This window comes from Nelumbo nucifera, chromosome 1 (assembly GCF_055504915.1).
Source record: "Nelumbo nucifera cultivar China Antique chromosome 1, China Antique-T2T, whole genome shotgun sequence".
In the NCBI taxonomy this organism is placed as follows: Eukaryota; Viridiplantae; Streptophyta; class Magnoliopsida; order Proteales; family Nelumbonaceae; genus Nelumbo; species Nelumbo nucifera.
Genome location: NC_142649.1, coordinates 5,663,630 through 5,735,718, shown reverse-complemented (window position 1 = coordinate 5,735,718; position 72,089 = coordinate 5,663,630). Strand labels below are relative to the sequence as shown.

The window sequence follows — 72,089 nt, the reverse complement described above, 5'->3', positions numbered from 1 at the left end:
CTTTGTTCACAATCTGAGTCCTGGAATAGACAAGTTGGATGCACGCTCTATTAAGTGTGTCTTTCTTGGCTACTCTCGGACTCAAAAAGGGTACAAGTGTTACAATCCCATTACTCGGAAGTGCTATGTCTGTCCTGATGTCACCTTTTTTGAGTCTGTTCCTTTCTTCTCAGGAACTGAAGCATCTTCGTCTCCACCTTTACTTCCTCTTCCTCTTCCGGTCAATGATCCCGTTCCGGGTGTTCCTGTTGGAGTTGACTCGTCACCTCATCCAGTGCAGATCCCTACTGAACGACCACCAATTCGGCAAGTGTATACACATCGAACGACACCGACCCCTCCTCCAGCTTCTACCTTGTCCGCGGATCCTGTCGTTGCTCCTGTTGCTGAACCCTCAGGACTTGACCTACCCATTGCCTTACAGAAAGGTAAACGTAGTTCTACTCTTCATCCCATTTCCAATTTTGTTTCAGTATCTCGCCTTTCCGCCTCACATCGCCAGTTTGTTTCACTATTGTCATCTATTTCCATACCTAACAATGTCCAAGAGGCTCTTAGTTCACCTGGGTGGAGGCAGACAATGGAGGAGGAACTCTCTGCTCTTCAGCATACTCACACGTGGGAGCTCACTACTCTTCCTCCTGGTAAGCATGTTGTGGGTTGTAAATGGGTGTATACTGTTAAATACTTGCCAGATGGTAGTGTGGAGCGTCTGAAAGTCAGACTTGTTGCTAAAGGGTATTCACAGTTGTATGGAGTGGACTATATGGAGACCTTCTCTCCAGTGGCTAAGATTAGCTCTGTCCATGTGTTAATTTCCCTGGCAGTTATGTATGATTGGCCCTTATTTCAACTTGACATAAAAAATGCCTTCCTTCATGGTGACCTTATAGAGGAGGTATATATGGAGCAACCACCTGGGTTTGTTGCTCAGGGGGAGGCTGGTAAGGTGTGCAGACTGAAAAAGGCAATTTATGGGTTGAAACAATCGCCTCGTGCTTGGTTCGGGAAGTTTAGTGAAGTGGTGAAGAATTTTGGAATGAAACAATGCCAGGTTGATCACTTAGTGTTCAGCTATGACTCAGAAGCTGGAAAGATTTTATTAGTGGTCTATGTGGATGATATTGTCATAACTGGCAGTGACAAATTGGGGATCGACAAACTCAAGGTCTTTCTGCAAAATCATTTTCAAACAAAAGACCTTGGGACATTGAAGTATTTCTTGGGTATAGAAGTTGCTAGATCAAGACAAGGTGTAAACCTGTGCCAAAGAAAATATGTTCTCGATCTATTGGACGAAACAGGACTGTTAGATGCAAAACCGGCTGAGACTCCTATGGAACCAAATGTTAAGTTGAGCAGTGATACAGAGGAAATATTTGATGATCCTGGAAGGTTTAGACGACTAGTGGGGAAGCTGAACTATTTGACTATCACGAGACCAGGCATCTCCTTTGCAATCAATGTGGTGAGCCAATTTATGCAGAACCCTCGTATATCTCACTGGGATGCAGTTCTTAGAATTGTAAGATATTTGAAGGGAGCTTCGGGCCGTGGGCTATTGTATAAACCAGGAGGAAAACTTGAAGTAGTTGGGTACACGGATGCAGATTGGGCGGGCTCTGTGTCTGATAGAAGATCTACTATAGGTTACTGCACATTTCTTGGAGGAAATCTTGTGACGTGGAAGAGTAAAAAGCAGATGGTTGTGGCTAGAAGCAGTGCTGAAGCCGAGTACAGAGCCATGGCACACACTACATGTGAATTAGTGTGGTTGAGGAATCTCCTACAAGAAATCGGGTTCCACATGGATAAACCTATGAAGTTGTACTGTGACAATCAAGCTGCGCTCCATATCTCATCCAACCTTGTTTTTCATGAGAGAACAAAGCACATAGAGATTGATTGCCACTTTGTGAGGGAGAAGGTTCTTATTGGAGAGATAAGCACAGAACATGTAAGCTCAGGTGATCAGTGGGCAAATTTGTTTACAAAAGCCTTAAGCTCAGGGAGAGTGAACTATATATGTAACAAGCTGGGATTATATGACATATATTCTCCAGCTTGAGGGGGAGTGTTAGAGTTAGCCGAATAAGGGTAGATTAGTCAACTCACCTTGGTTAAGTTATGAGCTTATGTGGCAGTCTTATTAGAGGTTCTCTGTCCCATACTTAAGTAGGGGCAGTTTAGTCCTTGTACATTTAATTAGAGCCTAATCACTATTAAGAAGTCGACTGATAGGGTTTAGCTATCAGGTTCGACAGTTCTTTCATCTTCTTCTTCTTCTCTTCTTCTTCTTCTTCTCCTTCTCTTTCTTCTTCTCCTTACTGGTTCGGACTACTGTAGCAACAGTAGAAAAACCTTATGTAGTTAGCCGTTTCATGCCACAAATTATTAATCTTTGCATATGAACTCTATTTTCATTCTGTTATCAATCTATATCTAAAATATGCTAGTTTTTCTCCTTTTAGGCTTTCCCACATAATTATTAGACATCTATTTTCTTCTTTATTCTCTTCCATTTCCTAATGCACAAATCTACCACCACTAATCTATATCGTGTGGTTAATCTTTCTCCTAGAATAACTTTTCAATCCTTACACATCATTTATTTTGTTCTCTTAGGAAAAGTCTATTTGTTTTATTTTGGTTCACTTTTAAATGTATTAAGTGTTCATCCTTCTTTTTGAAATATGTATTTACTATTGTGTATTGCCATATAGTAAGCTATCGTAAATTCTAAAATTGTATCTCTTGTTTCATTCCTCTCCCCAAACCCAAATCCTTCTTGTACCATAGCATATTCTCCGTTTCTTTTCCCCACATATTTAGGTTCTTTTCCAAGGTTCAAAATTTCAATATAATATGCTCCGTATCGGGTGCTTTGCATCATATCTTTTGGTGACTGGTATGACTTTTTAAAGCATTTTAAGAAAATCTTCTTCTTAATAATTAAATAACATAAAAATCCCCTCTGAAATTTTGAGAAAAAAACTAAAAAAGTTATGAAGTGCGAGGTTTTCAAAGTATCAATACACCCCCTTTGGCATAACAGGGTGTATTGATATTTTGGACCTTGCCCCTTCCTACAAAAATCTTCTCTTCTTGTGGAATTTTTTAGATTAATCCTTCTAAGTTTTTCCAAAATTGTCTTTTCATTTTTTTTTTCAAAACCCATTTAAGGTGCATAAGCACCAAGTATGTTAATGAATCTAATTCAGTTATTGATCAAAAAAGCACTAACTTTGTTAATTTTCTTTACTAATTAAACTTATTCTATCTCCGATTCTTTTAACATTTATACTTTCATTTTTTTAGGTTATCTACTATAATTGCTACTGCATTTCTATTATTTACTTCTCCTATGTGCCATAATTTGTAGTCATTAGTCTTTCCTATTGTGTCTACTAATTCCATGGTTTCTTGTTTGCATGCAATATTGATGTTTGTCATTATGTTTACTAATTTCATAGTCATTCCTATTAGTGTTTCTACATTCCAAGTGGCTAAATAAATTTGTCTTTATTGGACAACCTCTTTTACTAACTTTCTTCTATGAGGATGTAAAAACCCTAGTTTCTCATTTTCCACCACGTGGCATAGCTTTGACACATAACTTCTCAGGAATGCCCTGGCATGAGCACAAAACGATAATTCAGGATCCATGACCATAAGAGTTTGCAAAGGTTTTAATTCCTACTGCCAACCTGATGCAACCCTCCTCTATATGAGTTTGGGAATGACAGTTAAGACAATATGGCATTGGTGGAGTTGTTTAAACTCTAACTATGGTATAATAAATTACCTATCATAGTTTTCAAGGTGCCAAGGCAAGGCTAGGCGACAGGGGGGTGCCTTGTCGCCTAGTCACCTAGGCAATGGTCTTTTTATGTAGAAAACATAGATCCTAGGGTAGTTCCCTAGGTACCATAACCATATTTCCTTAATAATTATTCATAATTTTCATAAGAAAAGTATAGAGTTCATGTTAAAGTATAGAAAATCAACATACTCATGAGAAGAAAAAGAAGGAAAAGAAAATTCAAAAAATATAGGGGTTGAACCTTTATCTTTGTTATAGGAAAAGAAGAAAAGAAATAATAATAGTACTTATTGATTCAGGTTTTGAAGTCTTTGAGGGTTCAATACAGCATTTAGCAATGTTTGTATTATTTCAGCTTCTAGATGGGCTAGGAGTATCTAGGCTTATATAGATAGGGGTTGAATATTCAGAACTTCCATTGGAACTTCTAGAGGAATTATCATGATTTGGAATATAGAAGTGATTAGCTGTTCAGAAAAAATTGTTAGGCATTTTACCATATCCTTGTGGCATAGGTAGTAAACTGGTTGGTTCTGAGTGGACTTTCACTAGTTCTATAGTCCTAGTCATCTGAGAGAAAGAAATGCACTTTAGGAAGAGTTGTAAGCATCCAAAAAATCTCTACAAGGGGCTGTGGTGTATTGGAAGTGGTTCCTATGCAATTTAATAACTCTTGAGAGAGAGAGAGAGGGATGGAATGAATAACAAGTACGAAAATATTTTATCATTTTATGAATACTTGCTTTTGAAGAGACTTTCAGAAGCTTCATGCTGATTTGACTTTATTTGTCCATGCGATTTATCAGCTTGATCAGTTCTTAGTTTTTACAAACTAGAGCATTCTGTAGTGTTTCTCAATCTGCTGAGGGTTAGACTGTCATGGGATTATTGTTTGATCCTCCTAGCTTTGGATGTATAAGATGATGCTTATCCCATAATGTGGGCATTGAAGTGGGGCTGAATTTTCTTTTTCTTTTTTGACTTGCATAGTTTTCTCTTCTAGGGTGTTGTAGTCATCTTACAAACTTAGTGAGTCCATCCATGGATATTTTTCATATTGAAAGTGCAAAATAAGATACCTGACAGCCATGATATAAACCTACAATTTATTTTTGGAGGTGTTAGAGGTGTTAAAATTGTCAAATGTCAACAGATCCCTACATCATCTACACCCTCCTAGATCATGCCCAACCAAGAATCTGTTCAACACTGCTCCTATAGATTTGCCATGTTTGAGTTTTCTATCAAACTCCCTCAGAAGCAAAAAGACAAATTTTAAAATAATCGTAACATCAAGATGCTTCATTATATATCAAGAACATTGTATCAGTGCAATTATTTGAATAATTTTGATTCAAACTTACTTCTAAATATATATGATGAAATCATCTGAAGTAAATGAAATAAATTTCAGCACTGGTTCCGACTCATGCACATATTTCAGGTTTGATAGACAGATGGAATTGCATAGAGCTTAGGCTGCAGGAGTTGTGTCATTATCATAGTCAGAACTCAAGAGGTGAAGGAGGTGTTTTATACATCTTTTATTCAAGTTGAGGAGCATAAAAGTAACAGGTATGCTTACGTGCATGATATGAAGATCGGAGATGATTGATATACTTCTGTTGGCTAGAATTTCAAAGTTCAGTTATGTGATTATAGACATTGAATACCTCCATTTGTTGCCAACTTCCACACTTACAACTTGAACCAACTTGGACAAGTTATGATATTGCTTATACAATATGGTGTGGTTTAGCTGCACTAGACCTAAGTACACCTCCCATATAAAAACACCAAAGCAAGGCACAGGGCAATCCCAAAAAAATGCCTTGCTGCCTTAGGCGTTGCCTAAGTATTGCCTTGAAAACCATGATAAGTGAGATAAGGCAAATTGTGATGACGATGATGATGGTGGTACTTTTTATTACTGGTTATTTCACATTTGAAGTTTTGAATTAGTCCTTTCTTTATATCTGGTTTGAGTTTGTTTCTTTATTTTATTTTGGGCTGTCAAGAGGATGCAAAATTGATGGTAAGAAGGGAAATTTGAAATCTCTATTTACTTATATAGCTTTTATCTTTCATGGTGGAGGTCTGCATGATGGAATGGATTCCTCAAATGGGAATATGCAGTGCCTTTTTGCCTTTTGACATTTTATGCCCTTAAGACAGTGGGTGATAAATTAAACATCTATTTCTCACAGGAATGTAATGGCAAGCACATCTAGCCAGGGATTTGATTTGATGGGAAGCAGCAGGGTTATGGATGATGAATCTTTGAATGAGCTTGAAACAGTAGAAGACTGTGATGGTGTTAGTGGAAATGAAAAGATGATTGAACCTCCTGCTGAAGGATTAACCGCAAATGTGGAACATCCAGAGCCATATGTTGGGATGGAATTCACTTCATCAGATGATGCTAGGGACTATTATTGTGTATATGCCAGACGAAATGGTTTCACAATACGTGTAAACCGTAAACGCAGATCACGTATAGACCATGCTGTTATTGGTTATGATTATGTATGTTCAAAAGAAGGCTTTCAGCGAAAGAAATTTTTGAGGGAAGATAGGATCATTCGTTTGTCAAAACAAACAAGGGTAGGATGCAAGGCAATTTTAGTTATAGCTTATAGAAGAGATGGAGGGAAATGGGTTGTTACCAATTTTGTAAGAGAGCACAATCATGAACTTATGGTACCTAGTGAAGTGCCAGTGAGGCGACAGGATAGACCTGATAAGGCACTCAGCGAGGTATGCATTAGACCAACTGTTGTAGGATGGTATTTGAAAGCAAATTATTGCCAGTATTGTTTCCTTGAATGAGATGATTAATGATCTCAGAATATGGTATTAGAGTTGTGCATGAATTTGAACTTTACACATAAAAAGATTATATATGAGTTTGATCTCTACATTCTAAATTTTTGTCTGCTCCAAGTCCATCCTTCACAAACACCATAATATGTTAATGCATTTTGTGATATAATTCACTGTTTCCCCTGGTTTTTGCCATTACATATGTTTGATATGATGAGCAACTTCAACAAACAAAGACAGTGGTAAGGATACCCATTTCATCCTTCTAGAGTTGTAATGTATTTCCTTTTATTGTGTTCCACAAGTTCAAATTCCAAGAATTATGTGCTTTGTGCCTTAAAATTGTACATGAATGTTTTTTTAAGAAAATTCTTGTGGCACTGATTCACTTTCTTCAAAATGAGATTTCGTCATGACTCATGAAATTGAAATATGTATCTAGCTTATAGGCATATCCTATAAAAACGTAATTTGATTAATTGTATCAATAAAATTCTTGTGGCACTCTTACACCTCTCATCCAGAAAAATGAACATTGTATTTTTTGTTTTTAAATCTTTATCTATCCACCTATATATAGCTTACTAGATTAATCCCTCCTTTTAGATGGTATGCTTGATTAAATTGGCATTTAACATAGAGGCAGACGTAGTAAACTGAAAATGCAGTAGACCTCTAATATGCATTTAAAAAGGGACATTACCCAATGTTGGTCCTAGCAATCTTGGGTCTTGGGAGGAGTGGAATGGATAATGACCTAACCTTTGGCACCTTTTTTTTGCAGAAAGTGGCCACTCAGACTCAAACCTTCATTCTCATGCTTGTCAGCCTTGGTTTTACCATTATAATTAAGAATAAAAATACAAATATTAAATACCCTTGAGGTGATAGTCTAATGCATTAATGTTACAAAGGACTCTTACACACCCTTGATATTCTAATTCACCAAATGTGTTCCTACTTTTTCTAAATGCTTAAACTAGGATGGTGAACTGGGTAACTTAATTTTGATAGTGTAGATGACAGACATTTAAGAGGGGTTGGGAGTTGAGGGCCACCCATGATGTGCTTGGCCTGGGTCAGGAGTGATCTGGTTGTGCTCCAAACCAGGTACTGCATTCTAAATGGTGTTATGTACGAAATTGTTATTATCATGATCTTGGTCGTAGCAAACTATTGTCTAGAACTAGAATACACCATTATGCTATAAGACATGTAAATCAATAATGCTATATCCAATGCTTGCTTTTTAGGGTGCTAAAGGATCAACTTTTTCACTCAACTTTTTCACTCAAAATAATAAAAAAGTGATGAGTGCTATAAGTGCAACTTCCAATACTGGTTTACAAATATAAAAAATGTTCCTAATCAGTAGCTCAGATGGGCCTAATTAGGCCAGTTATTAGATCAGAAGTTTGTCTAAGCAGGTCCAAGTGAAATTGTATGAATTGTCAACACGGGATTTTCCTTGCTGTCCTCTGCAATCAACTGAGGTTTGTTATGTATTCTTGTTTATTATGCCACAGGATGAAAAGGATAGAAGAATCCGAGAATTAACCAGCCAGCTGTACAATGAGAGGCAACGATGTCAAAGACGGTGTGAAGCATATGAAGAACGGTGTGCAGCATATAAGATACAGTTGAGAAGTATTTTGAATGAAATTGAGATGCACACAGAACACTTGACAAAGAAAGTTCAAGATGTTGTTCAGTACATAAAAGAAATTGAGGATGAAGATCCTGATATAAGGTTGCACCCACTCAAGTGAAGCAAGTATTCTTTTGTTGAATGTGCTGGTCATGGTTGTTGTACTTTTTCAATGGTATAATTATTTAATAATCTTAATTACATTTTAGCAATTATCTCAGGAGATGAATGTTAGATTGAATAAAGGGGAGCCAAACACCACATGAGGCCACTTCACCAGTTTGTCAATTAGGGCTGCAACTTGGTTCAGTATGGGGCTGGGAAATCTCAACCCTAAGTTGGGTAGGACTTGGTTTAGATAATCTGATCCAAATATGCTTGTTAACCGGGACCTGTTAATCCATACCATGAAATTTCCAAAATGAAGACAGTCAAGCCCCAGAAGAAAGAAATGTAAACATACTTTCACTCATCTCAAATCAACTTTCCCTGGCATGCCTGATGCAGGTAGGGATTTTTTTTTATTTAATTCTGCAGTCCTTCTCTAATGGTGATTCCACGAGTTAAAATACTTGCATACATCATGTTTATTTAACATTTAGTTGGTGTGTTTGTCTCTGTTGGACAGGCTACAACTTTGTTGGAACTTACAACTTCTACAATTGACATCACCAGGACCACCACATATTCTGGAACCTGAAGCTGGTGGAATAGAAAAGATCATTTACTTTGTTTCAATCCATCAAGCATTGGGGGATGTTCCTAGAATTGAGAATGGGACATTCGTAGCAGCTACAAGTTTGACCAACTCGTGGCCTTGAGCATTGTTTTGTTTCTTTTCTTAGTTTTAGGTAATAATAGATGCGGTTTTATCTATTTACAACATTTTTTTGAGGCGCATCTATTTACAACATTAATTTTCTTAATTTTGTCTTTTCTATATCCATTTTCCATATGGTTCCTTTCGAGTCTAGAAAAGGTGCATCTCTCTCTCTCTAACCTCCACACTGTTTTATAGCACTTAACTACAGCCTAAGCTTCTCGAATTTCTCCTCTACTTGCAAGAAAACACAGATCAAAGTATACATGTTATTTTGGATTCATGGCCACAGTTGGAATAAGAAAACAAAGGAAAAGTTCAGCTCAATTGGTGACCACAGTTAGAATAAGAAAGAAAAGGAGCTCAATTGATATGTTTTTGGACGACTATGGATACTAGTAACTGAAACATAAAGATATGCAAGAGATTGAAATCGTAAAATCTAATTGATTTCTATATGGCAATAATTGTAATCATACAATTATCGTATCAAGAAAATGGATCGCGACTCTTTGACATAGATCTTTGTATGGTATCCATGGCAGGTCAACCGAGGAAGAAAATGTCCGGGGAGAGGAGATCAAAAGAACTCTTGACTTGGGCCTCTTGGATCACGAAAGAACAAGATATAGCACCCTTCAATGTGTTGTATTGGCCCAAAAAACTATTGTTTAATCTGAAATATTCGATAGTTAATGAAGAGTGCTCTTTTTTTATTTTTCCTTTTTAAGCCTGAAAGGAAAATTTCATTCATAATTTTCTTTTTTAAACCTGAGGCAAATTTCTTTCATTAATGCTCATTCTACAAACAAAGGTAACGACCTACAATAATGATAAAAGTAATAAAAGCAAGTTGTGGTCATCATCTTCATCATCATCATTGTCCATGTCTTATCCCAACTATATGGGATCAACTAAATGAATCCTATTTTGTCAATCGGTTCTATTTAAAACCATATCCATTTTTAAATTATTAGTCCTTAAATCTTTTCTTACTATTACTCATGTCCTTTTGGTTTACCCTTACTCCTATCTCCTTCAACTTGAAACAAATCACTTCTTCTAACTGATGCTACTGGTGGTCTTTTATACACATGATCAAAATCATTTGTCTATTTTTATCTATCATCTGGATCCAGATGTAGATGGCTCCATTGGTAGTGGGTTCTAATTCTCATGTCAGAACAGTAATTCTAACTTTCTAAGTTTGGAAGAATAACTCTAGCCCCACCACCCACCTCCAAAAAATGAAAAGAAAGCATTGCTGGTGTTGAAAAAAGAAATGTTGCAAATATTCAAATTTAAAAGTGGCATAAATCAAGAGATACCATTGGTATGTGAAAAAAGTTTAGGGGGCATTAGTTTTTGGGATTTTGAGAGGGGGGAAAGTTGGTCAATGTGAATCCCATTGACCAAGAATCCCATGTTCTTTTCTCATATTTATGTGGGGAACAGGGAAAGTTTATTTTCTTGGGTACTGCTTACCCGGGTAAGTGATACACATCTCCTAGGTGGGTAAATTAACTTTTCCATCTTGGAAAAGTTGCCAACATTTGAATGGAACAAAAATGCCCCTTTAATAATGAAATTTTAATGGCTAAAATGGTCATTATTACATTTATCTAAAAAATAAGAAACCATTGGTAAGTGCATTTACCCAGATAAATAACTTACCGAAAAGTGAACGAGGCCTTAGAGATAAAATAAGGGAAAATGAAAGTTCAGCCCCGGGGTAGAATTTGTAGGCTCAAAGTACTATTGGGGTAGGTTACGGGCAGGCATTGGTGCATAGAATGTGGGTTGTTGCCATTTTGAATGTTTATAGCTCTGCAGTGGAAATCAAAAATCTGCATTGGGCCTGTCCGTACTTTTCCAATAAAATAATCACTCCAATGCCTATCGTTGATCATTTGGTCATTAACTAAACTCTCAAGCTGCTAAAAATGCTGGATGGCACATTTTAAATATTTCTTATATCCCACTTTCAGCTCCTCTTTGACAAGTTACTAAAGGAGACCATGTATCGAATGGAATTGAAATATACCCATGTTGAGGAAGTGATTATCAGCTTTCTACTGAAAATGATACTGAATTGGTTATAGTTGAGTTTAAATGGCCGTAAGTTTGATTTTTTTTATTTTACAAACATTAAAATAAATATTTTTGAAGAACTCGGATTATCTCCCCCACAGAGCTCTCCCCACACCAACCCAATGCCCAGATTGTGTGATTGGTGTGGAGACCACTCTGTGGGGAGCGTATCCGGATTCAATTTTGAGGGAATTGAGAAGCAAGCAGAGGAATAGAGAATAAACTGATGTGGACCTAGACCTCTTCATTTTCTATCAAATGCTTACCTAAAATTGATTAAGACAAAAACAAGGGACCTGGGACAGATGAGAATTGGGATCTGCTCCTCGCACCGACCTAACAACCACATCCCACTGTGTATTGGGAACATCTCCCATGATAATAACGTACAAATATGGGAGATGTTCCTGATGTGTAGCTCATATGAGGCCTGTGTAAGGAGCAGATCCGGACTCGACAGATGATTGTGTGTACCTTACTTATTAGATTGGATATTTGTATAGGTTATTAACTAATTATGGTCGTTAATCAATTACCCAAACTAACTGGAAAAACAAGGGTGTAAAAAGGGGTAAACAGAAGGAATCCCACCCTAAGGTTTTATAGTTGCATCCCCCTTTTGCTGGATTATTGGCGATGTAATCATAAAAAGCTAATTTTTCGGGAATTTTAGACCAAGCTTCTAATAAACTTTGATTTTCGACTAGCCCAGCACCAACTCTTCGGTATATTTCTTGCTGGAAGTATCCCTGATCCCATTGCCCCCCCCCCCCCCCCCCCTAAACCGCATCCTATTCATGAATTTAGCATCAATCCACGGGCAGGATTCAGTCCACCCCTAGAAATCCTAGTTCCACCCTAGGGGTGGACTGAACTATAAAAACCCCAAAGAATTTTAGATTTTAGGGGTGTTAAACAGTCAAGGTCTAAAACTTCTTGCATGAACTACCTAGTTAAGATTTAAGAAGATGAAAGGAAAGCTTAGTTTGGATGAGCTTTTGCTTTTGAACTTTGGGCTGTGAAAATAAATTTGAGCCAAAAAAAGTGTTTTAAGCGTTTGTTAAGAACTGCTTTTAAAAACATTATGATCTGAAGTCAACGCTTTTAAGCCCTAAAGCACGAAATTGGGGCCTTGTGCTTTGGAGCTTTAAAAGCACATATCCTGAACCTTTATCCAAATGTAACCAAAATTATTAGTCATTAATCACATCGGTATTTTCTCTGACAAGAGTTTTAGGCCGATACAATATACTTGAAGCCAGACGGCTAACTAGAGAGCCTAGAAGGGGGAAGAATGAGGATGGTTTATTCCAACAGATGGAAAATACTCTGGCATCATTTTTCATGTCCATCTAGAAAAGCCAGGTCGTTTGATCTTTTGGTCCTGATCCAGCCAACCAAGTCTGATGAAGATGCACCCAAACACACCCTCCCTCTCTAGCCTGCAGAAATCCAAATATTGTCAATCACGGGAATGAAAAGGCATGCATCTGTTTCATGAAAAAAGAATTTGGATTTCAAAATTTTACCTTTGTGTTCAACAATAGTGTTGTCAAACAACAATGCCTGCCTTCATCTACAAGACAGATACACAAGAAGAGTTGTGAGGCATAAACAACAAAGCATGAGCAAGAAGCTAATCCACAAAATGTTACCTTATAACGATTAATGGACAACATATAATCGGGTGCAAGCTATTTGGTGCACTCTCTATTATTTAGAAAATATAAATTCGCATACTTGTTCAGGATGTAAAGTATATGATCCAATTTGATATCATACTTTCAGGGTATAAGCAATTATCACATCATTTAGAATTTTCTTTTAAACTTAAAACTCCTCCAGGGTATGGTGAAACAGGAACAAACTCTCAAGTTTATGGGTTATAGTTTCCCTCCTCCTTGGCCTTAATAAAGATGGAAATGGTATACAATCAAAAGGAAACATGAGCTTATTGCGGTTTTTATGTGCAATATGAGATTTTTAGGGGTGTTAGTAAACCCTAGCAGATTCTAGGTTGAAGTAGAGAAGAAGAAAGAAAAGAGAAAGAAAAAGAGGAAGAAGAGGAAGAAGAAGAAGAAGAAAGAAAGGTTCGGCCAGACTAGAAGAGAGTCGAAATCTCTCTCCCCTAGCTGACCCACTTGTATTTATTCAAAAACATAGAGTTACAGGAAAGACCATTTTGTCCCTCATAGAAGATGGGACACATAACTTAAACTCAGATACAATAAACCTTTCACTCTCAAGCAGATAATCCAAAATGACCAAAATACCCCTGACTCGAGCATTCTAACACTCCCCCTCAAGCTGGAGAGTATATATCATATAGTCCCAGCTTGTTGCAAATGTAATATATTCTTCCCCGAGACAATCCCTTTGTGAGGAGATCTGCCCACTGATTTCCTGAGCTCACATGAGATGTGGTTATCACCCCACTTATCACTTTATCTCTTACAAAGTGATAATCAACCTCAATATGCTTAGTTCTCTCATGAAAGACGGGATTGGAAGAGATGTGAACAGCAGTTTGGTTATCACAGTATAATTTCATGGGTTTGTCAATTGAGAATCCCATCTCTTGAAGCAAGTTCTTCAGCCATACTAGCTCACATGTGGTATGGGCCATAGCCCTGTACTCTGCTTCTGCACTACTTCTTGCCACCACTGTTTGTTTCTTGCTCTTCCAAGTTACAAGATTGCCACCGAGGAAGGTACAATACCCTGTAGTTGATCTCCTGTCTGATATAGAACCAGCCCAGTCAGCTTCTGTGTACCCTACTATCTCAAGAGTTCCTCCACTTTGGTATAACAAACCACGACCTGGAGCACCTTTTAGGTACCTAACAATTCTCATAACAGCTTCCCAGTGAGGAACCCGAGGATGTTGCATAAACTGGCTCACCACACTCACAGCAAATGATATATCTGGTCGAGTAATGGTCAGGTAGTTCAATTTGCCCACCAACCTTCTATATCTTCCAGGATCATCAAACTCTTCACCCGCATCAACACTCAGCTTGGCATTGAGTTCCATAGGAGTCTCTACTGGTTTAGCACCTAACAACCCTGTTTCTTCAAGTAGATCAAGAACATATTTTCTCTGACATAGGTTGATCCCATGTTTTGACCTCGCAACCTCCATTCCCAGGAAATATTTCAGCTTCCCCAGATCTTTCGTATTGAAGTGATCCTGTAAGAATTTCTTCAACCTGTTGATTCCATTGCTATCACTCCCAGTTATGACAATATCATCCATGTACACGACTAGCAAGATTTTCCCATCCTTTGAGTTATAGCTGAATACAAAATGATCAACCTGACATTGTTTCATCCCAAAGGCTTTCATCACTTCACTGAACCTGCCAAACCAAGCACGTGGAGATTGTTTCAGTCCATAAATTGCCTTTTTGAGCCTACACACTTTGCTAGACTCCCCCTGAGCAACAAACCCTGGTGGTTGCTCCATATACACCTCATCAACTAGATCACCATGCAGGAAGGCATTTTTTATGTCAAGTTGTACAAGAGGCCAATCATACATAGCAGCTAATGAAATCAGCACCCGAACTGAACCAATCTTAGCCACAGGAGAAAATGTCTCCATATAGTCCACACCATACATCTGAGAATAACCCTTGGCCACCAACCTCGCTTTCAATCGCTCCACACTGCCATCAGGAAGATACTTCACTGTGTAGACCCATTTACACCCAACTGTGTGCTTACCGGAAGGAAGAGCAGTGAATTCCCATGTGTGATTATGTTGTAGAGCAGAGAGTTCTTCTTCCATGGCTTGCCGCCACCCTAGGGAGGCAAGAGCTTCCTGGACAGTCTTGGGAATGGGGACAGATGAGAGTAATGATATAAATTTGCAATGAGAAGCAGAAAGGTGAGCAGTAGAAACATAGTGTGAAATGGGGTGAGAAGTACGAGTACATTTACCTTTTCGCGAAGCAATAGGAAGATCAGGATCTGAAGGAGAAGGAGCAGTAGCAGGATCTGTCGACAGGGGCTGAAGTGGAGGAGGGCCCGATGCACTTCTGCGGGTATACACTTGTGATTGGCGGCTTCTCAGTAGTAACAGGCATAGGATGTGCATCTGCAGTAGAAACAAGAGCTACTAGAAGGATGTCCACAACAGGTACAAGAAGGGGAACCACAGAGGAAGAGGAAGAGGAAGAGACCCCAGCATCTGAGAAGAACGGAACTGACTCAAAGAAGGTGACATCAGAGCACACAAACGATTTATGAGATTTTGGGTTATAACACTTATACCTTTTCTGAGTCCTTGAGTAGCCAAGAAAGATACACTTAGTAGCTCGAGCATCTAGCTTGTCTAACCCAGGCCCCAAGTGTTGAACGAAACAAACACAGCCAAAGATTCTTGGGGTAAGAGGAAATGGAGATAAAGTGGGAAACAACACGGAGAAAGGGGATTGACTTCCAAGGATTGACATGGGCATCCGATTGATCAGAAAACAAGATGTAAGAATAGCATCACTTCAAAAATATTTTGGGACATTCATATTAATCATCAAGGATCGAGCAGTTTCAAGAAGATGTCGATTTTTTCGTTCAGCTACACCGTTCTGTTGTGGGGTGTAGGCACAAGAAGTTTGATGAATGATCCCATGATGTTCTAGGTATTGCTGAAATGGTGAGGAGTTGTATTCTTTGGCATTATCGGAGCGAAGAATTTTAATATGTACACCAAATTGAGTGCGTATTTCAGCATAAAATTTTTTAAAAATAGGGAACAACTCACTACGATCTTTCATAAGATAAATCCATGTCATCCTTGAAAAGTCATCAACAAAGATTACAAAATACTTATACCCATTGTATGACACCACTTTAATTGGACCCCATACATCGGAATGAACTAAAGAGAAAGGACTTGAGACACGACTATCAACTATTGGACTAAATGAGACTCTATGATGTTTACCCAATTGACATGACTCACAATCTAATGATGAAAGATGACTCAATGAAGGAACCAGTAACTTCAAGGCCTTGAGAGAAAGATGACCAAGTCTGCAGTGCCATTGAAGATGAGTAAGAGATGACTGAAAAGCTACTAGAGGACCACCACCATCAAGGTAATATAATCCACCTGCTTCATGCCCTCCACCAATCTTCCTCCCCGTCTTGAGATCCTGAAACACACAAGAAGAAGGGTAGAAGGTTACAGAACAATTAAGAGACTTGGTTAATCTGCTGACAAACATAAGGTTAAAAGGAAACTTAGGAACATATAAAACAGATGATAAAGGCAAGGAGGAGAGATTAACATCACCAACACCACAGATAGAAGATGTAGAACCATTAGCAAGTGTAACTGTTTGAGGTGTGGAGGAGTGGGAAAGGGAAGAAAATACATCATGAGTCCCAGACATATGGTCCGAGGCCCTGGAGTCAATGATCCAGTGTGAGTCTTTGGAAGCTAAGCAAGCCATACCTGAATGGGCAAGTGTAGCGGTGTTCTGCTGAGATGTTTGAATGAACTGCTCATATACTGCACGTGGTACACTCACCATTTCCTTCTCAGAAGCACAAGTGGATGTGGAGGGGATTGGGTCAGTTTGCTGACTTTCAGTAATTGTGTCACTACCCTTAGTCCTAGCATGGTTAGCCCAAGTGTTGGGTGCACCACGCAAATCATAGCAGAAATTAACTGTGTGCCCCTCTAAACCACAATGTGTACACTTTCTCTGAGTATTACTCCTTCCTCTTCCCTGACCTCCCCCTGAGTCTCGGCCTCCAGTCCGACCACTAGCCCTGCTGAACATGTGACCACCACGGTTGCTTGGGAGTCCACTCCTGACACCACCACTTCTATTTCCACGACTACCCCCTTTAGTCACTACCAAACCAGATCTGTCAGAGAGAGAAGAATGTTCTACTGACTCAATGGATGTCCTCTTAAGACGAGCAAAAACTTCTTCAAGTGAGGGAAGAGCAGATCCTCCCAATATTTGTGCTCTGACAGGCTCATACTCAGCCTTCAACCCCACAAGAAGCTTTGTCACATCAAGCTGCTCACGTTGTTGTTGTTGGATCTGAACATCTGATGTTAGAGGATGATACACATTAAGCTCATTACAAATGTTCCTCACATTAAGCTTTGACTCCCTTGCTTCAAATTGAAATACTCTTGGTACAACTGATACACCCTAATTGTATTGTCTTGTCCAGAGTACAACTTCTTAGCATGACCCCAGATTTCCTTAATTGTATCTAGGAACATGAAGTTCACACTAATCTTTGGTTCCATGCTGTTCCAGAGCCATGTCATTATCTGTGCATCTACTTGTTCCCAGTCACTGAACCCAGGGGAATCAGAGGGAGGTTTCTCCTCTCTTATATGTTTTACCTTCCTCTTGGCCTTCAAGAACACCTCCACAGATTTTGCCCATGGTACATAATTCTCACCATTCAACTTGATGGATGTCATTTGAACACTTAGATAGTCTGGAGAAAGCATGACACCTGTTTTGTTATCATTCCCATTTTCAAATGAAGCCATCTTAATTATTTCACCTTCAAATATACAACACAACCTCACACTCTTTCACAAGACTTATCTCACTTATAACACCACCAATTCCAGCTTCTTTAAATACACATTACACACCACACAATAAGGCTGAAATCACTCAGTCTTCACATCAAACACCTAAGCTGCACACTGCAAAACCATTCACCATCAACACACTAAGACTGAAATCACTCAGTCTTCACATCAAACACCTAGGCTGCACACTGCAGAACCATTCACCATCAACACACTAAGACTGAAATCACTCAGTCCTCACATCAAACACTTGGGCTACACACTGCAGAACTGATTACACACAAGGTATAGGAGATCACTTTTAAATATTTTGAAACATAGATACACCAATCACCACGACACAACCACCACCAATCTACTGCTGTTGTGAACTTCAGCAGTCGACAACTCTTCTTTCAACATACATACGAAGAGAAATGCAGAGGAACACGACTGAGATGCATATCAGTCACACTGAGCACCACCACAACCAACTCTTGAAACAAAAAGAAACATTCACAGTCCCTTACTTGGACAAACAACAGTAGTGTTCATACCTGTCCACATTCAGCCCTCTTCGATACTGAATAGAGGGTTTAGTATACCACTCCAACGACCACCACAGCAACAACCGGAGGCATCCTCACCTCCAGGCCCACAAAACGACAGCTCCTTTTCAGCCCCTTATCGAACCTCCACTCAGGTCAGTTGAAAAGGAAGAAGATGACTGTGAAAGTTGGCGGCGAACCCAGAAAGAGAACAGCAGCAAGAAAGAAATGAGGATACGACCTTACAGCTCTGATACCATGTTAGTAAACCCTAGCAGATTCTAGGTTGAAGTAGAGAAGAAGAAAGAAAAGAGAAAGAAGAAGAGGAAGAAGAAGAAGAAGAAAGAAAGGTTCGGCCAGACTAGAAGAGAGTCGAAATCTCTCTCCCCTAGCTGACCCACTTGTATTTATTCAAAAACATAGAGTTACAGGAAAGACCATTTTGTCCCTCATAGAAGATGGGACACATAACTTAAACTCAGATACAATAGACCTTTCCCTCTCAAGCAGATAATCCAGAATGACCAAAATACCCCTGACTCGAGCATTCTAACAAGAGGTTTGAAAAAGTGGAAATGCTGATTAGCCCTACAGAAAGTGATATAAGATGGTAGAAAGAATGCAGCAACCAATGTTTCAGTAAAATATTATTACAATATAATTATCAGAAATCAGGTGGTCTCTAACATTAAAGGAAGACCCCTAAACGATAGGGTATGGCTTGAAGGATTGGAATGGCCTACACTAAAACTGGAGGATAGGGAATGGCTGGAAAGGAAATTTGAATTGAAAGAAATAAAGGAAGCAATGTTTTCTATGGACAGATCAAAGGCACTAGGCCCTGATGATTTTACAATGACTTTTTATCAAGATTGTTGGGAGATATTAAAAGAGAACCTAAGGCTAGTTTTTGATGAATTTTATTCTAGAGGAGTGATATACCCGGGGCTAAATTCCGCATTCATTGCCTTGGTTCCCAAGAAAAGGAATGCAAATCACCTGAGGGACTATAGGCCGATCAGCCTAGTCAATAGCCTCTATAAGATCATCACTAAGGTGCTATCCATTAGAATTAGAAAAGTGCTCCTAGCAATTATAGCAGACAACCAAGGAGCTTTTGTGAAAGGGAGGCAAATAACAAATCAAATACTTATAGCAAATGAGAATTTGGAGGAGTTCAAGAGATCTAAGAAAAAAGGGGTGGTATGCAAATTGGATTTGGAAAAGGCTTACGACATGGTGGATTGGTCTTTCCTGTTGGAGGTGATGGTCAATTTTGGGTTCGGAGACAGGTGGTGTAAGTGGGTGATGGGATGTATCAGGAAATGCCATTATTCCATATTGATAAATGGGACAGTGGTAGATTTCTTTCCAGCTTTGAGAAGAATAAGACAAGGAGATCCTCTTTCCCCTTTCTTATTCATGATGGTTGCAGAAGTTTTGGGGAGATTAATTTCTAGAGCAGACTAATAAGAGGATGGAGAGTTGGAAGGGAAAGTGTGCCACTCACACATTTGCAATTTGCAGATGACACAATACTCTTTTGTGAAGGAGGGGACCTTAATAGGATAAGAAACCTGAAGCTCACTATACAACTCTTTGACCAAATGTGAAACCTTAAGGAGAACTTTGAGAAGAGCTGTCTAGTGGGGGTCAATATGGGGGTGGGGGAGACATCGAAGTGTGCAGACATTCTGGAGTGCGCAGTTTCTAATTGGCCTTTAAATTACCTCGTTTTTCCATTGGGAGACAACCCTTAGAAAGATGAGTTTTGGGTTCCGGTTGTGGAGAGGTTTGAAAAGAGACTTGCAACTTGGAAGAAGAATTATTTGTCTCTTGGTGGGAGAATTACTTTAATTAGGTCTACATTAGCTAACCTTCTTGTCTACTTTTTATCAGTCTTTAAGATTCCAACTAAGGTGGATAACAGGTTAGAAAAACAAATGAGAGATTTCCTTTGGGAGCCGAGGGAAGAGAAGGACCATAGGGTTAGGTGGGAGATGGTCTGTAGGAGCAAGAGGGAGGGAGGTTTGGGTATTGGGAATATAAGGAGTAGGAATTTGGCACTACTAGAGAAATGGCTGTGGAGATTTTCTTTGGAGAAGGATAAGCCGTGGGTGAAGATAGTGGGCAGTATTCATGGGGTAGCAGACAATGGATGGGATTCTGGGATTCAAGCTATTTTTCCATTGTTCTCTCCATGAATCAAGTATGACTTGCACTCAGGTAATCTCATCAATTTTTTGGAACATATCTGGATTGGGGATTCTCCTTTAAAAGACCAATTCCCGAGTCTTTTCACTCTTTCCACTTTTAAAAATGAACCAGTTTCCTCCTTCCTTGTTCCTTCTAACTTAACTTCTGGGTTCAGCTGGAACTTGGGCTTTAGAAGGGAAATTAGGTACACAAAGTTTGATTGTATCTTATCCTTGTTATCCATTCTTGAAGGGGTCTTTTTAGAGCCAACAAAGGCAGACAGTAGAATTTGGTCTCTTACCCCCTTTGGTTCTTTCACATGTGCTTCTTTCTTTAAAGCTCTAACACAACCTCCTTCTTTGGATCTGTCATTCCCTGTTAAAGAGGTGTGGTGTCTTCCTATACCCCCCAAGGTTGGAAGTTTTTGTTGGGAAGCCTTTCTAGAAAGAGTTAATACAAGTGATTTACTTCAAAGAAAAAGACCCAACAGTTGTTTGTGTCCTCACTGGTGTGCTTTCTGTAAAACTGATGGTGAGTCTGAATACCATTTACTGATTTCCTGTCAGTTTACTAAAGGCATTTGGGAGTGGTGTACTTCTTTGTTTGGGTGCAGGTGGACCCCCCCCCCCCCTCCCCCCTTTGAAGATGTATGAGGGCTGCAGTATGTTGGACTGTTTGGGAGGAGAGGAACTCATGGATCTTCTCAGAAAAGGAGAGAAGCTTGGAAGTAATTTTGGAGGTAATCCATATTAGGGTGATACATTGGCTAAAAACTTTGGCATTGTTTGCAGATTTCTCAGTAGATGAGATGGTAAAAAACTGGAAGGAAATTGCAGAATTAGCTTCAACTAAGAAGGCATCAAATTCTTGTTGGAGTCCTCCACCTAACGGCTTTATTAAACTGAATTTTGATGGCAGCAGTATGGGTAATCCAGGACCATCTGGAATAGGGGGAGAATAAGAGATGAACATGGGAATCTGTTAGCTATGTTTTCAGGACCAAAGGGGTACGAAGAGCCAAGGAGTTGTAAATTAGTAAGCTGATCATTGAAGGAGACTCTGAAGTTGTGGTGAACTGGTTAAAAGAGGATAACTCAAGGATATGGAAGTACAACAATGAAAAAAGAAAATTTAAGTGGCTGACTAAGGATGTTGAAATTCAATACAAATGGGTAAAGAGAAGTGCAAACTCACTGGCAGATGGTTTAGCTAGGCAAGGGGTTAACAGAAACTCTTTATTTTGGGCTTTATTGTAATTGTATTTGGTGCTCATTGATTGTTCTAGGGAGCTAATATTGTTTAGCCCCCTTGCTTTTTAATTCTTCTTAATATTAATTAATACATTTCACAGTTATTGATAAAAAAAAAAGAAGAATCTGGGGGAATAAATCTTTTACATGGTTGGTGGCATTGGATAATACATTCATGGCTGATCATTTGAGAAATAGATGCTTTGAAATGGCTAGCATATATTTTATGTGAAATGACAAGGAAGATATGAAGCACTTAGTAATCACATGCAAGGTGGCATATTTTCTTTAGAGGTTTTTATCCTCCTTGTTAGTTTCTCATCCTCATAATCCAGATGAAATCTTCTCTTTGCGGTCAAGGTACATGGAGGCAAGAAGGCTAAAATTTTTTGGAGCTGTATCCCTTTATAATTTGTTGGGGTTTATGGATGTAAAGGAATAGAAGACTATTTGAAGACCAAAAAAAAAAAAAAAAGAAATATCAAGAGAATATGCATGGTAGAGGTGCTCAGGTTCAGCCTAGCCTGGCCCACACATTTGTACATATGTTATTTATACATACATACATATTATTTTATGCTATATTTTATATTTTATATATAAATAATATAATATGTCATTTATAATAAATATTATACATAAAATTCTATATTATATAATGTATAAAATAAATTTTATACACATATTACATGACATATAATATAAAATATTATATCTGTACTATTATAAACTAGATACTTGCCTTGATTTTGCTGCAGGTCATAAAAGTTAAAGTTTAATAGCATATTGTTAACTTATATCTTTACCTTCGTTTTGTATTGTGCTTATAATTGGATTAATTTTGTTAGGGACAGGATTGAGTATCAAGAATGAAGCAAGGTGGGTTACGTCCTCTTTTGTACTTTTATCAACCTAGGCTATATGCCCTTATCACTAAGGGTGAGTAAATGGGTAGGTTTTACCTGGAACCGAATGGAACCAAACTCGAACTGGACTTGAACCAATCCTACACAATCTTCTAGCGGATAGGGTCTGGTTCCAAATTCTTGGAACCAACCCCAACCCATTGTTTTTTTAATTTATCAGCAAAGAAAATTCATTTTTTAATTTAAATATTTGTTACAGGGCATATATATGGAACCCATGATACAATAGGTTACTGCAATGGCCAAAATAAGGATGGTCTATCAGCTCCCTGCTTAGCTAACACATCCACCAGCCCATCTGCTTCCCTTTTAACCCATCCAAAATTAGAATTATATTCCTTTGCAAGTTGGTCAGTTTGTCTGAAAATGAAGCTGAGCTTCTAGGGTGCTGACTCAATTTGCTTTGCCATGTTATGACCAAAAGGGAATCTCTTTCAATTTCCAATTCTCTTGCCCCTAATTGTTCAGCAAGCTTCAGCCCTTGCAATAGTGCTTTAGATTCAGCATGAATTGAGTCACCAAAACCGATTGGTTCACAGAACAAGGCCATCACTACTCCTTGATGGTTCCAAAAGACTCCCCAATTCCTGCTCTTCCTGGATTGCCAAAGGAACTGCCATCAAAGTTTAGTTTTAGCTTATTTAAACCTGGTGGTTTCCACTCCATTCTTACACTTTCTCTATGTGGTTCTGAATGTGCCACTTCTCTCCAATTCCTTAAGAAGTCATCAATAGAAATACTCTTTAAGAGCTTCATTGTTTTAACCCAATGTATCAATCTAAATTTTAATGGCTTCGATCACCTCCTCCATTGACTTACTTTTCTCATTGAAGATCCTCTGATTTCTTTCTTCCTAAATAGGCCAAACCAAGGCTGAACATACTACCTTCCACATACATCTTCCCCTTTTCTTCTGTTGCCTCAGAAAATTTGGGTTGAAAAGGCTCACTATGTCTTGGGGAATCTATCTACAACCAAAGAGAGAGCAGTAGTCCCAAAGAGCACACACATGAGGCACATGAGGAGAAAGGAAGATATTTGCCCTTCTTTTCTGTAGCACGTCATAGGTGTTTTACCTTCCCTAGGAACATTTCCTAGCAAAGAGCTTGTACTTTAGGAGGAATTAGTTTGCACCATATTTCTCTCACAGGATAGTTTACTCTCATAGTGTCAGACCAGGCAAGCAAGTTAAAAGCAAAAGAATCATAAGAAAACAAACCATCAAAAGTTAGATGCCAGATTCTATTATCAAGGCCATTTTGATCTAGGTAAACCATTTCCAGTTTTAATCGTAGGACAAGGAGAGAATCACACTCATTGTCTCTTAGGCCCCTTCTGAACCCAAAGTCCCAATTTATCCCAGTTTATGACGGTGCAGCAACCCTAGCTATAGTTTCAGCCTTAAGGTTTGACAAGGAGTAAAGGTTAGGAAATTGCAAGCAAAGGGGTTGATCCCCAAGCCAAAGGTCTTCCCAGAATAAAATATTAATCCCACACCCAACATCAAGATGCATGAAATTAGTAAATAACGGCAAGATTTCAGAGATTTCTTTCTAGGGGGAATTTGAAGTTGCATTAGCTTCTTGCACCTCAGCCATTATCCACTGCACCTGAATGCTTTCAATGACCTTGTGCCATAGTTTATCTTCCCCACAGGGAAACCTCCACAACCATTTTCCTAGTAGAACTGTATTTCTCTTCACTAAGTTTCGAACTCCTAGTCCACCTTGCTCCTTGGGTTTACAAACCTGCTCCCATTTTACTAAATGATCTTTTTCTTCCTTTCCTACCTCCCATAAAAAATCCCTCATTATATTTTCCAGTTGTCCAGCTATCTTTGTGGGGATCCTAAAGGTGGACAAGAATTGGGCAAGTTTGCTCAGGTGGACTTAAATCAATATAATCCTTCCCCCCATTGAGATGTAGTTTCTCTTCCATATAGATAGTTTCTTAGTGAACCTCTCTATAACTGGTTTCCAAAAGCCCTCAAATTTTGGATTACCCCCCAAAGGCAAACTGAAGTACTCCAGTGGCCAACTTTTTACTTCACATCCTAGTATTTGTGCCACAAATTAGGTTTCATCCTCTTTGATGTTAACTCCTGCCACAGAGCTCTTTCCCCAATTAACTTTTTAACTTTGAGATCATTTAAAACTCTTCTACTAAAGCTTTCAAATTCCTCAATCTAGATTCACCACCATCCTCACAAAAAATGATAATGTTTTCTGCAAATTGCAAATGAATCACTACCACCTTAGATCTCCCAACCCTCCAACCTCTGAAAAAGATATTCTTGATCAGTCTTGAGGATTTGCCTACTTAGAACCTCAACCACAATTGTAAACAAGAAAGGAGAAAGAAGATCTCCTTGCCTTATTCCTCTTTTTGTTGGGAAGAAATCCTTACCACCCTACATCTTTGTTGCCACACACTCATTTACAACAAGGATTTGGTCCCTTCAACAAAGGCTCCTTAATTTTGGGAAACTACCAAGAGTAAAACAGTCTTTAGCCTACCTACCAAGATTTTTGCAATGATTTTATAAACGCTAACCAAAAGGCTTATAGGCCTATAGTCCTTAGGAGTTCTTGCCTCTTTCTTCTTGGGTATTAGGGCTAGGAAGTTTGCATTTGCTCCTAGTGAAATTTTCCCTTCTCAATGAAATTCAACAAAGACAACCATTAAATCATCCTTTATAATTTCCCAACAGTCCTGATAGAAAGCAATCGTGAAACCATCAGGTCTTGAAGCCTTTAACCTTTCCATAGTTAAAACTGTTTCATGGACCTCATCCTCACTAAAGGCTCTTTCTAAGAGAGCAGCTTTATGGACCAGCACCTTATCCCAATTCAAATCCCCTAAGTTCACAGTCCTATCTTCTAGGAGGCAAAGATTGATTTAAAATGATCCATGAAGCACTTTTCAATTTCCTCCTTCGAAGTTATTATCTGATCTTCAACCACAATGCTAGAGAGAAAGCTCTTTCTTCTTCTCCCATTTGCCAAAGAGCGAAAGAACTTTTAAGTTTCCATCCCCATCTAGTAACCACTTGACTTTTTTGACGAGAAATGGTAACTTTCATAAATCTTAAAAGGAAAGTTAGTACAATTTTCACATTCATAGGTAAGGTGACCCCTCAAAATAAAAACTTACAAACACACCCAGAAAAGAGTTTCCCTACTAACTCCTTGCTTTGCTAAAGTATCATCCATTGCATTTGTTGACCTCCTAGTCCATTTAAAAAGTGCTTCAAGCTCCCTTGTTAGGTTCAGTATTTCTCTTGCAGACATCTAAGGGACCAAGTGCCCAAACTATTTATTTGCATCCAACCTACTACCAATTTTTTTATCAATAGCATCAAATTTTGTTAACCTGAGCAGAAAGTGGTAAATACAAATGGTTCAAAACAATTTAAGGTTCATGAGAAGTAAAACCTCTTATCTCTCCCCCAAGAAGCCCCAATTCCCTTACAATTATGCCCAAACAACGAGTCTCTCTCCACCACTTGCTTAGCTAACGTATCAGCTATAGCATTTGTGCTCCACTTAACCCACCCTATCCTTACTTCCATATCTCTAGTTAGCCACCTGAATTTCTTCCTATTATTATTATACATCCACATTTTCATTCCCTCATCCTATAGCAAGTTGATCACCAATTTTGGGTCTCCCTCAACACTTAATTTTCTGATGCTCATTGCCTTCGCCCTTTGTATGCCTTCCATTACAACCATGACTTCTGCCCTCAATGAATCTCCTTCCCTAGTCAGCCCAGAATATAGTGCAATACTTTTGCCCTCCTCATCTCTAAATGCACCTCCATTGCCGGAAGCTCCTAGATTTCCTAAGCTACTACCATCAAAATTTAGTTTAATAAATCATCTATCCAGTGGGCTCCAATGATGAGCTATGATAGCCTTATTAGTAAATGAATCTGTCACTGCCCTCCAGTTCCTCAGTAAATCATTTGCTGAAATACAAGACAAGTCTTTCAAGGACTTCAACCAATGCACCACTTTCATTTCAATTGCTTCAAATGCTTCTTTCCTTCTTGCTTTATCCATGAAAATTCTTGAGTTCCGCTCAACCTACTACCAATTTTGAATCTCCATCCACTTCTAACTATAGAAAACCCAATTGTTTATCCAACCTGAGGCCTTGGAGGAGTGCCAAAACTTTTGCTCTAAGTGAGTCACCTAATCCTATCGAGCCAAAGAAAAGGGCTAGAACTCTTTCTTCCACATTTCTAAAACACCCCCAATTCCAGAAGGACCAAGATTACCTACAGAGCTGCCATCAAAATTCAACTTCATGCCAAAACGCAAAGGAGGGGACCAATCCTCATGGAAGGTAATATATAAGTAGGAAGAGCCCGCTACTATGCTCCAGCCTCTAAATAAACCATCTACAAAGAAGTCCTTGACGAGATCCAACAATTCCAGCAATGTATAGCCTTGATGGTGATCCCTTCTATGAGTTCAAGTGCTATTCTTACTTGCCCTTGGAAAATCTTGTTATTTCTCTCTTCCCGCACTGCCCAAATAATTAATACCCTCGTTGTTCTCCACACCACCCATCCTCTTTTCTTTGGTTGTTGGAAAAAGCTAAGTTCTTTTTTTAATCAATAACACATTTCATTAATTAATCATAGAAATAATTTCAAAGGGGAAGATAAACTTTCTTATCTTCCAGCTGAGGCTTGAGCCCCCAAGAAAGGAAAAATAATAATTACACCTGAGCCCAAAGCATAAACTCCCTCTCCATCCCTTGCTTAGCTAACCCATCAGCAAAAGAGTTAGCTGATCTTTTCATCCAACTGATCTTGATTTCCATCTCTTGAACCAGCCACCTAAATTTCCTCCTCTCATTGCTGTAATTCCATAACCCACTGTTGTCTTTATTCAGCCACCCTACCACCACCTCCGAGTCTCCTTCAATTATAAGTTTTCTTATATTCATCTCCTTAGCTCTCTGGACTCCTTCCATAACTGAATAGATTCCGGCTCTGAGAGAGCCACCCACTCCAATTGGGCCTGAGAACGAGGCTGAAACAATCCCATTCTCATCCCTAAACACACCCCCAATCCCCGAGTGTCTAGGATTCCCTCTACTACTCCCATCAAAGTTTAGTTTTAAGAAACCAGCTGGTGGAGGGGTCCAAGACACACTCATTACTATTTTGGTCTGGGTGCAACTAGCAATCTCACCCCACTTCCTCAACATGTCATCCACTGTGTAATATGTGAACTCTGAGGATTTCAGCCACTGTACAACCCTTATATGGATCATTTCTCTCAGTCCTTCAGCACCTCTCTCTACTTCAAAGAAGATCCTAGAGTTTCTTTCTTCCCATAAAGACCAGCATACCGCAGCCCTCAGGCATCTCCACATGGTCTTACCCCTTTCCATACGCCACCTAAAGAAAGAAGGGGAAAAAAGACTTTGTAAGTTTGATGGAGGGTTCCAAAATACACCCAAAGAGGGAGAAAGCCCACTCCCAAATAGACTTTGCAAACTGGCATGACACCATAAGGTGAAAACCAATCTCCCCATCAGCTTTACAAAGAACACACATGTGAGGGGATAAACATGTCTTGGGTCTCTTCTTTTGGAGCAAATCACCAGTGTTGATTCTTTCCAGAAAAACTACCAACCCTAGAAGGAATTAGTCTGCACCAAACCTCTTTAACAGGAAAGGGGAGGGCTACAAGACTGGTGGACTAGCTTAAGACTTTGAAGAATGAGGCACAAAAGAATAAGCCAGTGGGGGTGGGGGTCCAAATTCTGGAGTCCAAAAAAAAGCTAAATTCAAAAAGATCCACCACGCTTGTAGGAGGATTCCACCTACACCAAATGAGAGAGAAACATTCCAAAATGTGAGTAACAAAAGGATAGGATATTAATAAATGATTTACCGTCTCACCACTCTTCAAGCAAAAGCTATTGACATGTAGGGATAAGCACCCGTTTGATCTTTTGCTTTGAAGCACATCCAAACTTCCAAAGGTTAATTTTTGGAGAACCACTTCCTAACAAAAGGCCCATTCACTAATGGGCCTTTCAAAGAACCACTTTCCATGAAGCAGTTTTCACTATGCAACCAAAAAACCACTTACATCTTGAATTTTGTTTCCAACAAATTTCTTCCTTCCTTAGAATGTCCTCTAGCTGCACTTTCAAATTCCATCTTTTTAATCTGTCCTCCAAACCACACTCTCTTTGGACCTCTTTTTGGTCTAGTTCCTCTAATAGTCTATCCTTTTAGCAATTTCCCCCTTTTTCTCTTCTAGTCTCCTAAAACTTCTCTATTCCACTCCTTAATTTTTTCTTTCAACCTCTTCAATTTCTTGGTGAATCTCAACCCTCTATTCTAGTCATTGATTCCTCTTTCATCCACCAAGCTTTCACTTTGTCTACAAATCTTGGAACTTCCCCAAGGAGGTTTTCCTCATTTAAACACAAAGGGTAATGGTCTGAGGTTAACCTAGGAAGGGCTTTCAGAGTTAGGTTTCCCCACAATTCTTCCTAATCAATGGAGAGCAGGAATCTATCCAATTTGGGACAAACTTGATTTCTTAAAATTTTGGCCAAGTGAAAGTAGCTTTTAGCAATTGAGGTTCTTTCAACTCTATGAACTCTATCAAATTGTTGAACTTCCTCATTGCTGCTAGTATATTAAATTCTTTACATACTTATGATATTGAAAATAAAGTGTTTTCTATTAGTTTTAATAACGCCAGTAATAATGATTCAACAATAAATATTTTAAAATCTCAATTAAGACCATGTTTAAATGATAATTTATTTTATATTAGATGTGTATGTCACATCTTACGCTTATGTGTACAAACTGCTTTAAAATTATTTCACCTCACATTTCTAAAATTAGAAATCGTATTATGTGTATTAAAAGTTCTAGAACAGGAAAACAAGAATTTAAATATTTTATGCCAAAAACATGGTCTAAAATATAGAAATTCGGTATTAGATGTTCAACATAGGTGGAATTCCACTTATTATATATATTTTTCTTATCAGCAATTCCACCTAGTCTATGTTAGAGAGTTGTATTTCATATAAAGACATTCTTACTTTTATAATCAGAAAATGCTCCATGGTTTTATAACTAATGACAATTGAGAAATTGTTGTTTGTATAAAAGATTTTTTTACAATTTTTTTATGATACAACTAGTGCATTTTCAGGTGTTTATGATACAACTTCTCATATTTTAGTTAATCAATTATTTATAATTAGTGATTTTTTAAAATATAGAAATAATTTAAAATTTCAAAATATTATTGATGTAATGGAAATTAAATTTGAAAAAATATTTTGCCTCTATATTGCTTAGCTACAATATTAGATCCTAGGATTAGAAAAAATAGTTTGGATGTTTTTCTTGAATCTTATTATGAAAATATAAGAAGTGATTTTGGAACAAAATGATGAAGTTAATAATTTATTATTTAAAATGTATAGTATATATGAATCACAATTATTAGGACATAGAAGAACTTGTACAACCTCCATTACTGGAACCACTAGTTCTAGTAGTGAAAGAGATAGAGTTTGGTCATTAATAAATAAAAGGCAACAATCAGCTGCCACTTCATCATCAAGTTCATTTACTAAACATAGCTTTTATTTACAAGCTAATTTTAATAGCTTAACAGATGCCCTCAACTCTAACGGATTAAATAATTTTGATATTTTATCCTAGTGGAAAGAACATGGAAAAAAAATATCTAGTGCTTGCCACCATGGCAAATGATCTACTAACTCCTCCTGTGTCCACCATTCCATCAAAGTCTTGTTTTACTACAAGTAGTAGGGTATTGGACAACAAGAGAAGCTACATGAATGGTGAAAGCCTGTAGATGCATATATGTTTGAAGGATTGATTGGATATTGAAGACAACTATAAAATCAGGGAGGGCATGACACTTCAACTGATAGTTCACGAGAAGAAAACGATGTAAATCAAGAACAAGAAGATGGAGGAGGTGGAACTTGAAGTTGATATTTTTTTGTATATTCAATAGTTGTACAACATTTTTAAAATTATTGTAAATGTTGTTTTTCAATTTTATCTAGAATTTATTTGATTATTTCAATACCACTATAAATTTTTATTTTCAATTTTATCATATTATTTTTATATTTTATTCCAATTCCATTGTACTTTTTTTCAATTTATTCTTTTACTTCATATGCAATTTTTGCTCCTCCCAACTTGATATATTCTTAGTGCATTTAAACCTAATGTTTTCACAATGAAATTGCTTTCAATTAACTACAATTTTCTTTAGGTTGATGTCTAGATTCTGGAGCCATTGATGCATGTGCCCCATGAAATGACTATAGTGAAATGCATATACTTAACATGATAAAACAAGGCCAATCCATCTAATCAGGTAAAGTAAATCTCACCAGACAATTCCCACTTGTCAAATTTCACCATCCATGCATCTGAACCAATCTGTGCAGATGAAACTCGATCTACCCATACCCGGAATTGTTTTCCCTGTTTGTCTCCATAAATCTTTGTCATTGCATCAATGCAGTCATGAAGAGAGCGCTCAACTCCAGAAGGATGGACAAGGATGCCGGCAGCATACTGAACAAAAAGATATACAAATTTAGCAACTTTACAATCAGTAACTAAGAAAAAAGCCATTAGGCCGTTACTCAATGTTGGTACTATCTTTCTGGGGTTTTGGGAGGCCCCAGAAAAAAATCAAGAGGGGAAACAAATGAATGGCCAATCCAACATCTAAAAAAGGTAAATGGGATAAAGTATTCAGAAAAATCAATCATGTCATCCTGTTAAAGTTGAGCAGGCATGTACACTAGGTATTACATATTCAAAGAAAAATATATTACACTACCAAGAAAAGAGTATAAATTTAGTCTTGTAAAACAATGAAGTTTTGGGTTTCTTTTTTTTTTTTTTTTTTTGGGGGGGGGGGGGGGGGGGGGATTGAAAGAGACTATGACCCACTATTTGTCAGCTATCTAGGGTTTTGGCACAAAGTGGCCACTCTTGGATTCAAATCCGCATTCTCATGCTTATCAGCCTTAGATTCTTTTGAATAAAGTAACGAAATTATATTCTATTCAAAAAAGGGTAATGAAGGTACCATACATGGAAAAAGAGCTACACAGATCAAAAAAGTGAGTCTTGCACTCCCAAGTCAATCTAGAGTTGGGACCAAACCAGGGCAGTGATCTCAAATTTTTGGACCTTTTTTTTTGTATTTCAGTGGGAATTACATCCATGACTTTTCCAGATGAACCAGCTGGCACTTTTGTTAGTGGGTTAACTTAAACAGTTGGCTTTCTCTTACTAGAATAGTTGATTAAAAATCAAACAAAACTATTCTAGAAGGAAAAATGAATTGATATCAATTATCAAAAAAAAAAAAAAAAGAATTGATATCTGCCATACACAGAAAGCTTTCATGTTCTGCATATACTGCTGAGAGTTATCAACTTCTGCACGCCTCCATCTCTCATAGAACAAGTAAAACTTCACTACTTCATGACCAGGATTGGCATTTTCTTGCTTGCACTCTGAGAAGTCTGCAACATCTCTTGGAGGTATGCTTGGACCCAGCTTAAAATGACCAATTGCTTGTATTATTCCAGCTGCACACCTTTCAGTTGCATGGATTATATTAGGATTTCCCTTGGCATTTTGAGCATGCCACTGCAATAGTTCTTCCTGGGCATTGCTAACCTGCATATAAAACATACAAATGGGGAAAAAGTAATTAAAAAAAGAAACCAAAATGTTTTAATCGAGTTAACAAGCAGTTAAAGTGCACTTCAGGCTACCAACCATGACACCATATACATCTGGAATACTAAAGAGTTCAGCATCATTTCCAGAATCACCACAAACAAGAGTGTTAGTTGGTGCTTTTCCTTCAGATGTGAACTTTTTAAGTAGATATGCAAGAGCCTGTCCTTTGCCAGCACCTTGTGGTAGAACATCCAAATCCATTCCCCCACTGTAAATTATTTTTACATCTAACTGGCCAACAAGAAAGACAAAAAGAAAATAAAAGGAAAAAAGTAAAACCAACATCCAGACAACATATGGTTGTGGTAAGTGTTAAGTTAATCACAGAAAACAGCATACAAAGTTCAAAGAAACAAATTATTAGTATTCAAGAAATAGCATTTCTGTTCAGACATTCAATCTTACCCCACGTTTTTCCAAACGTTCTGAAAGAACCTTTATAACCTCCTGGGCCTTATCCTTCTGTATGTAAAAGCTCACCTTGTGTGGTCGCTGCTCCGTCTCTGACTGTGAATCATAAATTTCAATATATTCAGATTCTAAAATAGTATGAAAGCCAATTTTCTTTCATGCTGTATTATGTATAATGTCAATTTTTATCATGTGGAAACTTAATTTATTTACATTACTGATTAATTACAACATCTGACATTCATATTCACGGCCAAGATAGCAATCAAGGAACCAAAGGCTAGCAGCTAAAATGCATACCTGTAAAGTAAGCTGGGGGAACTTTGATGTTTCCTCTCTGACAATGTTTCTGTCCCATTTGTGATTCAGAAACTGCTCCCATCCATCATCTGGAACCATTGATTCACCATATGTTATCTCAGTCCCCACAGACATTATAGTTATATCTGGAGTCAACATGGGTTTCTCTTTCCTCAACTGTTTGTAAAGTGTAGGTGACCTTCCAGTCGAGAAAACTAACAGAGAATTATGACGATAGCTGGCTTCCCATAAGGCATTAAATCTAAGAAGTGAAAGGTTTTCCTGATCATGATGATCCACCTATAGACAGAAAAAACCTTGTGCAATAGAATAAGGGAAACACAAGAATATTATAACATCCATAACCATAAGTTGAAAATTATTTCTCAACCTACCATTGTATGATCAAGATCTGAAACTATCATGAGATGTGGGGAACCATTAAGTCGATCCATGGTTTCTCTAAAACCAGCCCCTAAGCCCTTCATATATATACAAAGTTTTGAAAATTAGTGAGGATTATTTGAATCAAGAAGTAAAAAAGAAGCTCACACCTTAGCATATATACTAAAACTGTGTTGAATAATTTGTGCATTTATCCTTTCAAATCTTGCCTAAATTGCATAACATTAATAAACATCAAGTTATCCTTGGATTAAATAAACAAAGCTTTCATCATCTAATGGATTAAATAAAATTATAAAAATGAGAAACAATATTCAAGCACCTAAAAAGAAGTGAATAGTTAAGGTAGACATGTACAACCACCTTTACTAATATGGTTAACCCCAATGAATCTAGTATACTCTTCAGCAATTTAGGAAATGGGTATTTCATCTCATGAGATGCAACTTGAGGATTTTTTTATGGATCAATAACTGAAGATTTCATTAAATGATTAAGGGTAGGATAGTACAAGGTATAAAAAGTAATTGGAGATAAAACCTCTTATCTCCAAATCACCTTAACCCTTGAATTACAACTAAGCCCAAAACATTTGATCCCTTTCCACCCTTTGTCTGGCTAATATATCAGCCATGCTGTTAGCCAACCTTTCCATCCATTGAACTTTTACATCCACAACCCTAGTGAACCATTTAAACTTTTTTAATTCATTTTTGTACATCCATGGATCATTTCCCATTTTTAGGAGCCAATTGATTGCCAACTGTAGATCTCCTTCAATATTGAGGACTATATTCAAGGTGATATAGCTGGATATGATTTATTGTCTGTGAATTTAATGGCAACTTTGAGGAGGATATTGCCATTGACTACAAACTGCCAAGAATTTTGGTGCATAAACTGTAAGGCACTTTTAGGAGAGTTTGTGAACACTAAGGTTGTTAGATAATGTATGCCCTTAACTCCAATCAAATTGATGTACACAAACATTTATATATGAATAATATCAATACATTATTGTTTTATGTTTAGATTGGTGTGTTTCTATGAATTATTCCTTAAACCAGACACTTATGAGACTTGTGTTAGTTTAGAATGTTTTCAGCCATTGGATAGACTTGGGAAGTTTATCCTGAGCTAACACTAATATCCTGCCAAATTGGTGGATCAGCTTGTCTCAGTTGTTAGGTTTAGACCCCAAGCACAATCAGTGAGTGTTTGGAAAAAAACATTAAACCTGGATCAATTTCCAATTATGCCCTAGACCTTGGAGACAGATGGGCAAAATTGGAAAATTACACTTAACTTAAGACTTGATTATGATACTGCACTAGGTCTTGGACTGAGTTGTTTTTGATACACCAACCAATGATATCCATCAAGGGTCAAATACTTGGACATGTTGGAGCAGTTTAGGAAATTACCTGAATGGGTGCTCATAGTGATAGGATTGGCCCCTTTGTCAAACAAAGTGAATATCAAGGCTTACACTCTCTCTGATGGAAACCTAAACTGTCGATAGTGGATTTCAACTGCATTTATACATATATTATGTTATTTTCTGAAAAATGTTTGCAAAAGGTTTTAATCTCAGGATCCATCTGAGCAAAGAGTATAACACTGCATTTTGCAGTTAGAGAAGAGGTCCTTCCATGTAAGTAGTGTTTTGATTATTAAGGGTTGAGATGTTAAGGGCAAGAAACCATTATAGGGTTGATAACCTTATGGGTTTTATCTTACATAAGTCCATTATCCTTGGATTTTCATAGGGTGGTTGGATCCAATGATCATTTATATTTAAGTGTTGGACCTAGACTAAGCCCAACTTGTTTGGCTCAAGGTTCACTACCCTTAGGCAGTGAATTTGGCTTGTCCCTTTCCAAGGGTGGGCCGAACCCTTATTGACTTGTATAAGACCTTTGTGGGTCCCATGCCACACAATATTCAGGCCTAAGTGGTCATGCATGCCTATGTGAGCCATTAAGGAAAATAGGCCTTAGGCCCATTACTAATAAGATAGTTTAAGAAGTCATGTGACATGGATCGAATATGGGTATGGAGCACCCGTCCTCCTCTTAAGAAGATAATGTGCTTATCTAATGGATTAAATCCTAATCCAAATCTAATTTGGATCAGCTCCTAAAAGGATTAGGAGAGTGCTCTATATCAGTGTTTAGAAAACCATATCGGATCGGTCAGTTGGCCCAGTTAAATCATGACCCAAGACATTGGTCGGTTCGGTCATACCCCAATAACCACTTTCATTCAAAAACCAGTGAAAACCAACTAACTAGCTGGTTTAACTGGTGAACCGGTTCCAGTTTCATGAAATCGCTTGGGTCTTTAAATAATAGAAATTTTAAATTGTGTTTAGCAAGATTGAACCCATGACCTTTTATTTTCATATATTGCTTAATTACCATTAGTCCACCTCTTAACTTGTGTTAATTAATGACTCTTTATTGTACATATTACTTTATTATGCATGTATTTTAAAGAAAATGTAAATTAAGACACTTGAACCATAATCATTTGCTTTAAAAATTAAATAACTCGGCATCAATACACCAGATTTAAAAATATTAAAAGTTGTAAAACATATTATATATACCATTTATATGACCTCTATTATATATATATGCCACGTTATCACGGTTCGACCCCAGTTGAACCTCTGACCTGTGAACCTCTTCCTTCTTTGGTCTCTAAACATTGCTCTATATAGGGGGGTAAGAGGGAGGGGACGAACTATCCTTTTCTCTCCACCCTCTAGCTATCTTTCTCTTCTCCCTATGCACCCCAAAAACCTAGTTTGAACCAGTTGTGGTGGGGGCTGATTCTCATTAGTCCTTTACTGTGTTTTTTAAGAAAAACATCAAAGGATACCAGGTTCACATAGCTGCATCAATCCAAGCAAGTTGGGATTTGATTTTGCTGAAATGGTGTTGTTGAATCAGCTTCACACATACAACTATGCCATCTTCAGTTGGAGGCCAATCTGGGTTTGATATTGGGCATGAACCACCACCACTTTGGGAGCTGCATACTATGGACTCCAATATTAAATATGATCATTTTTAAATTCGGGTTTCAACTGGTCCAAGTTCAATGCAACATCGATCCGAAAATTCAGGTTTCAAAATACCGAAAAACCGGTTCTCGGGTTAGGCTGAAATTTTTTTTTATTTCGGCCAGCAACTGTAACAAGTTCGGCCATGTTTAATCAAGTTTTTAGTCCGTCAAACAAAGGCGGTTTTATAGAAGATACAACTTTAAGGAATCTATTCAGGGTGATATAGCCGGATATGAATTGTTGTGCATGGACACTTTATGGAAACTTTGAGGTCAATATTGCAGTTGAATGTAAACAATCAAGAATTTTGGTGCATTATCTCTAAGGCACTTTTAGAGGAGAAATGGGAACTACTAATGTAGGGATTGAGATAGCTAACAGCAGACTCTCAAGTTCTATAGACTACAATTGCCTTCTTTGTAAGGATTGAATTGCTGTAGAGATGCTTTTATCTCTTAGCAAGATTAGTTTCCTACTTTTTCTAATGAAAAATGGAAATGGGAACAAGGCTGCTGTTCAAACCATCTTCACCAGCCCCCAGCGGACTTCCTTTGGACTTTCAGAAGATCTACAGATCACTAGTTCCTCACTTGGGCAACATAATACCTCAATTAAAGATGGACCAGATCCTATCCTTGTCCAGAGACAAAGCCAAGTTGTTGGTAGAGTGTTTCCTTCATCTCTGCATTCAGCAAGCAAAGCTACAGATCTCTCCCCTTCCCCAGCTTGCACTTCAAAGGTTGTTTTGGAGGAGAATTCCCTATATAGAAGCCCTTTAGTCCAGTCTTCTGCGGAACTTAGTGTAGACCCCTTGAAGCCTGATATTTTGCGCCAATCCTTTTTGGTTCCTTCTTGTGATTCAGCTAATCTTCCCCTCTCTCCTCTTGTTTTGTCTGTCCAGCCTGCAGGTGTTTCCAGGTCCTGCCCAACAGATGCCATTCCTAGCGATTCGGTGGGAGTAACAGAAGAGATAGGGGATGTTGAGGCTGTAGAAGAGTCTGAGGAAGGGGAGCGAATCTGGGAATTAATAGTGATCCTTTTCGAGCAGTTGGTAGAGGTGGAAATTCATTCCAGGTTAGGATCAGAAGAAGGGGCTGAACTTATAGGACTACTATGGAAAAGGAAGAGGGAGATTAATAAGAGTGGTGCTAGAACTAAAATGGCAATTAATAATTTTAGCAAGGATCAGGAAAAAGGACAAGAAGTAACTCAAACAAAAGCTCCAAACAAGGGGGAGGGAGAGACTTCTACAAGAAGAAAAAAGAAGATGAATAAAGTCCAAAGACTTAGGTATAGTGTGGATTATGAAAGATGAGGCACAGGAAGGAAGCAGAGAAAATTGGGTTAAATTAAGCTGAATCTTTGGGCCTATTTGTTTATATTTCCATGAAGATAATCAGTCAGAATGCGAGGGGATTGCGGAGCTCAAGAAAAAAGTGTCATTAGGGAAGTCCTTAGGAAAGAGAAGCCAACCATTGTCTTAATTCAAGAGTCAAAGCTGACAGGGGTGGATAGAAGATGGGTGAGGAGTGTATGGTCAGCTAGAGGGTTAAGCTGGGCTTTTACACAATCATGAGGAGCATCAGGAGGCATCATTACAATATGGAAGAATGAAGAGATGGACTGTACTGAAGAACTAATTGGCAATTTTACAGTAACAATCAAATTGAGAAGGAAAGAGGATGGTTTTGAGTGGGCTTTAACCAATGTCTATGAACCTAACTCGTATAGGGAGAGGGATGATTTTTGGGAGGAGTTTGCAGCCATAAGGGGTCTTTGGAATGGACCGTGGTGTTTAGGGGTGATTTCAATGTCATTAGGTTCCTAAATGAGACTACCAATCCAAACCATAGGGTCACCTCTAGCATGAGAAAGTTCAACCTGTTTGTGTAATCATATGAACTGAGAGAGCTACCCATGTTGCAAGCAAACTTCACTTGGTCCAATTTCCAAGAAGAACCCCTGTGTTGTAAATTAGATAGATTCTTATTCTCTTCAGATTTCAAAACTGCTAGGAGGGGACTAACAGTAAGGGCTCTCCCTTGACCTACCTCAAATCATTGTCCAATTAGGTTATCCCACGAAAACTTAGGTGGGGGTTGTGTCCTTTCCAGTTTTAGAACATGTGGTCGCTTCATCCTGATTTTATAAAAAAAGGTTCAACTGTAGTAGGAAGAAGACCAAGTGGAAATGTGGAATTCAGGTGGAAAGGGTATAAGTTTTATAAAAAAGCTACACGCCCTAAAATCTAGGATTAAAGCCCGGAATAAGGAGAAATTTGGGAGAGTGAAAGAAAGAAAAGAGTGGAATGCAAATAGGATTCAAGAAATTGATGGAGGTGAGGCTAGAGGTGTAAAACGGGCCGTGTCGGCCCACGGGCTGTGCCGGCCTCCCCTGGGATAACTTGGGGGGTTGGCCCGGCACAACCCACGGCCCAAGCCCGTGCGAGCCAGTGCCATGCTGTGCCGTGGGCCGGGCTGGTCCGTGGACCAAGCCTTGGATCAAGCCTAGCCGTGGACCAGGCCAAAGCTATTTATTTGAAAAGATTGAAAAAAAAACTTAAAATTTTAATTTTATATGAATTTTGATGTATACAATTGCTTATATATACAATAATTAAATAAATTAGTATAGTAAAATTGAAAACAATTGTTTATTTTATTAATATATTATATACTATATATTATTATATAATTATAAATTTATAATTTATATAATATATTATATATTATATATATAAATAATATATATAGGCCGTGTTGGGTCGTGTCGCGGGCCATGGGTAGCATGGCCCGCTCGGTCGTGCCATGTTGGCCCGGCCCACGGACCTAAAACCCCAGGCCCAACACGGCCCACACAATTGTGCCAGGCCTAGCACGGCCCACGAACCGTCGTGCCAGGCCGACCCAAATTCGTGATGGGCCATGCTGGGCCACAAGCGGCATGGCCCAATTTACACCTCTAGGTGAGGCAGAGAGAAGATTGACAATTGGAGAGAGGGAAGAGCGTGGAAGCTGTAACAAGAGTTGGAGGAAATCATAAGGAAAGAGGAGATAAGTTGGAGACAAAAGTCTAGGTTAAGTAGCTGAAGGAGGGAGATGGGAATACCAAATTTTTTCATACCCTAGTAAATGGAAGGAAGAGGAAGAATTTTATGGGGAGGCTAGAATGGAATGGGGAAGTGATTACAAGTGAGGAGGAGGAGAGAGAGAGAGAGAGAGAGAGAAGAACTTCCTGACCTCGATTGGCTTCTAGGGAATAGAGTTTTGATGGATCAACTAGAAAAGAATTTTGAGGTCCAAGAAGTAAAAATGTTGTTTTTTCAATGGAAAGATCTAAAGCCCCGAACCCAGATGATTTCACGATGGCCTTTTACAAAGATTGTTGGGATATTATAGGTGGTGATTTAATGGAGGTCTTCTCGGAATTCTTTGAGAGAGGAAAGATAAATTTGGGTGCCAATGCTACTTTCATAGCTCTGATTCCTAAAAAGGTAAATGCAAACCACCCAAAGGATTTTACGCCCATAAGCCTAATTGGTAGTATGTATAAGGTAATCTCAAAGGTTTTGGCAGAAAGAATCAAAAAGGTACTATCATCCTTGATTTCTTTGAACCAAGGAGCATTTGTGTTAGGAAGACAAATTATTGATCAAATCCTTATTGCCAATAAATGTGTGGATTACAGAAAAAGACAAAGAGAAAAGGGTCTGATTTGCAAATTGGACTTGGAGAAGGCCTATGATTTGGTGGACTGGGGTTTTTTTACAGGAAGTATTGAGAATTAGAGGATTTGAAGAGAGGTGGTGCAATTGGGTTAAGGGTTGTATCTCTTCATGCCACTATTCCATTTTGGTAAATGGGGTAGCCAAGGATTTATTCTCGGCAAAGAGAAGTTTAAGACAAGGGGACCCTCTTTCCCCTTTCCTTTTCACCTTAATAGTTGATGTTTTGAGTGTTCAGATTACTAGAGCCGATGCTAGTAATTTGCTTAAAGGGTGGAGAGTAGGAAGGGAGGGAATAGTTGTAACCCACCTTCAATTTTCTGATGACTTGACTCTTTTTTGTGAAGGATATTCGAAGGAGTTGGAAAATTTAAAGGTCTTGGTAGAGAATTTTGAAAAGGTCTCCAACTTGAGAGTAAATCAGAATAAAAGTTGTGTAGCTGGAATTAATAAGCAAGAAGCAAAGGTGGCATCTTTAGCTAGATCTCTAGATTGTAAGGTAAGTGATTGGCCTCTTAAGTATTTAGGCTTACCTTTGGGAGGAACCGAGGTCAGATAGCTTCTGGTACACCCTGTTCTGGAAATATTTTCAAAGAGACTAGTAGGATGGAAAAGGAACTACATCTCTTTAAGGGGTAGAATCAGTCTAATTAAGTCAACACTAGGAAATTTGCCATTGTATTTTTTGTCTACCTTCAAGTTGCCTATTAAGATTGCAAACCAGATTGGGAAAAAAAAATAATGAGAGATTTTCTATGGGAACCTGGTGATTCTAAAAAGGATCATAGGGTAAAATGGGAAGTGGTGTCTAGAAAGAAAGACAAAGGGGGCTTAGGGATTGGAAATATCAGAATAAGAAACACAGCTTTGTTGGGCAAATGGTTATGGAGGTTTCCTAAGGAGCAAGAAAGTTTATGGCACAAGGTGATACGAGTATTATTCATCAAAAAAAAAGGCGATAAGAAGTATTCATGGAATAGCAACAAATGGATGGGATGCTTGACTCGACCCAAGGGCTTCGCGCTTTCCCCCGTGGAAAGATATTGCTAGTATCCTGCCTGTTTTCTCTCCTTTCATTAGGTATGATGCTTGCGTGGGTAATAAGACTCTTTTTTGGGAGGACTTGTGGATTGGGGAATCTCTACTTAAGGATAGGTTCCCATACCTATTTCCCTTTCTTTGAAAAAAGTTTCAAATTATCACTTCTTTTCGTGTTTCTCGGGATTCTTGGGATCTAGGACCAAGGAGAGGATTGAGGGACTCAGAAGTGGGATTGGCAAATGATCTTTTTTCTCTTCTAAACTCAATTTTTCTAGACCACTCATGTCTTGATAGTAGAATTTGGACCGAAACTTCTTCAGGTAGCTTTTTTTTGTCTTCGTTTTTCTATGCTATGGTCCTTCCTTCTAACCCGATCACCTCCTTTCCTGTTAAAGAAGTTTAGAGCGCTCCAGTACCCCTAAAGGTAAGGGATTTTTGTTGGGAAGTGGTTCTCCAAAAAATTAATACATTGGAAATGCTTCTAAGAAAGAGGCCAAATTGGTGCTTGTCCCCTCATGTCTGTAGCCTTTGCTTGAGGAATGGTGAGACGGTGAATCACCTATTAATTTCTTGTCCTTTTAGTGCTCTTATTTGGGATTGGTTCTCCTCTCTCTTTGATTGCAGGTGGACTTCCCCCTCAAGCACAGTGGAATTATTTGATCCTAGCTTTTTCCAACAACCAAAAATAAAGGAAGGATGATGTGGAGAACGAGGACAACTATCTTGTGGGCAGTGTGGGAAGAGAGAAATAACAGGATTTTACAAGGGAAAGAAAAATCAGCTCTAGAAGTTATAGAAAGGATCACCATCAAGGCAGTACATTGGCTGAAAACTCTTGGCTTGTTCAAGGATGTCTCCATAGATGATTCGATTAGAGGCTGGAGTATTTTAGCAAGGTCTTCTACTTCATCACCTACCATACAAGAAGTTTGGTCCCCTCCTTTGCAGTGTAATGTCAAACTGAACTTTGATGGCAGTTCTGTTGGGAACCCTGTACTTTCTGGAATAGGGGGTGTGTTTAGAGATGCAGGAGGAAAAATCCCAGCTATGTATTCTGGTCCAATAGATTTGGGGGACTCGCTTACAGCTGAAGTGTTGGCCCTCCTCCAGGGGCTCAGATTGGCCAAGCAATTGGGCTTTCGACAGCTAGAGGTGGAGGGAGATTCAAAATTAGTAGTAGGTTGGCTGCAATCAAATAGTTTGGGAACGTGGTTCCTTAGACAACCTGTAAGGGAATTATTATTATGCCTCACAAGGGAGCTGGGTGCACAGGTTTCTTGGTCTAGAAGTCAGCAAATGCTTTAGCTAACAACCTAGCACAGCAAGGGGTGAATTGGGAGGTTTTGTTTTGGGTAGTGTTGTAAGTTGTTTTTTGTTCAGGGGTCACCTTTCACTTTAGTAGGTGACAGTTGTACTTCAAGATTTTTAGCTAATGAAAGTTATCGTTTCCTATCAAACAAAAAAAAATGGAGTTAACATTAAGATTACAAGACATATCAAAGTAAGTACAAGCTAAAGTTACTACCAACTAGCTTTCTTTACAAGGATGAATTAGTGGTAAGGCAATAGTTCTATGTCATAGTGGGATTGATCCCTAGTTCTTTTATTTCATGTTCTATTTTTATTTACATCATTTCAAGCACTTGTATGTCTTTTTTCTGATAGTAAGGGAAATTTTCATTAACCAAAAATAAAAACAAGTACAACATTTTGTGAAGAGCACCACAAAGAATACAAGCATGGTCCATAACAAAATAGACAATCCCCCAAGGCCAACATTCTTAAGAAAAAAGGTTGCAACAATCCAAAGTTGCCCACAGATTAACCCCAAATCCTTGGCAGTCTAGGTTGTACTTTTTTAGATGAGATTGTTGTATTTATCATGGACTTCCCTTGTGATCCCCGTTGAGTATATTTTAGAAGATAAAAGAATTGCAGGTATATATATCTGACAACAAAATTTGTATTTTGAAAAAAGAAAGGGGGCGAAAGAAAAATACAATGACTAATGTCCTTGAGCTCACTGGTTAGTGACAATTGTTATAATCAGAGCTTGGGCCACTGCAATAGTATGGCAGAACAGAAATAGGAAATTTAAGAAAAGTTTAGGCTAGAGGCCCTAGATCCCTCCTCACCTTGAGCATCATATTAGAATTAAAAGTGACTCGTAATCTTTTCTTCTATTGTTCATGGTAAGAAATCATATTCCATATGGGCCAAAAATATGAATTTTAAGGCAAGGAGGCATCTTGATTATACAGGATCTATATCTTGCAACAGGTTGGACAATTAAGAGGCTTGGTACCGACCACTAGACAGGTCCAAGATAAGCAATGGTCACATAAATGTAAAAAACCTTTAACCATCACATATTTAGAATCTTCTTTCATTTAATATACAAGGGGCCTAACCAATGGTGGATCTTGACCTCATGCGACATGTGGCAAGGTATAAGTAGGCATGGGTCTTGTGTTCCAAACCCAAGGTTTATCCTTCAGGAAAACAAGTAATCGGGATAACACTAAAAATCCAGACTATATTTTATTGAGAAACTTCAGAAAAGAGCATTTCAAAAATCAAGATTCAGAATCAATCTGACTAAAATGGAAGTTGCACAACTCCAGAAGCAATGAAAAAATATCCCATCAAATTATTGAGAAACAACAAAAAATAACATTTAATAACCGAATGAAATTCAAAAGAACAGTATTTGGAAACAATATAAATGTTAATTCACTTAAAAATGGCATTTAAATGCTTTACTAAAACAATCTGCAATCAACACAATTGCAGAAGGTGATATAATGATGCCTCCTACTATAGCACTCTCCTGAAATGCAGGCTCATCAAAGTAAACCAGTTTCTCCTGGTCACATCATATGTTTCCTCTATACAAAACTAAATTTAATCATTGCAAGACACAGCAGCAACACTTTAAACTGAAAATCACACCCAAACAAAATTTCTAAATGTCAATACCAAAAACAAAAGGCTCTAAGCAAACAAACACACGAGTACAAGAAAATTAGATATCAAATGAATCAAATATGAATCTAACCGCTACCCCTATACCATGCAGAGAGCAAAACACAACCAAAGAACACAAATTACTGAAAAACAGCAATCAATCATTATAAAACAAACATGCAAAAAAAACATAGAATTAAAAAAAAAACGACGGTTAAAATAACGATTAACTCAGACTCCTGACCTAACGATCTAAATTCCCAAATCACAGGTAGTTTCAGGAGATTCTCGAAATCAATGGCCAAAAATTAACAAAAAAAAGTAGCATCCAACACTGAAACCGAAGAAAAATGATTACCAGATGATTGAGAAGCTTGGGATTCTCTTGCTCGATCGGGAGGAGATGGATGGAACAAGGAGATATCGATGCTCGTTCTCTCTATTTGTAAAGGCAACGCATTGGCTTACCAATCAATGTTGGTATGGGAAATGGATCCATATTCGTGGCGCTTCTTTTTTGCAAGCAGCAAAAAGTGCTGAGAAAATTAAATGGAAAGAATGGATTTGTCTCCTTGTTATGCTACACGTGGGAGTGGGACCCACTATGTATGTATTATTTAACTTGGTGGGACCTTCATTTTGTGGGACATCTCCATCTATTGGATCGGACGAACTCTGATTTGAAACGATGTTGTCTCAACAACCTCAGCCGTCCAAGGAGTAGTAAGGACAATGAGAACCGTTGGATGCATCAGCATAGAAAGAACTGTCATAAGTCAGGTCTACCCGATAGAACCGAACTGATCGAACCAATTCTACCGGATATGGTCTATTGTTCCCGACAAATAAATAGATTGAGACTCCCGATTACTACTTGGGGTGAGACCGGTTTGCTGTTTCGAACCGATTTATATGGAGATCTCTTGGTTTTTCTTGCAATTGTTGTTATATAATTTTTGTCTAAAAGGGTAAATTTTGTTGGAGAAGGTGGCCAAACATCATGTGAAGTTGGTGAGAGCTAGACAACTGAGATGGTCCATGACCCAAGCACACGACGAAAGTAAGCAGCCCCAAGATGCTTGTTAGGGGAGGAGCATTCCAATGCTCAAGTCAATTAAAAGAAAGTAGTGATCATTTAGGCCGAGCTAGTGAGGCTAAGCTGGTTGTAGTCATATGAGCTAAAGAGCTCATACATGGGCAAGAGAGCAATGTAAAGAACTTGAGAGAGTGTAGAGAGTGTTAGCCAAAAATGTACCAAGAAGAGTCTCACCTTGGGCACCGTGCCCTTATATACCTGTCAGGGAGGAGTTCAGATCGGTGCCCCACAACGCTGTCCCATAGTACATCTCCGCCGTGTGTTGGGAACATCTCCTGATGATAACATCATCAATTTTGATACTATTATTAGGAGATATTCCTAATACATGACAGAGATGTTCTGTGAGACGTTGCCAGGCACTCCATGTGGGGTGCAGATGTGAACTCATCAGGGGAGTGTCATTGTGTTCATCGCTTATGGGGCACTTGTTAGCTTCTGAGGTAATCAGCAATCGAGGTTAAAAGGGTGTGCAGTACGCCAGTACCATATACATTCCACGCTACAAAGCTCGGGGTCATTAGTAGATGTATCAGGGGAGTGTCATTGTGCTGGACTACCATTCGGGCCTGGGTTGGCCATGCCTGCCTGGCTCAAAAGGGAAGTCAGCATGGCCCATTGCATGAGATCAAGTGAGCCTCTATAGTGCCAAGTTGAGGGTGGCATGATTCTTTTAGAAAAATTGAAAAAAAAAATATTGAAAAAGTTAAAAAGAATTAACAAGATAGACAAGAGATTTAAAAAAAAAAAATTATTCTATATGAATTTTATTGTATACAATTGCTTACGTATGAAATAAACAATGACTACACGTAGAAGTTGTTAATCTAGGTGAACTAAAATGGCTCAATGACTACACACAGAAGTCGGAGGCTCAAAGGTGATTCTCAAGGAGGAGCACTTAATGCTCAGGTCAATCAAGAGAAAGTAGTGATTGACTAGGCCAAGTTGGTCATAGTTGTACAAACTAAAGAGCCTAAGTAGGCAAGAGAGCAATGTAAAGAGATTGAGAGTTGAGAATTGGTCATAGCGATACGACGAATCAGCCCCACAAGACTGCCCCCCACACAATACATCCCTTCCATGTATTATTAGGAACATCTCCCGATGATGATACCATCATTTCTAGTATTATCATCGGGAGATGTTCCCAATATACAATGGGAATGTGCTGTGGGACGTTGTGGGAACAGTTTTGTGGGGTGCTAATTTGAACTCATACGTTAAGTTCGAAATCATTATTGGCGGGTTTCATTTGGTGTTCGTAATGTGTCACTATTTCGCCCGAGGGTTGTGGCATGCACCAATTTTAGCTTTGGGGGCATATGAGGGTGTGCCACATCACTATTCTTTAACTTGTCCACTCTGGACATGTGGTAGTCTTTGACTCATCCAAGTGTCAATTTGTCAGGTTTCCATGTAGTAGTTCAACCTGGGCCAGAATTCCATCAACTTGTTTTTATCAAAAAATGAAGTTTTAAGTTGTTACTATGACATGTAATTATAGACCTCAAGTATAATTGATTTAATGGGATCACACCTGATTTTCCCAATTATTAATTGATTTGGTTCTAATTTTGTCTTATCGAACCAATTGATAATCAGTTAAGAACTGATCCACCTTATCCCAAACCAGACACGACCCATTGGCAACTCTAATTAGACAATTGAGGGTCAAATAGATTGGCAATTTGGCATGTATTTGGCCCTGATAGTATCTAAAGCCAATGTCATTAATTGGGATTTGTTTTAAGTGGATCCATGCATGGATTGATAGAAGAGTAATGCCAAGGATATGACACGAGTTTGTTTTCTTACCTTGTAAATAGGGGGTTCAAGTGCTCAACTTATGTTGGGCTGACCTAAATTCAACCTGACTTTTTGGGTTGCTTTGGTCAGATTAGGTTGGATTGGGTTGAAATTAATGTTAGGATTAAAAAGTATGAACCCAATCTAACTTCAGGTTGGGTTAGAGTGCCAGATTGGCCCATGGGTTGGATTAGGTTGAATAGGGTCGAGATTAGGGTTAGGATGAAAAAATATGAACCCAATTAACTTTAGGTTGGATTGGAGTTGAGGGCTTTAGGCCTAGGCCAATTCATCCCAATTTGAATTAGACTAGTTTTCATATTTGTATAAATATTATATAAATATGCATGCATGCATGAATGTATGCAATCATGTTTTCATGAATGCACGTATTTATATACATGTATCAACAATTTCTAATTTTAAGTTTAAAAGCAAAAATCTCTTAGTGCTATATAATTATGGTGTAAAAAACTTTATCATTGTACAAATGATGAATGCTAAAACCCATGAATCTTAATCCCCTAATTTCAAGTATAAGAAACAGAAAAAACATCAGCAAAATGAAGAAAAAATCAGGTCTAGCCAAACCCAATTAAAAAAAAAAAGTTGGGTTGAATTAAGATTAAGATTAGGAGTTCAGTAACTCGATTAGGGTTAGGGTTGATCTCAACCAGAACTAACCCAACCCGATTTGCACCCTTAGCTACAAATAGGACTGTAAATGGGACGAGTCTAGTTTGGAACAGGGTGTATTAGTTCCATCTAACCCAATTAGACATGATTAAACTTGGCATCACTAATTATCAACTTAAAACATGATTTTAAAATATTATACATTTAAACTGTTTATATGTTAAAATGTGCTTTTAACCATAACCATCATATATCATATTTAATTATTTATGAGATCTACCCATTTAAATACAAAATATAATAAAAATTATATAAAAAATCAAGAGATTCTTATTACCTAAATAATCAATTTGGGTTTGAATTGGTTCGGAACAGAAAGAACAAGTCCCAACCCAATTATTAATCAGGCAAAACCATAGAACCAGAACCGCTGTAATCAGTTTAGTTCTATCAGGTGGACCAAACCATTGACATCCATGTTTACAAATGCACCATAATATATATATATATTATATTTTTGTAATTTGAATTTTATATTATTTATATTGTTTTATATTTTTATATTAATGATAAAAATAGTTGAAAAAAGCGCTTGTGTTTTTTGCTTTTCTTTATATAGACTGTTTGTTTCTTTTTTTCTTGTTAATTTTTTAGTTTTGCATACCTATGGGTAATGAAATCAGATTGAATCAGAATTGGATATCTGAGATCATTACCAAATTCAAATTTGAATTGATCTTTGTGAAATCTATATCATCGGATGGGATATATGATTTACATTATTGGATCGAATTTGGATGCATTTACAACTCTATGACAGATGGGTCATGGGCAACATGAGATATGGTGGCGTCAATTGGATTATTCCGTTTCTTGTGTCACATGTGGATTGATAAAGCGTAAAGAAGAGAAGAATATTGTTTTATATTTCTTTTATAAAATATATTGATGAAAAATATCTTAGCCATGAATTCTGGACTCTTTGGTTGGAATCTCTTATTGAATGTTTTGTAATCTGTATGATTGTATCTTCATCCCTCACTCTCCTATCAAGACGGGATAGGGATGGCAATGGGTTTGCTCCAATTTGAACCCGACCCAAAGCATTCTTAACCCGGACTTAAACTAACCTGACCTGACCTGGCTACACAGAAAGCGAATACCAACAAACTTGACCCATTTCTGTATGTTTAATGCTTAACCAATCTTACATTTACAAATATTTCAATGATGCCATGTCCATGAATTGGGTTTACCATGGGTCTTTCTGAACCCAAACCTGACAGGATCGGGCTTTCGCGGAGGGCTTACCTTCCGGTTTGTGGGCCCCTTTTTCTATGAGTGGGCCCTGCTCTATTAGATCATAAGAACTTCCCAAAATGGGTGTAGGCATATTCGCATCCTGAAAGAATAAGTATATTAGAATGAAGACGAGAACATGTGAAAGGAAATGAAGAATAAGGAAAGTTTATCTTCTTTCTTTTTTTCTTTTTTCTTTTTTTTTTCCTTCTTCCTTCAAGTCTGAACCATTATAATTGTCTACTAGCGGTGACCGGCCCGTGCAATAGACGAGTTTGGTTTTACTCAACAATGTAAAATTGCTTTTAGGGATGACAATTTTTCTATTTCATTGATTCCGGGGCTGATTGTGGATGATTTTTCCCTGCGGTGATAAAAATTTGGGGATGGGGAGAGCATTCGCTACCCCTTGGGTCCCCAATTCTCACCCCATGGGGATCCCCGTTTATGTTGATTGTTTGTGTTTTTTCTTATGAATTGGTTAATGAATTTGTCTTTTTCTAAATATGATTGAATTCCTGGGTCCATTTTAATAGGATTATAACTATTTTTTTTCTGGATGAAATAGAAATAAAATATAAAGTGAATTTGATATCATAAAATGATAGGAGTGGTTATCCTTGTGGGGATGGGGAAACCCTGGAGAAAGGAGAGGAATAGGTTTTTTTGCAGGGACTGCCTCATCCCGTTGCCATTCCTAGTTGTTTTCAAATCACATGGTCTTATAAATGTGTTTGGATCTCCTACACATAAGATACCACAACCCCACAATAAAAGAATCTCATTTGTGGATAGGACATGCAAACAGCTTAGAAACATGGAAAAATCTTTGCTGCTAGAAAAGGATAAAAATGGAGGAGCTTTGACCAATGAAATACCCCTAATGAATTTTGATAAATACCACTTGATTGGTTGCATTTTTATGATACGTGTCCCCCTAGATCAATCTTGATTAGGCCTGTCAAAGATACCTGAAAATCCGGGTCTGATCTGATTATGTCGAATTCGAATGATGTATATATAATCGTATCGAATTCAGATGTTACAATCTACATCTAAGGGTCCATTTGGTTCGTGATTGAAATTGGAATGGTCTATTCCCCCTACCTGTTTGGTTTAGACAGGATCCGGAATTGGATTCCAAATGATGTTGCTTGGTTCATGAAGAGCTTGGCTAATGATGTATTTATATAAATATCAAGATACGACCACATTCAGTGCCTGGCCCGGGTCTGACCAATTCAGACCTAAAAAGTTGTTTCAGATCATCTATTCATGCACACATCCAAATGCGACTAGTGTTTGAAAAGCAAATTTTTCATACGCAAACATTTGAAAAGTGTTATCAAACGGCTCCTAAAGCAATCCTTTTCATGTTGGAGAAGTTAGTTCAAGCATGATGTTGAGTTGTACAAAAAGGAAGGAGCATGATTTTAAGCCATGAGAATTGGGAGGTTGTCTTTCTTTGATTCATATTTTGTGTGATAATTGCTTCAAAGACATGGGTAAGGAAGGAGGGTTATTGGTCAAAACAACTCACGGTTAAAGTTGATGATGTAGATATATCACACACGAATTGGTAAGGTGTCATCGTTGATGACAAAAATAGGACAAAAGGAAAAAAGATTAGATGAGTGTATTTTTTTGTATTGAAATAGAGAAAGGAAAAAGGGTAAAGGGCAAATTTCTTAAAATACCCTTATGGTTTAGCTAATTAACTAACTTTACTTTTACTATACATATTGTCTTAAAATACTCCTAATGTTCCTGATAATTGTCTAAAACCTCCCCTACCGTTACCTCTTTCATATGTGACATCACGTAATTGATATATTTCTTAAAAAATCCGTAAAATACCCTTTGTCATAGAGATTCTGAGTGCTCCCATGGATATGGAGCACCTAGAAAATCAGATCATGTCCAATTACCAATTGCCTCGACCACCACCAATGGTGGCGGCATCGGCAACGAATGAGTGGTACGGGAACAGATAAGGGATAGTGAGCGGGTTGGGTCCTTTGGGAGATGCAAAGCACCCACACAATAATAACATGACAGTGAAGGTATATATAGGTGCCATGAGCTCTGGTGGCTTTGACCAATTAGGCCTAGAATTGTATCCATATTCTCTTATGGCATTAGCGAAATTCCATCCCGATCGGTATTCTAGAGACCTCATGGGGCTCCTCTCTAGACTCCACATTTCAAGCACAGACTCAATAGTAAACTTCGTTGTCTCCCAATGTGTAGCAAACAACAATGGAGGCTGCCCAAGAAATGCATCATAATTGCATTTTTTTGTTTTAACCCTCAACCAAGTACATAACGGTTGGGATTGTGTCTTATTTTTTTACAACCGCTAGATTAATTTTAATATAACTGTTGGTGTGGTTCCTCTTTAGGTTAAAGAGGTTTTACATATAAAAACTTTCTTTTGTATGTAGGGTCAATGGCTGTTTGGGAGAAAAAGGTGTGAGAGAAAAATACAGAGTTCTCTTGGTGCGAGAGTGAGTTTTTTCTCTTGTTTTTGTTCTTCGGATTGAGAGGAAAGGGAGAACGGATGTACAAGGGTTAAGGGTTGGTTTGAGCTACAAGTCGTAAGGTACTTGTATTGTTCTTAGTTTTCTTTCATAGTGAAGAACATATTTTGTCTCTCCCATGGACGTATGTGGTAAGGCTGAACCATGTAAACATTTGTGTTCTTTGTGACACATGCATTTATTTGTCTTTTCTTTGATTTTATCATTCTTGTCTCTATTAGATTTCCCATGGTTGCTATTTCAAATACCTTCTGATTTTATACTGTGGGTGGTTGTTGTGAGGCCCCAACAAAGTGGTATCAGAGCTCCCAGGTTAGTGTTTACAAGGTGTTTGTAAAATTTCTTAAGAGATAATGACAGCAAAAGGCATAGGTTTTCAGTTTCAGATTGAGAGGTTTGATGGCAAAGGTAGTTTTACCCTACGACAGAGAAAGGTAAAGGACATCCTGGTTCAACAAGGCTTGGCTAGAGCATTGAAGGGAAATGATGGGAAGCCAGAAGACATGAAGGATGCTGATTGGAAGGATATCGAGTCAAGGTGTGTCAGTATGATTTGATTGCTCCTAACTAATAATGTTATGTTTAACGTTATGGAGGAAGATTCTGCACTGGAATTGTGGGATAAGTTGGATAAGCTTTATTTGGGAAAAAAAACTTAACTACAAAGCTATATCTGAAGTGGTAGTTGTACGAGTTGAAGATGGAAGAAGGTGAGATTATCCTATAACACCTAAATGTGTTCAACAATATCTTGGATCAACTAGGGAAAGTTGATGTCAATGTAGAGGAAGAAGAAATGGGCATTTTGCTTCTTACCTCACTTCCTGATTCGTATGAAAACTTGGTAACAACATTGTTGTACAGGAAATATACAATGAAGCTGGAGGAAGTTACTGCATCTCTTATAGCCAATGAGGTTATGAAGAAGCCCAAGTATGAGAGCCGGCAAGACTTTGCGTTGGTCACGGTGGGAACGGATAAAAAAGGAAGGTCGTCTAACAGAGGATCTGAGAGCAGTAGGTCTAAATCCAATGTTAGGGGAAGTGTAAAGTACAGTGTTATAGATGCAAGGAATTTGGTCACATGAAGAGAGATTGTCTTGCATGAAAAATGAGTGGGGATGAATTTGGAAGCATGGCAATTGCATCTGATGATGATAGAGACGTTCTCACAGTCTCCGAAGGTATATGCAAATTTTCTCCAAATGAGTGGGTTTTAGATTTTGGATGTTTTATGCATATTTGCTCCAGGAAGGAATATTTTGACACATCCCAAGAGAGGAAGATAGGTGTTGTCTCATTGGATGATGGATCTACATGTAACATCACGGGTGTTGGGACAAAAAAAATCAAAATGTTTGATAGAGTAGTTCGCACTTTGGGTGGTGTGGCGTATGTCAAAAAATGTGCATGAATCTAATATCACTTAGCTGGTTAGACTCCAAGGGATGCAAGATTTTTGCTGTAGGTAGAGTCATGAAAATCACACGTGGAGGTATGGTCCTGATGAAGGGAGAAAAATGCAAGGATTTGTACCATTTGGTTGGGAGTACTATGGTTCCCAAGACATCGGCAAAATGTTGGAAACGGAATGCACAAGGTAGTGTGGCCACATGAAGGGTCTATTTTGCGGATAGAGTGAGACAAGTGCTACAAGTTTCCAAGGTACAGATGATGGTGAGATGAAGACTCCTGTTGGAAGAGATGAATGATCGATGTCCCTCTCTTAAATTAATTAGGATTGTTAACTTGGGTACAATTACACAGGTACATTGGTCATCTTGTTTGAATCAGGTGGAGTCAGGCCCGAATTATTCAAGTTATGTGTAGATGGTGATGCTTTAAGGCCAATGGAAGTTTGCGGTATTTGCAAACAGATGGAGGAATAAATAGTATATCTCTAAGGTGGTTAAAAAATAAGCCAAAGTGGAGATTGTTGGGATTGTGTCTTATTTTTTACAGCTGTTGGATTAATTTTAATTTAACAGTTGGTGTGGTTCATCTTTAGGTTAAAGAGGTTTTACATATAAAAACTTTCTTTTGTATGTAAGGTTAAGGCTTTTTGGGAGAAAAAGATGCGAGAGAAAAATGCAGAATGCTCTTGGTGTAAGAATGAGTTTTTTCTCTTATTTTTGTTATTCAAGTTGAGAGAAAAGGGAAAACGGGTGTACAAGGGTTAATGGTTGGTTTGGGCTACAAGCCGCAAAGTACTTGTATTGTTCTCATTTTCTTTCATAGTGAAGTACAAATTTCGTCTCTCCCGTGGACGTAGGTGATAAGGCCAAACCATGTAAATCTTTGTGTTATTTGTGGCGCATGCTTTTATTTGTGTTTGTTTTGATTTTATCATTTTCGCTTCTATTAGATTTCTCATGGTTGCTATTTCAAATACCTTGTGATTTTATAATGTGGGTGGTTGTTGTGAGGCCCCAACATAAAACCTATTAATCCAATTACAAAGCACTCTCATGCACGGACGTTGCCCATATCCTTTATGCGCTTGAATTGCTATAGAGTCTCAAGGTTGTGACAATCGGCGGGGATGACGATGTTCCTCACCAAGAATTGCTTTATTTATGCCTGGATTGCTGCAAAGGCTCAAGGTTGTGACGATTGGTGGGAACAACGATGTTCTCACAAGGAATTGCTTGATTGCCATTGGAATCACTCAAGGTTGCTGCAATATTGTCTCTACCATTCTTGTTTTGATGTGACCAAGAGAAAGAGTGGATCCTCTACTTTTAGTGACTCTGGTCGCAGACTTTGGTTGGTTTAATAGTGGAATTGGATGCAGACCCCTATCTATCCATTCCAGAGTCTGAGAAGGGGCCCTGTTTTTTCTAGATTGGAGGCTCTGGACCCTCTGGTAGTAGAGGCAGTTGTGGCCATGTCGAGTCGACAATTGAGGCACTGAGAGTCTGACAAGGAGCCCTGTTTTCCATATTGGAGGCTTTGGTAGTAGAAACGGTTGTGGCCATGTCGAACTCAGTAACTGAGGCACCAAAATGAACTGCCTCTCATTTGGTGGGTTCAGAACAACCGTCGACACCGACATTTTCCCTTTTCTTATGGTTCATCCTCACCACGTTGTTTTGCGCCATACGTGGATAGAGAAACAAATCAGTTGTAGAGGATTGTTCATGAAGCTCATCGGTTGCAGAAAAGCTAATCGTTTCTCTATGCCAAGCACTTTCTTCATCGCCTCTGCATCGAAACAAATTGTTGTGCCGACCATAATGTCTAGTCAGATCCACCTCCACAAACGAGAACTCAGGAAGGTTTCTGAAGATTGTGAGGTGGTGGACGATGGATGTAGGGACGACTGTAGCGAGATACAACAAATGCACAACATAGAGAACTTAAGAAGGTTTTTGAAAATTTTCATCAATTGGGGTTTATTTTGAAAATTTGAGGAATAATAGAGGGCATATTCGATATTATGTTTTTCATTAGTGTTTAATGAGATGCCAATTGCCGGTAGGAGTGTTTTAAAATAATATGTAGACACTAAAGATAAAATTAGTCAATTAGCTAAAACATAAGAGTAGTTTAAGAAATTTTCCCAAGGATAAACTACTGAAAGCTTCTCTAAAGTTTTTGACTGTTGTTGAAACTTCCTATAAAGTTTGTTAGTTGCAATTTCCTCCACATAACTTTTTATATAGTTCCAAGTGGATCCCCTCCATTAGAATACTCTAATAAGAGATACAAAAATGTCTAAAAGGTTGATTTCTACATAAAAAAAAACGATAGTTACCTTTAGTGATTGATATGAAGGGCAAATTTGAAAATAGATCAATTTCAAAAAAGAGAATGGAGAGGCTTTGGGTAGTAATTGATAATGAAGAAAAAATTTGGAAAATAAATATTTTGGTCAAATGTAACTACATGGGTATTTTGGACATTTTCATGCCTTTTCTTAGAGTATTATAATAAAGTGGGTCTAATTGCATCTATGTTAGAAAATTTAGGGGAGGTGATACAATTACCAAACTTCAAGGGAGATTTTAACAACTACCAAAAACTTCAAGGGAGGTTTCAACAACTTACCCAAGGAGAAAAGATGAACTATTACTAAGAAAAAATGTAATTTGGGTTAGGGGTGAACAAGAAAAACCGAAAAAGCCGAACTGAATCGACAAGACTGAACCAAAAATTCCAGTTAACAGAAACTATTGGTTTGGTATTTTGGAAAAACCAAAGTTACTAATTTGGTTTTAACTAATATATATACTTATGTATTATATATATTTTCACATATATATTATATATGTATTATAAATGAACATATATGTATTATATATTATAAATGAATATATCCAACTGTGCTTAGGGAAAAACCTGAACCGTCATTCTCCCTTTAAATAACTCCCAAGTTCCAACAATGGATGGTAATCTTTTTCGAATTAATTGACGGAACGCTAACGGAGGTGTCTTTGTCTCACAGCTAAAATCCAGGGGGTATTTGTCAGAAATTATTGCGGTGGTCTTTGTAATTGACACAAAAATTTCGTCACGCTGCTTACAAAACATCTTCTTAAACCCCTCGTTTGGTTTGGAAAACCCTAGTAAGCTCTTCATTCTCTCGTCGTGGTCGTCCAGCAATCAGCAATGGCTCTATCGTCCCTCCGTCTTCGTCGATCATTATCCCTCTCATCGTCTCTTTTCAGGCACCATCGCTTCTTCTCTGCAACATCTTCTGCTTCTTCTTCCTTTTCTGTTTTAGATCGTCCAATTTCCTCGGCATCCTTAATTACAAATATTCTTCAAAACCCTAGCCCTCGATTCCCTTCAAATCCTTTCCGGATTCAATCTCTTTCGTTCCACTCGTCGCCCTCATTGTCCTATTCATCGTCGTCAAGGTCACGCAATGATGATGAAAAGATATCGCCAGACACGATTCTGTTCGAGGGTTGCGATTACAATCATTGGCTCATCACCATGGAGTTCCCCAAAGATCCCAAACCCACTCCTGAGGAGATGGTCGAGACCTATGTTCAAACCCTAGCAAAAGTTGTTGGGAGGTATGGTTCTCCCTCTCTGATTTTGGTTCCTGGTGGTCTGAACTCTGAACCGAGTATCTAGTTGCTACGTATATATTTTATGCCACGGTACATTGTGTTTCCTTTTTCTGTTGTTGTTAGAGAATCGCTCTCTACTTATTGATCGATAAAAAAAGAAAATCGCTCTCTACTATGAGACAAATATATACTCGTTATTGCTATAAAATTTTAAATGTCATTTCTTCTTGATTAAACCATACTATTTGAGGTGGTCTTGGCCTGACCTCTTACTAAGTGAACTTCCTCCCATGCCAATTACGTTTTCTTATTGGCTTTGGTCCATGCTACATGAGCATAGTTTTCAAGGCATCTAAGCGATTCTCTGCGACACTGGGGCGCCTAGTCACTTAGTGGCCTTAGGCGATAAAAATTTTATAATATAAAAAACTAACTTTTGGCTAGTTTCCTATTTTTATATACCCATTCAGCATGCATATTAATCGAAAGAATAACAATTTCTCTTTATTAAGAACATTAAATTTTCTCTAAAAATGTGGCAAATCATCAAATCTAAAAGATAAAAAATCTTTTACTTATATTAGTTTCATTATTCTAAAAAATAACACTACTATAATAAGTATTTAAAAGAGCAATTTCATATCAATTAGCAGCTAAAGAATGTTACTAACTTCATATGGTAAATATTCAAGATAGAAAGTAAAATAGAAAAAACAAGGTGTTTCTGTTTTATTTAATTAGAGAGAGAGAATAGAAAAAAAGAACCTCTTTATAATTCTATTCTTTCTTTCCTCTTTCTTTTTTTTTCTTTCTTTTTCTCTCCTCAAACAAAACTCTTTGAATCTCTCTCTCTCTCTATATATATTAAAATGTATTAATACATACATACATTAATAGGATACAACAATATAAATGATATTATAAAAGACGCCCACCATGTCATTTTTGTTGCCTAGCTAGAAGGGTGCCTGGTTGCTAAATGTCAAGGAATTGGGTGAGGAATCCAACCAAGGGCACCTAGTCGCCTAGGCGGGCACCTAGGTGATGCCTTGGCAACCATGTACATGAATTCATTGATTGAAGGGAGGAATATGTGCTCACTACTTTCTGGATTTTTTCACACCATTGAAAAATGAGCTGATATTATAAATGTTATCATCCAGAAATAGCCTTGTCGTAATTGATCGTAAACCATATCAAGCAATTAAATTTCTACAGGAATGAAAATTTTCATTATTTTTCCTATTTCATGTCAGCTACATACATCTTTCAGTCCAGTTCATTTACAGAACTGGATATGTGCATTTTCATCTTCCTGATAGGGATATCTATTATTTTTTGGCAGATGGATGTGATTTTTTTTTTGATAATACAAGAAAAAATTTATTAAAAGGAAAAAGGGAAGCTCCAATACAACCACATACTCGAAACAGAAAAACAACACAAGAACCCCAAAAAGAGACAATACTTAAATAAACTCAAACATCTCCCACAAACTCTCCCCTCCTTTCTCCTACCAATTTCAGAAAAGCAACACAAGAACCCCCAAAAGAGACAATACTTAAAGAAACTCAAACATCTCCCACAAACTCTCCCCTCCTTTCTCCTACCAATTTCAGAGTCCAGACCCCTTACCCCCTCCTTACAAGTTACAACCTGAATTACTCCTCCCCAATAAAATCTTGTTCTTGCCCTTCTCCCTTGTTCTGTGTCTCATCCCCTTCCCCGGTAGTAATTTTTGCAAGACTCTCCTTTTTTCTTCTCAAACTCTTCAAAAGCTCTTCTGACAAAGGCCTTTCCACCCACAAAAAAAAAACCCAATGACTTGCCTACCTCCACCTTCCTATCAACCAAATTATCAAGATCCACACTTCTAAGTACTGCATATTGCATGCCATAATAATGTGATTAAGTGGTTTTGATCTGTTTTACTAAATCACTATATATACTTCTGTATCAAAGTTTCATCTGTAGTTCACATTACCCAACTTAAGATGAATCCTTTTGTTGCTTCCGAGTTCCAACCTGTCCTTCAATTTTCTTAATATGCCCATTGGCTCTAGCTAGAAGACAGAATGAAGTGACCTAGGTGATAGATATGGTTTTTTTTTTTTTTTATAATAGACTAATAGAGATTGGATATGGTTGTGCAATCTATTTAATTTCTTGTATCACCATTGGGGAAGTGACCCATTAGTTCAGTTGTCTAGGATGTTAGGTGCATTTTCCTAAACTGGATGTATATTTAACATGGTTACTGTTTCTCAACCGATGATCTATATTCACTGATTCTTTTAAAGAGTTCTTAGAAGTACATGGTCACTAGTTTGCCAGTTTTTGGTTTGGATGATGATGATCTCTTTTATTGGTGGACATTCCAATGGGTCTGAATTCTGACACTGATCAATAAGCTGCAATTTGTTGTATTACTGTTCCAAGGGTACCTTACGTTTATAAAGGTTTCTTTTTGATTGTGGTTATATAAGATTTCCTAGTCGCCAATCAATTGGATGATTGTTGGTGTGGCAAGATTTACATCTTTGTTACATTTCATCTATGATATTTACTTGCTGGATATTTTCGATGGAATATTTGTTTGTGAGCAAGAACATATATGGAGTTGTAAATTGGGAGAGAAGTAGGCCAATTTAGTGATGCTTTTCTATGGGTGTAGTGTGGAAGAGGCAAAGAAAAGAATGTATGCCTGTAGCACAACAACCTATACTGGCTTCCAGGCTGTGATGACTGAGGAAATGTCAGAGAAGTTTCGAGGTAAGCTTTTCTGGTAATGAGTTTATCTAGAAAGCACACAGTTTGGCTTTTCTAATATATCCTTTTTCTATATTTTTTGTTTCTTTAATTTTAATTTCTTAATCAGGTTTGCCTGGAGTTGTTTTTATTTTGCCCGATTCCTACATTGATCCGGTGAACAAGGAGTATGGAGGTATTGTTTTTCATGATATCCCCTCTTTCCTATCTGAAAAGCTGAAATGTATTTGCTTTCTAAAATTTAACCTGAATATTATTTTGATTCTAGCATGGTTTTGCATCAGTGGTTCTTTGTTAAATAGCCAACATATAATGCATCACAATTTAGGTAACTGGTATTGTTGTCTCTCGCGTAGGTACATACCTGAATACCTCGTTCATCTATGTGCCTAGGAGTGCTAACATGCTGTCTGACTCTTTGGCAAGAGCAAGGGGGTTGGGGCTGTCTATAAGGCTCTGTTTGGTTTGTGGGGTGGGGATGAGAACAAGGGAATATTCCAAAAATATTCCCTTTTCTCTTGTTTGTTTTAAGGGAAGTAGAGGGATGGGATGAGAAAAATGTGGGATGACAGATCCCAAAATCATGGAGCCGGTGGAAAAACTGAGAAACCCCGTTCGAACCCAGAAGCAGAGCAGCGGCAGCGACATCCCCTCTCAGTCACTTTCTTCTCCCCCTCGCCTCTCTTCTCTTTCTTATTCCGTGTTTTGTTTTTCGTAGCACTATTCATTGTCTTCTTGACAACGAACACAGGAAATACCAGCGGTGGTGACTAGTGCACCCCACAGCGGTGGTGACCAAAGCATTGTTCACCGTCTTCACAACACTGTTACATCTTCGCTTTCCATTGACAAACTATTGTTTGTCTTTTTCTTGGTGAAATAGAGCACCCCACAGTGGCGGTGACCAGAGCATTGTTCATTGTCTTCGCAACACTACTACATCTTTGCTTTCCGCCAATGAACTACTATCCGTCTTCCTCTTGGTGAAACAGAGCACCCCATAGCGGCTATTCGTCTACGATCATCCTCTGTTATAGAGAAAGTGCGAAGGGGGGACCACTACGCGGTGCCGGAGGACATCTTCGGAGCTTCAGTCATGGAGTTCTCTGACTCTCCCTCCATCTTCCTCTTCTCTCTTCTCCCTCATAACAGTGTTTTCCTATTATTTTCCCATATATAAAACCAAACAATGGAAAGGTAAATTTTACACTTTCCCATCCCATCCCATCCCACCCAAATCTTTCTACAAACCAAACAAAGCCTAAAGGGTTGCTCTATTCAGGTTGTATAATATCTAATGTAGAAATTGTTTTGCTTTTCCTTTTTCTATGTTAACTACAAGGTTTAAAGTATCGGAAATGGAATGTGTATTGAAGAGGCAATTTTAAGAGATGTATCGAGATACACTTTGGATACGCATAGATAAAAGGGTTGCTCTATTCCAGGCTGTATAATATGTAATGTAGAAATTGTTTTGCTTTTCCTTTTTCAATGTTAATTGCAAGGTTTAAAGTATTGGAAATGGAATGTGTATTGAAGAGGCAATTTTAAGAGATGTATCGAGATACACTTTGGATACACATAGATAAAAGAAAATTAAGATACACATGGATACACTGAGAAACTCTTAAATCTTAAAGAAACTATAATAATAATAAATGAGTTTTATATGACTATAAACGAGTTATTTAAACATAAAAAAACCATATTTCAATGATTTATATATTGGAAACTATTGAAAAAATGATGGAAGAATTAAAATGTGTGCGTACATACTCACATACCATAGTTTTTTAAAGAACCAATATAATTTGTATTAATATTTATCATTGTTTAGAAAATAGGAATGGATTGACCAGTTGGACCGGTTGAACCATGACTTAGAGAGATTTCGGCCGGTTCAGTCATGCTCCCAAAATCGGATTGGGTAAAAAAATGGCCAAAACTACCAACCTAGATAATCAAACTAGAAAGTTGATGAACCAGTCTAGAAAACCACTTGGTGTTTTGAAATTTAGCACATTAATGCAGACTCTAAAGGCCATAACTTTTCACTCAAATGTCCGATTGGAGTGATTGTGTAACTTTTCAAGATAGGTGTCTTATAAAAAATTGAAACTAAAATAAAAAAATATATGTTATAGAAGAATATAATTACATGTTTTGAATATATTATAATAATCTAAAAAGAGCGTTTAATTAAAATTTATAATACATATTAATATGCCAAGCATTGAGGGTATGGTGTGGTGGCAAGCTTGTAGTTGTTGAAAATGAATGACTAGGGTTCGAATCCCTTTGGTCATCTATTTGTGATTTTTATACGCAAATTTAGTGGCATGCCAAATTCAAATTCAAATCTGAAATTGCCTTAAATGTACTATTTAGTTCACCTTTAATGGCATGCAATTAAATGTGATAATTAAGAGTCATATAATTTAAATTTGGAGAGAGGGGAATTAAATTTGATATTTAAAAGGTGTCAAAATTAAATAAGAGAGAGAATACTATTAAATTGATATGGGCCTGTATCGGACTGATATGAACGAAAATAAATGAAACATACAAATTCTGTATGTTCCATGTATTGGATGCTCAATGTCATGTATAGAGTCATTACCTACCTGAGAGGGCTTATGCCTGAGTGAGGGGGTGTATCATGGCGTAATTGGATTAAAAATTAATTGATAAAAAATGGATTAAAAAAGTATTTTTTATGTTAGTGGGATTGATCAGCCTTTGGCTGTTTGTTATAACTTCTTTATAATGGAGAGTAGTAAATGATGCATCTTTGTACATAAATTCAATGAAATTTTAACTTGTCTATGATAAAAGGAGCCATTCGCCAATGGTGGTGGTCCCTTTTGCCTAGGGTCTTGGGAGGGGTAGATTGGATTTGGACCATACATTTGGCATTCTTTTTTTTTGCATGGAGTTGCTTCTCTCAGGCTTGAACCCATATTGTCATGCTTGTCTGCCCAAGGTTTTACCATTACACCAAGAAATGGGCACTTGAGTACTCAAAGACATGTTCTTAGCAAAAAGTATTAATACATGCCACATGAATAATGAATAGAATCAATAGATGATTTTACCTCATTTTGACCTTGCATAATGATGGGATAATTTTACCATTTTATCTGGAGATTCTCTTTGTATTTTTTGGACTGGAATACTTATGGGAGATTTTGCACTATTCGCCAAAGTTAGATACTTTCTGACCTAGGTGGGATCATAAAGCATTGGGTCTTGGCACTCTGGATACTTGATGTATTCACATGTCTAAACATATTTGTTTATGTGTATTATATTTCTGGTATTTCATTGTTTCATTTGTATTTACATCTTATTTTCCTTTCTGCAACATTCAGGAGACAAATACATTAATGGGACAATCATCCCAAGGCCTCCTCCTGTTCAATATGGAAGGTCACAAGGAAGATATGGTGACCGAAATCGAAATTATGACAGGCCAAGATATGACAGACAAAGAGACTCGATGCCAACCCAACAAGGAAACCCACCATATGATCGCCAAGGATCAATGCAGGGAGATGGAAGGAATTATGGACCCCAGCAGAACTATGCACCCCAACAAAACTATCCACCCCAACAAAACTATCAACCTCAACAAAATTATCCATCACAACAAAACTATGCACCACAACAAAACTATGGTTCAACTGGACAGGGAGAAAGAAGAGATTTTAGGCCAACAGGCAACATGGATTATGCTCCTGGAGGACAAGACAATTATCAGAGAGAGAGAAGAGATGCAATGCCTTCATATCAGAGGGATAACAACCAAGGGGCGCAAGGAAACTACTATTCTCAAGAACGTAGGGACTTACCACAAGGAGATCGAAGGGACTATGCACCTCCTGAACATAGGGACCTTAATAGGAACTTTGGACCTCAGAGTGGTGGGAATTATGGACAAGGAGCAGGTTCTGGATATGGTCAGAGTTACCCTGGGCATGGAGAGCCTCAAAATTTTTCACAAGTGGAGAGGAGGGATGATATGCAAGGGGATCAAAGAAACCATGCACCTCAGGGACAATTTGGAGTGAACCAGGTATTGCTGTTATCCTTATAATTGTTGCAAAGTCCTCAGCCACTTTTGAAGGTCAACAAACATGCCCACAGACAATAGATTCATCATGATACCACTTTACCCTTTTTGTACATTCCCTCAAGGGCATATATTCTGTTGAACAATGAATCAATAAATTTGCCAAAGATTTCTTACAAATTTTAATATAAGATGAAGAATGCTAGTGACATGGGCCTTTCATCACAATGGGACCTAGTTTTGTTCTTTTGATTTGAAGGCCCATGGTTCTAAAATTGTTTATTCAAAAAAGGACCTAGCATAAGTTCATTCATAGAGACTCTTGGGCTGTGATTGAGTAAATGGAATTTTGGGATGGCAATGGGACCTAGTTTTGTTCTTTTGATTTGAAGGCCCATGATTCTAAAATTGTTTATTTAAAAAAGGACCTAGCGTATGTTCATCCATAGAGACTCTTGGGCTGTGATTGAGTAAATGGAATTCGTGGGTGTCAATGGCATTTATTGGAACTGCTTCCACAAATTTCTAGATTCAACCTTTTCTTGCCCACTTCTTTGCTGGCACAGAATTCAGAAACTAGCAGAAATTTAATCCTTGAAATTCTTTTTGAATTGAAGCCCAAGAGGCAGCAATGGCCCATGTATAGATTCCGTAGTTGCTAAGGTGTCGAGCTGATTCATCATTGAGGGTGATTTGAGAACTGTTGTGGAATGGTTGAAGAAGGGGGATGGGGTGACATGGCACTTAGGAAGTGAATTCAGGCTGTCAGAAGACATGACGATCCAAGTTAAATGGGTTAGAAGAACTGCCAACAGTCTGGCAGATGGGTTAGCGAAACAAGGGGTACAAAGACTTTCCTTGTATTGGGCTCAATTGTAATTCTTGGGTTGGGTCAGCTTTACTGAAGCTGAGTTTTTCTTTTTTCCAGTCTCTTGTTGAAATTCTATTTTCTATTATTAATGAAATCATTTGTGTTGCTGATCAAAAAAAGGTGTCTAGCTGATTCTGGGCAACTATGGGGCGACTAGTTGCCTAGGTGGATGGTACCTAGGTCCCTAGGATTAAGAATTTGGTAACCACAAATTAAATTTTGGTTAATTCTCTAGTTTTATATATAAATCAGTATGCATATTAATTGATAAAATTATTAATTCTCTAAGAAGATTAAACTTCCTTTCAAAACATGGCATCATCGTATCTAAAAGTCAATGATATTTTAAAATATTAATTTCAATATTTTCAAAAAAGCTAAATGGAGAAATTTTATAGCAAATTAGCAACTAGAGAAAGCTATAGCTTTTAGCTAGGAAAAGAGCTAAATTTTTATATGATAAAAATTATATAGCAAGTATACTGATAAAAAAATTTATAGAGCAAGTAAAATAGAAAAAGAACAAGGGCAAAGCCAAAAAGATGGAAAAACAAAAGAAAAAGAAAATTGTTGACTTTTCTTTTCCTTTTCTCTCTTCTCAAAATCCTCGGATATTTTTAAGTTTTAATAGTAAAATTTTAAAGCAATGTAACCAAAAAAATTAAAGCAAAGTATAAATGGTATACAGAGTATAGAATAGAATGTATTAATATACATATTATTGAATAATAGTATTATCATAAAGTGCCTGATTTTTGTCACATAGGCAGGCACCTTATTGCTTGGACAGGTGTCTTGTTGCTACAAGTCTAGGTGTTCAGAGGTGCCCAACCAAAGTTGTGCCTAGTTGCCAAGATGATGCCTTGACACCTATGATAGAATCCTTTCACAAAAAGTGTAAAGGGTAGAGGAATTCCAAAATTTTATTTCCTTCACCCCTACTTCTTGCAGGTTCAAATTCTTGGGGATATCAATCACTGCTTTAGGAAGGGTAGGATTAAAAAAGATTTTGACTATTCATTTTGGGTGGGCAGGATTTTGCAATAAAGTTGGTAAGTTTAGAGAGATGGAATTTGAAGAAGCAGAATGAGTGGGTGGGGATTTTAATAGGAATGGTGAATATGATCATCTAGAAGAAAGAAGAGATGGGTTCAGAGTTTAAGGAAACAAGGATAGTATTGGGTTTACCGGTATTGAGTTTGTGAATGGGAGAGAGGAAGAATGAAGAGCTTGGATAGGGGTTAATGAAGCATTTTCAAAATGGTTGAAGTGGAAATGAGATTAGGTATTTTGACGAGTTTTTTTTTAATTTTTTTTGGGGGGGAGTGCAACAAAAGTGATCAATGAGGGGGAGTATTGAACTAATTGTCTTTTATGAGATTGTGACTGTTGGTTGGTATACTATCTTTTAATCTTGATTCGGTGTTTTTGATTTTCATATGGTGTGCTTTGCCAAGAGAATGCGGTCAAGTAAGGAAATGTTCCATCTTGGAGGGTGTTTTAACCCATTTTCTCGAAAATTTATTTCTAAATCAAAGTTATCCACTATTTAATTGGTGGCAAAAGGTTTGAGCACTTAAATCTAGGGATGGACACAAAGGGTTATATTATAAATAACAGAAATGAATGTGCTGCCCATAAAGTAACTTAATTGTGTAACTTGTTTGATATCACAACTGTAATACAAAATTTATGAGACTAACTAGTTATTGTATTATTAAGTGGGATAGTAACTAAGTTTTATTTCTTATTCCCCAAAAGTAAACCTATACATATTTTATGAGGATAATTTAATTATAGTTCTATTCCATGGGATTAGAGAAGATGATGTTATTAGAGAGAGTGATTTATCTAGAGTGGATGCAAGGTTCAAAGTATCGGAAACACAAGGTGTATCGAAAGACAATTTCAATAGGCGTATTGGGATACACTTTGGATATACATGGATACGGACTGAAAATCAAGATAGGCATAAATATGCTAGAAAACTCAAATAAATCCTAAAAAAATTGCATTAATTACAATAATTACAAGTTTTATATGATTGTAAACAAGTTATTTATTAACATGTAGACATGTAGAGATGCTCATGTGAATTAAAATTTTGGTCTACTGTTGAGATGACAGTGATTTCTATATGATTTGTTATGTTTAATGATGTTTTATTTTTTCCAATTGGTATCTTTGGTTTGGAGTGTCACCTCATCACACCCATTTTATCAAAAAAAAGCTTGTCTTTTCTATTGTAGTGAATTTTCATTTCATTTACTATAAAAAATGGGGATGGGCAACACCATTTTCAAGAAATGCAACCAATTGCATGATCTTACATGTTTAAGGTAATTAGATATTTTTTTTTCCAAATCTTTACAGGTGCTACTACTTGTTTTAACGATCCAATGGAAGGTTGAATTATGAATGTACTTTTTCTGTTGGTGTTGGTTGGCATGAACTGATATTATTGATGTGATGTAGGCCTTACCGTTCTTGCTTCATTTTTTCACAAGCTATGCAATGGCAAAGGTCTTCTTTCTTTGGCCTTGTTGACATTGACCTTGTGTCTAATCAATAGGAAAAAAAAGAAAAAGGAACAAGGGAAGGAATTATTATGCTAGATATAGCTCATCCTCTAATCCATTCATATATTCTTCTTACATACACAAATGTGTTAGTATAGAAGATATTTTTATTTATTTTTCTTTTGAAGAATGTAGCAAGGTAACCAAAGCACCATAATGATAATAAGAAAACTTTATAAAACAGTTATAAGGTGAGCAATGTTGTATGGGGTAGAGCGATGGACAGCCAAGAAACATGGCAAATAAAAGTGAATTCAACAGAAATGTGAATGCTGAAATGGATGAGTTGGAAAGCTAAGAACGAACATATTCATAGGAACATAAGAGTAGCCCCGTAAGGTGATAAGAAGGGAAATAGAGTTGTGTTGGTTTGATCATGTGCTGAGAAGACCAACTATATGACACTAGTGAGAAGTGATCTTTTGTAGGTTGAAGGGTCAAGAAGAGCTAGGGGATGAGAAAAGTTGTAATGGGTTGAAGCATTGTTTTAGAACCCAGTCTGGAGGCTGAACTAATTCCCCACTGGGTCAGTGGGTAAGTCGATCAACCATCCATGTAAACATGTCAACTTGTAGCCATTTATATAAAGAAGTTTCAAGAAAATAATTACAAAAACCCACTAACCTGTTGAATGGGTGAAGGCGGCTAAATGAATCAACCATCTAGGTTGATGGGTCATTGACCTAAACCAGGATTGACCAAGTCCTTGGTCCAACCATCTGGTCTAACCTGTTGAATGGGTGAAGGCGGCTAAATGAATGAACCATCTAGGTTGATGGGTCATTGACCTAAACCAGGATTGACCAAGTCCTTGATCCAACCATCTGGGTCAACTATAGGTTGAAAACGCCGGGTTGACGTATATAGGCTTCCCATTTAGAAAATTGGGTACATAGGTCCCACTCTGGTTCTAGAGATGTGTTTCCTAATTAAAATTAGAAAGTTGCTTTGTAACCTTTAATCACAAATTAAATCTAATTTAGTTTCCCAAAATGAAAAACCAAGCACAAGGCTTCCAAGAGGTTGAATTGGTATGGAAGATATTCTTTTAGGTGAAGTGTATTTGCTCGATTACAAATCATACCCAAGTTAGGCCTTATCTTTGGTCGCACCTCATATATCTGAGAAGCCTTTTTATTTCACATTTCAGAATGTTCTTCTAAAACCTCTACTTTCTATTGTTTAGTTTTGATGCAGGTGCGTTATTGAGAGCACTTGGTGCTCGTTTTGATGCATTTGAAGGACTGGAATACACAAACAATGATGGCGATAAGGATAAAAAGGACCTACGAAGTCAGTCCAGCTTGGTTTCAAAAACCATATACAAGCGTTTGGTTGGTACAGTCAAGTCATGCATGGGTTATGTGCCGTATCATGTTGTAATTAGCGTGTACTGAGTACTGGCTGACCTCTTGCACTCCAAGATCCAAAATATTTGAAATTTCATCTTTTGTTAAATTTCTCATTTTTTTCCAGTTTATTATATTATATGGGGATGGTATATAATTAATGCGTTGCCTTAACCTATTTATCTCCATTATCGACTTGGAATTTGCATAGGTCTGCTTGTGGGCTTCAGTTTTACTATGGTAGTGATAATATTCCAGAACAGCTCTTATATGAGGAGATGCATGGGCGGAGGCCAAATTGTCTTCTGGCAATTTGCATTTGCATAATGTTGGTAAAGTTTGGAATGAAAACTTGTAAAGCAAAAGTTCTGCCGTGTTACAAGTTTTTTACTCCATTCTCTACTTTTGCCAAGTATTTATTATTTTTCGAGCCTACTCGTGAGTCGTGAAAGTCATGACCTGTATTTGCTAAATTGTCAGCTCCTTTATTTCCTTCTCGCCAAATGTGTGTTGGCTTTTTATATTTTCAATGCTTTTTAGTATTTCTGATCTGCTAGACTATTTGTTCGATCCCTCTGCGGTTGAACTAGACCAATCCAATTCTAACTCGTATCCTTCCCATCTTCTCATGATGCGGAGGCAACTAGTTTGCCGACGCAGTAATGCACAATGAGATCAGGAGGAATTATTGCTGTAGTCACTGTTACTATCAACCCATCTTTTAATAGTACTAGTTTTGTAGACGATGAATCTTTTGACATTTCCTCTACCACAACCACCACCACCTCCTGAGACAGACTCAGACTCATCATGGGACTTATTCGACCCTACTAAACCGAGAAACCGACCAATCTAGGTGATAAAGATGTCAATCGGTTGGACAAATTATGTATAACCATATCAAACCGACCCATGTACAACCCTAGATTTGACCTTGTGCCTCCTAAATGGAGGTGGTGCCATCAACTATCTCTAACTATCTGGTGATCGATAATTGTAATTTACTTGTATGAAACTTGGACACTTGGGCAATTTAGTCAAGGTTCAAGGTATGTATCAGGCGCAATGGCGCATCAGATCATTATCTTGGGGTCGTACTGCAAGGCTTACCGCTGCCAAGATCAATGGCTTATAGCTCGAAGTTTGCCCTAAAATGGGCTTTCTTTCTTTCTTTCTTTTCTGGTAAGCCCTAAAATGGTCCTTTCTTGTGAGGAAACCTAAAAATGGGCCTTCGATTGACTAAAATATTGGCTCTAAATGGGCTGGGTTTGGCCCAAGGTAAGCGTCATAAAAGATATTTAATTTGATTAAAAAAAACTATCTGAAGTGAAATCCCTAGGACAATCCAAATGTTGGGCTCAAAATCTTATTATAACCTCAAGTTGGCCCAGAAAAAACATTAGATAGGGTTCAAACCAATATGATGAGCCCCGAGACTTCAAAACGTTTTAAAAGCATGTCCCATATACACCCCTAAATTGGCCTAAAAATTGCCTTCAAACTGCCCAAAATAGGCCAAAAAGCTCTACCCATAAATGACTAAGGGTTTGTTTGGTTTGAAGGAAAAGGAGCCCGGAATTGGAATTGGAATGGGCCATTCTGATTCTAATCATTTGATTATCCTCCCGTCCATATGGAGGAGTGGCCATTTCCGACCCCCCCAGGAATGAGATTCCCACTCCGATATTTGTATTTTTTTGACAAAGACACCCCCTTTGATTTCAATCCCTAATTGACCAAATTCTGAAGGCTTTGAGCATCTCCTTCAGCTTCCATATCTTACTCCATCCAACTGCCGCCACCCCACCAACTCCATCTCCAGGAGATAAGAACGCTGTTGACCACTCTTATTTACTTTAATGAAATTCACAATTTCTAAAAAAAAGAAAGAAAGAAAGAAAAAAAGAAAATCGAGAGGATGCCCCCCTTCCCCCAATTCAACAATTGTTAATGAATTCCGGCTATTGCATCAACCTTTGTATTTGTTGATTGTGGCACCTAACCAAAATTAGCTTCCAAACATAGCCTTTCTAATCTGATGCCATATGTGTCAAGGTCCTGTTAACTCATTTTTCAGCGAACTGACAATGTCTTTGAATCTCCCGCAAACATATTCTTTGAGGGTTGGTGTGAATGCCTATTTTAGACTAACTTGGGATTATTTTAAAACCACCTTTTTCTGGTGGATAATTTAAAATCACCTTTAGGCTAATACTGTGGCCAATTTAAATTAACTTATAAACTATTTTTTACAAATTTTAAGGGAACCTCAGGCTGATTTTTAAGTTTTAGGTTAACACAAGCCTTTTTTCGGTAATTTTGGATAATTTGAGGATCATTTTTAGACTATTTTGTGCAAATTTGAACTAACTTTGAGCACAACTTTTAAACTAATTTCGGATTCAATTTGTTTTTTTTTTTTTTAAGACAATTTCTCAATAACCTTGTGCCATTTTGATGACAGGTAGATTTCTTTTTTTTTGGGAAACTTTTAAACCAAAATTTGGACCATTATGAAGCCAATTTTAAATTAATTATTAAGCCTTTCTTTTTTGCCTTTGAGGAATTAAAAATCAGACTAGAAGATGATTTCTTGATTTATATTGTGATGTTAAGGCTACCAAAATCAAATGAGACATTTGTTGTTAATTGCAACACTAGTGATTGCCAAATGTGGACAACAAATAAATTGATCAATTAGTGTGTGTCAAAGGAAGATTGATAAAAGAAAATGAAAGTTGAATATGTTCATCATTTAGCTAATTTTGGTTCGAAGAAAAAGCAATTCAAGAAATCAGGAAAGAAGAAAGTTAAAAGCATGATAAAAGAAAACTCCTAGACAAACATAAATAATCATCAAGCATATAACTAATATAGAAGATAATATTTTGTTTCTACCGTATATAACCTGTTATTTCAAGAGTGATTGCTTGAAGTTGGTGAATAAAAAGAAAGAAGAAACTTTTGATTCCAAGAACAATTGAAGATAGTGATTTTAAGCTAACTAGGGCAAAATTTATAGTTCTTATTTTCCACCTTATGACTTAGTTGTTTACAAATACAACATCTCAAGTTTAAATTTAAAGTACCTGATTTATTAAATTACAATAATTTATTTGGTAGAGAATAGAGACTTAAACATGCTTGAAAAGTTATGAATGCATGTGCACCGAGATCAATGGGAGTATTTTGCATGTCATGCCTCCTTTTATGAAACTAAAGCCTTATGAATTAGAGCCTCTAGTGTGGTAAAACTAATTTTATGCCTTGTCAAAAATTTTGATTAGATTTATGATAGAATTTTTTATATGCCTTCAATTTAGTATATTTCACTTTCTTTTTGACTTCTTTCTTATGATTTTGTATTTTTTTTTTCAAGTTTTCTATATTTTTAGTCTTTTGCCAATCTTTGTATTATATTTATTTTATTGATTATATTTTGAACATCTTCATTTTACCCCAATGTTTTTTAACACTTCCCTATTTTTCTTTAGATGCATCTAAAATATCATTTGATACTTTTTTATATAATTAGTCATTTATAAGTCATATATCATTAATCTCTTCATCTAAGTTATATTTTGATTATTTTTCTTTTATTATTAACTTGTATAGTTTTTCTCATTTTTTATTTACATTA

The 72,089-nt window shown here is 37.5% G+C and overlaps 3 protein-coding genes across 5 annotated transcripts; 2 read left to right on the top strand and 1 right to left on the bottom strand.

Annotated features, from left to right (window-relative positions):
• Window positions 1-5,407: 5,407 nt before the first annotated feature.
• LOC104605198 (protein FAR1-RELATED SEQUENCE 5) lies at window positions 5,408-9,441 on the top strand. The gene is made up of 3 exons (XM_088896435.1): window positions 5,408-6,580; window positions 8,173-8,801; window positions 8,923-9,441. Exons 1-2 carry the CDS (start codon window positions 6,038-6,040, stop codon window positions 8,413-8,415), a joined length of 786 nt encoding a protein of 261 aa, XP_088752561.1. The 5' UTR covers window positions 5,408-6,037; the 3' UTR covers window positions 8,416-8,801; window positions 8,923-9,441.
• Window positions 9,442-12,374: 2,933 nt separating this feature from the next.
• LOC104605199 (sucrose-phosphatase 2-like) lies at window positions 12,375-44,956 on the bottom strand. 3 transcript variants are annotated; one of them, XM_010269853.2, is made up of 9 exons: window positions 44,768-44,956; window positions 33,595-33,681; window positions 33,200-33,499; window positions 32,894-32,995; window positions 32,525-32,719; window positions 32,132-32,422; window positions 31,114-31,300; window positions 12,735-12,781; window positions 12,375-12,647 (listed from the first exon to the last, which is right to left on the bottom strand). In XM_010269853.2, the coding sequence occupies exons 2-9, from the start codon at window positions 33,652-33,654 to the stop codon at window positions 12,558-12,560; spliced, it is 1,272 nt and encodes a 423-aa protein (XP_010268155.1). In that variant the 5' UTR covers window positions 33,655-33,681; window positions 44,768-44,956; the 3' UTR covers window positions 12,375-12,557. The 3 variants fall into 3 exon arrangements, with proteins under 3 accessions (XP_010268155.1, XP_088752638.1, XP_088752639.1); XM_088896512.1 differs by lacking the exon at window positions 44,768-44,956 and adding an exon at window positions 35,029-35,131; XM_088896513.1 differs by lacking the exons at window positions 12,375-12,647; window positions 12,735-12,781 and adding an exon at window positions 16,242-16,364.
• Window positions 44,957-56,329: 11,373 nt separating this feature from the next.
• LOC104605200 (uncharacterized) lies at window positions 56,330-68,634 on the top strand. The gene is made up of 5 exons (XM_010269854.3): window positions 56,330-56,812; window positions 59,484-59,581; window positions 59,688-59,753; window positions 62,950-63,653; window positions 68,287-68,634. The coding sequence occupies exons 1-5, from the start codon at window positions 56,400-56,402 to the stop codon at window positions 68,290-68,292; spliced, it is 1,287 nt and encodes a 428-aa protein (XP_010268156.1). The 5' UTR covers window positions 56,330-56,399; the 3' UTR covers window positions 68,293-68,634.
• The last annotated feature ends 3,455 nt before the right edge of the window (window positions 68,635-72,089 follow it).

What these genes read in the sequence shown, in the direction of transcription:
- LOC104605198 (XM_088896435.1), top strand. Translation starts at nt 6,038, where the DNA reads ATGGCAAGCACATCTAGCCAGGGATTTGATTTGATGGGAAGCAGCAGG. An exon ending in CTGATAAGGCACTCAGCGAG is followed by an intron (nt 6,581 to 8,172) that starts GTATGCATTAGA and finishes ATTATGCCACAG; the next exon opens with GATGAAAAGGATAGAAGAAT.
- LOC104605200 (XM_010269854.3), top strand. Translation starts at nt 56,400, where the DNA reads ATGGCTCTATCGTCCCTCCGTCTTCGTCGATCATTATCCCTCTCATCG. An exon ending in AATGTCAGAGAAGTTTCGAG is followed by an intron (nt 59,582 to 59,687) that starts GTAAGCTTTTCT and finishes TTTCTTAATCAG; the next exon opens with GTTTGCCTGGAGTTGTTTTT. An exon ending in GGTGAACAAGGAGTATGGAG is followed by an intron (nt 59,754 to 62,949) that starts GTATTGTTTTTC and finishes TGCAACATTCAG; the next exon opens with GAGACAAATACATTAATGGG.
- LOC104605199 (XM_010269853.2), bottom strand. Translation starts at nt 33,654, where the DNA reads ATGGATCGACTTAATGGTTCCCCACATCTCATGATAGTTTCAGATCTT. An exon ending in AGAACATGAAAGCTTTCTGT is followed by an intron (nt 31,301 to 32,131) that starts GTATGGCAGATA and finishes CTTTTTGTTCAG; the next exon opens with TATGCTGCCGGCATCCTTGT. An exon ending in CACTATTGTTGAACACAAAG is followed by an intron (nt 12,648 to 12,734) that starts GTAAAATTTTGA and finishes GGATTTCTGCAG; the next exon opens with GCTAGAGAGGGAGGGTGTGT.